Source organism: Heloderma suspectum, chromosome 9 (genome assembly GCF_057233095.1).
Source record: "Heloderma suspectum isolate Gila_16-S chromosome 9, 16-S_ref, whole genome shotgun sequence".
Taxonomy (NCBI): domain Eukaryota; kingdom Metazoa; phylum Chordata; class Lepidosauria; order Squamata; family Helodermatidae; genus Heloderma; species Heloderma suspectum.
In genome coordinates, this window is record NC_139466.1 from 45578816 (window position 1) to 45650904 (window position 72089).

Consider the following 72089-nt stretch of genomic DNA (forward strand, 5'->3'; position numbering starts at 1 on the left):
CATGGATTTGTCAAAAACAAGTCCTGCCAGACAAATCTGATCTCATTTTTTGATCAAGTAACCTCCCTTGTAGACCGTGGGAATGCTGTAGACATCATATACCTCGACTTCAGCAAAGCTTTCGACAAAGTGCCCCATGATATCCTGATGAGCAAACTAGCTCAAAGTGGGCTAGAAGAAACAACAATCTGGTGGATCCACAGTTGGCTACAAAATCGGACTCAAAGAGTGCTTATCAATGGGACCTTCTCAAACTGGGGAGAGGTAACGAGTGGGGTACCGCAGGGCTCAGTCCTGGGCCCAGTGCTCTTCAACATTTTTATTAATGACTTGGAGGAGGAGGTGCAGGGAATGCTGATCAAATTTGCAGATGACACAAAATTGGGAAGGATAGCTAATACTTTGGAAGACAGAAACAAAATTCAAAGTGATCTGGATAGACTGGAGCACTGGGCAGAAAACAACAGAATGACATTTAATAGGGACAAATGCCAAGTTCTGCACCTAGGAAAAAGAAACCAAATGCACAGTTACAAGATGGGGGATACGTGGCTCAACCACACTACAAGCGAGAAGGATCTTGGAATTGTTGTCGATCACAAGCTGAATATGAGACAACAATGTGATGTGGCTGCAAAAAAGGCAAATGCTGCTTGGGGCTGCATTCATAGAAGCATCGCTTCCAAATCCCGGGAAGTACTAGTTCCCCTCTACTCAGCACTGGTTAGGCCTCATCTGGAGTAGTGTGTCCAGTTCTGGGCACCACACTTTAAGAAGGATGCAGACAAACTGGAGAGGGTTCAGAGGAGGGCAACAAAGATGATCAGGGGACTGGAAACAAAGCCCTATGAAAAGAGACGGAAAGAACTGGGAATGTTTAGCCTTGAGAAGAGAAGACTGAGGGGAGATATGATAGCACTCTTCAAGTACTTGAAAGGTTGTCACAGAGAAGAAGGCCAGGATCTCTTCTTGATCATCCCAGAGTGCAGGACACAGAATAATAGGCTCAAGTTACAGGTAGCCAGTTTCCGGCTGAACATCAGGAAAAAACTTCCTGACTGTCAGAGCAATACGACAATGGAACCAATTACCTGGGGAGGTGGTGGGCTCTCCCACACTGGAGGCCTTCAAAACGAGGCTGGACAGCCATTTGTCAGGGATTCCTGCCTTGAGCAGGGGGTTGGACTCGATGGCCTTGTAGGCCCCTTCCAACCCTACTATTCTATGATTCTATGATTCTATGTGGCTGCAAAAAAGGCAAATGCTCTTTTGGGCTGCATTAATAGAAGCATAGCTTCCAAATCCCAGGAAGATCTAGTCCCTCTCTACTCAGCACTGGTTAGGCCTCATCTGGAGTACTGTGTCCAGTTCTGGGCACCACACTTTAAGAAGGATGCAGACAAACTGGAGAGGGTTCAGAGGAGGGCAACGAAGATGATCAGGGGACTGGAAACAAAGCCCTATGAAGAGAGACTGAAAGAACTGGGCATGTTTAGCCTTGAGAAGAGAAGACTGAGGGGAGATATGATAGCGCTCTTCAAGTACTCGAAAGGTTGTCCCAGAGAGGAAGGCCAGGATCTCTTCTTGATCATCCCAGAGTGCAGGACATGGAATAATGGGCTGAAGTGACAGGAAGCCAGATTCCAGCTGAACATCAGGAAAAACTTCCTGACTGTAAGAGCAATACGACAATGGAACCAATTACCTGGGGAGGTGGTGGGCTCTCCCACCCTGGAGGCGTTCAAGACGAGGCTCAACAGCCACCTGGCAGGGATGCTCTGACTTGGATTCCTGCCTTGAGCAGGGGGTTGGACTCGATGGCCTTGTAGGCCCCCTCCAACCCTACTATTCTATGATTCTATGAATATACAATACAATACCATCCAGTCCAACCCAATCCAATGCAATGCATCTTAATAGCAAAAGGCAAGTTAAAGAACAATTTCAGCCTAAAAGCAAAGTATAATTTAAACTAAAAGAAATGCAAAAGTATATATTAAATGCCTATCAGAATAAAATAATTTTCAACCTCACTCTCAAAGAAATCGAAGAGGGATTTTGATGGATCTCCCCTGAGAGGTTATTCCAGAGGTGCAGCAGCAGCAGCACCAAGAAGACCCCATCTCTCCTCTCCGCCTCCCTCATGGCCAGGGATAATGGCACATAGATCAGGGCCTCTGCAGATGTTTATGAGTGCAGGTGGTCCTTAAGGCAACAAGGTTGTACACCATTTAGGGCTTTGAAGACCAAGACCAGTAAAGAAAGTAAAGAAAGCAAGGGAGAGGCCCCTTACCGCCTGCCTGCCTTCCTTCCTTCCTTCCTTCCTTCCTTCCTTCCTTCCTTAAATCAAGCCTGTGTGTGCTCTCTCACTCCCATTCTCTCGGAGATGCCATCCACCATTTTTATCCCCAGAAGGCAACTTCTGGGGATGGAGGCCCCGGGGGACCTACTGGCAGCACCTGATCTTTCCCAGAGAGAGAGACAGACAGACAGAGAGACAGAGAGACAGAGAGAGAGAGATGCTTGTGCACATGGGCTTTTTTTTTTTTAAGGAGAACGTGAGCAGCACACCTATCCCTGAAACGATCCACAAATTCCCCTGCTCCCCCCACCAAAATTGTGACCCCTGTTTTGGCACTGTGGGGGATCAAAATGGTTTGAACAAGACACCTCCACCCCCCCTTGTTTTCACAGAGACGTACAACTAAGTGTTTGGAAATGTGTTGCTATATTCAGGATGGGTGTGTATCTACACTTATTGTAGCTCTTCTGTGTGGCAAACAGGAGCTCTGCCATCAAACTGCGGTTCCTGTCTTCATCATATGACCCAATCGTAGAAACCCCCGTTTGTGTATTGCAAGGAAAGTGCACTTTGCCAGCCCTCACCACATCCTGTTATCGGCGGCCATGAAGCTGCCGCAGCCCCGGCTGCCCTGGAACAAGGGCGGCTGTGTCCAGGGCATCTGCAGACATCCTCAGATTAAGCTGAAAGAAACAAAGCATCTCAGTGGCCCAAGGCAGCAGCTCATGCAGGGCGGGGGGCCCGGGCCTCCCTCACTCAGCACGTTGCTCCGTCCCTCCAAAAGAAAATAACTGAGTCTAAATAAATAAATAAAAGTCAATACATCGTGTGATGGGGAGATGGTGAATGATTTGGGAATGGAAAAATCTGTCCAAATAGTGCAGTGTTTTCCCAGGAGAAAATTCAGCATCCCATTCCTAAGCTGGAGGGGGACAGGCAAGCAAGAGGAAAAGGAGACAGCACATATTTCCTGTCTACATGAGTCTTCCAGAAGGCATCAACTGGTGGCCCCAGGTGATTTCTCTGGCCCATTGCATGGGAGGTGAGGCCAGCAGAGATGCCACATTATGCAGCCCAGTGGGACACCTCTGAACCAGAGAGAAGCCAGAAACATTGGGGTCTATTCAAGCATGTGTAGCCCACTGGCCTAGGGGATTTGTGGAGGAAGAGAGCCATTCATGCAGATTCTGTGGCCAGAAGAGAGCCATGGAGAGCCTCAGACCTCCCACACAGCTTGAGCCAAAACACAGAGTCTTGGACTCAGGCATCTTGGCCTCTGAGATATTTCCAAACACAGTGCAGAATGGCTCAAGTCTGTCTCTGGAGAATGGACCTTAGATCAGACCACCTTGATTTCCATATGTGATTGCATAGCAGGTCACAAAGAGATGACTTCATGATGGTCCCAAGCTTCTTTCTGTAGCGAGCAGCAGCTGAGGCAACCAAATTTTGCCTGATAGCATAGTAGGGATGTCAGAGAATTCCGCCACGGATCTGAGAGAAGTCAAATGCCAGTGCATTCGGCCCCCCAAAATCCGTGGCGGAACTAAGCCCCCCGCCCCACCACCCCGCGAAAGGCATGCAAAACAGAGCACTTACGTGGTGCTGTTTGCGCTGCTTTGCGAATGGCGGCCACGTCTGCGGCTGCCATTTGCTTCCCCATTTAGGCCGTGATAGGCTAGGTAAATACTTACGTAGCCTATCATGGCTAACGCAGGGATGCCATTTGCATCCCTGTGGAGGCCATGATAGGCTACGTAAATACTTACGTAGCCTATCACGGCCAAAAACATGAATGCAAATGGTGGCTGCTGTAGCCGTCGCCATTTGTGTCCGCAGGCTCCAGACGCCTGCGAATGCACCCGGCCAGCGGCTCTGCGGAGTTGCTGCGGAGTGGAGCCAGCTGGGTTAGGATTTCGGGGGGACGTGCAGAGCGCCTCCCGCCCACCACAAATCACCCCTGCGAAAAGGTAAGTGACTTTCATACATCCCTATGGCACAGAGGTGGGCTCCCTTCAAACCTCACCCAAAGTCTGCCAGAGATCTCCCAGAGCTGAAAGAAAGTTGGCTCATTGAGGTTTTTGGAAGGAAGCAACTGGAAGCACAAACTTTCTGCAGAAACCTTCTCTTGCTAAACTGCAGAAAAAGGCCTCCAGAGGTCAAGTCTTTCAGGGTGGTCTTTCATTCACTTTGTGGGATAAATAGAATCATAGAATCATAGAATAGTAGGGTTGGAAGGGGCCTACAAGGCCATCGAGTCCAACCCCCTGCTCAATGCAGAAATCCAATTCAGAATACAGGAATCCAAGTCAGAATACATAGATATGAAAGTTAATTATTGCCAATTAGGGCACAATTGGAGAAGTGTCAATATATTTACACAATTGGTTTTACACCAGTGTAACTGTCATACTTTCCCAGAGAGTAATAGGAAGTTTAGTTCTATGAGAGTGCTGAGGATCCTTTTTAAAGATCTTTAACCACACCCACACCCACACACAGACCCCCACCCCCTGCCAGGATTTCCTGGAGGGAGGGAGGGAAGGAGGGAGAGAATAGCTGTTCATCCAGTTTGGGCACAATCCCATTGTTTCCACCCTTGATTATTGTAAGCCTCTGAACTTGGTGCTCATCCAATGCAGAGCAGGAGATGTGGCGGAGGTGATCTTCACCTCCCCGTCCTCCCATTCTGCATTTTCGCTAGATGGGCTTTTTCACCCACCTACCTGGGGCATTTGGGGGGGGGAGGAGCCTGGGAAGGCCTCAGGGTAGCTCCTATCCTGACCTCTCCTCTCTCCACCCCTCCCCGCCCACTGAAACGCCCCCTCTCCTTGTCCTCCTAGGTTGAGTTCCTGACCTCAGAGAGCAGCCCACATGGTTCTTTCCACATCTGCTGCAATGGGGAGGGGAGGGGAGGTCAGGCCGTGGATTCCCAGCTCCGAGATTGGAGCGCTGTCTGCGAACTCTGGGAAGATGAAATATCCTATGGGCCCTCAGATGCTGCCTAAGGGCCACTGGATTGTTCATTTTATGTCTGTAGATTAGATCAATGCTAAAGTCACATTCACAACACTAGCTGAAAAAAACCTAAAGCGGAAATGTATATGTGAATATGTTAATCCGGATCTTTTTCTAAATCAGTTTTGAAGATATTTGAATTTATAATCTTCTTATCTGGATCTTTTTACAGCATTTTCAGTTATATATCCTGCTTTTTTTGTGGCTTTGAGGGGGAATGACAAGCAGGGAGGGGCCATGGCTCCATGGCAGAGCCCCTGTTCTGCAGGCAGAAGGTCCCTGGCTCGATCCCCGGCATCTCCAGGTAGGGCAGGAAAAGCTCCTGCCTGAAACCCCGGAGATCCACTGCCAGTCAGTGCCAACAATACTGGGCTAGATGGACTCAGGGTCTGACTCAGCTTCCTATGTTCCTAGGGTGTAAAGTATTGGTCGTTTTTTCCAAGTTAGTATTTCACACTATTGCCTTAACATTTATCAGGAAATCTTATAACTTAGGCTGAGAGTGTGCATGCTTACCTGGCAGTCCCACTGAACCCAGTGGGAGTTACTTCTGAGTAGACCTGCCTAGCATTGTGCTGTTCCTGTTTTCAGCGGTTGCTCACAAAGCTTGAAATCAGAATTTCGCCCAATGTCTCAACATTTCCACTGACCATGCCCGTCTAGCAGAGGGCTGGCCAGGACAGCTCTCGGGCGTGCCTCATCCTCCTGAGTCGGGCTGATAGGGGAGGAGCCATGGGCTGCCAAACGAACACTGAATCGCCTGTGCTGAGCTTTTCCACGGACCCATCGTCTCTGTGCTCCTGCAGTCCCAGAATGGAAATGGGGATCTCACTGGGGGCCCTCACTATTTCAGCCTTCTGGGGCATTGGCCTCAGGCTGCCCCACAGAGGTGCTGACTCTCCATGGTCTGAAGTGGGAGCTGAAATAAGGGCCCAGTCTTGCCCCTCCTCCTTCTCAGTCTCATCAGGTTTGGGGTCCGAGCACTGGTGGGTATTGCCACGCCCATGGAACTGCAGCTCCCATGTCTTGGGTAAGTCAGCAGTTGATAAACACTTGAATTCAGTGGAAATGCTGATTGATATGGAGGTTCGAAATCTGAGAAATGCCTCACATTTACATATGGATATACAACTCCGCACCCTGAGACATTTGGCTAATTTGCAAAACTCCTTTATCTTTCTGCAAAAATCAGTGGATGTTTCTCCCCATCAGAAACTTCTGCAAGTTGTTCTACATGAAATTTGGTGGCTGCTGTGCATTTGCAGTGGCTGAAAGGTGACCACAGAGATTATAAATTCAATCTTGACAAATGCTCAGACATATCCCTTAAAAATTAGCTTTAGGGAAATTTATGATATGACAACATAATAAATAAGATTATTAAAATTAAAACTAATAGAAATAAATATATCCATATGCATGATGTGATGGATAAAGTCTCAGCCATGCCCACAGTCCCATATTTGGGCTATAAGTGCCCTCTCTTAGAAAAGGCAGGCGGGTGGCTCTGTTTTGGTCTTCCTTTCCACTGTGTACCTTTAGGGAAACATGCACATATTTTCATGAGAAAAGAAGGGAAAAAAGATCACAATCTGATATGGACATAGGACGAGATCTGAGGCAGAGTCTGAAGAACACGAGCAAGTTTGGTTTTTGCTTGTACGCACATCCGCAGTTTGCTTTTCTGGCAGATGCTGCGCAGTGTGCCTGAGCTCTGGGACAGGAGTGATGTGCAGGGTGCTGGGCTGGATGGAATGTCCCTCTCTGGGTTCCATGGTTGGAGATCTGGGTCTGATGATAAATCCCCCTTTAAAGTTGTGAAACAAAGATTGTGGTGTGTGTGGGGGAACATCCTTAATTTTGAGTTAACATTCACATTTCATGAGTTCCAACCCCACAAGTTTATCATTTCCAGTACTCCTTATGCCGGAGTTATTATTTTGAATCATGTGCATCAGATTTTAAATGAAACAATGTATGTATGTAAAATTGGTAGCATTGCCCTTGATACAGCTACCATGTCTTGCATGCATTAGAAATTCTCTCATAGTTGTTCACTTAGCAAGGCACTTTTCTTTCCAAGGTTCTAGACCCCAGCAGGAGGGGAGAGGCCTCATCTGACAATTAGAGTAATAGAGTCTGACCTTCCAGACCACAGGCCAGTCAAGTGTATTGTTTTAAGTCCATAAATACCACCCCATCGGCTGTGGAAACAAAGGGTTTGAGGTGGCTCAAGGGGCAGCATATGAGCACAGCTCAAAAAGGAAAGAGATTCGGAAATAGCCTCTTGATGGTCTTTTCTGATCTCTGGGTTTCTTGCTTGGATGCCAAGAGAAACAAATAAATCATATTCAAAGGCATCTGCCCATAATAGGACTGAAGTAAAAAAAAACACCATAAAAGAGGGTCATTGAGGTCAGGGGTCAGGATTCCTGTTAGACACAATGGCTTTCCCTTGGTGCTTTCATCTCTTTTTATTGTCTTCCCTGCTGCATGTTGGATCAGCACAATTATTCATCTTGCAGCCTCTCAACAGCTCCATGTTGCTGAGACAACTTTGCAAGACTCTTCCGTGTTTCCCTGTTTGGTTCATCAGAGCTTTATTCTAAAGCTTGCAAGAACAGCAGAGAGTGCTTCCCTGACCAGGCACAGTGCTGCACAAGACTTGCCTTATATTTTCAATTTCCATGCTGCTATCCATCAGGAATGCAGTTTCCCACACTAAAAAAAGAGCAGCAGTTCCCACAAACAGTGCTTCTGTGCCTGCTGGAGTGAGGAGGCCCCACGCAACCATCATAGAATCATAGGGCTGGAAAGGGCCTTGGAAATCATCTAGTCCACGCATGGGGAGCCTCTGGCCTGCTGGCTATATGTGGCCTTCAGGGGTTCTCTGCCTGGCCTGCCAGCTTCTTCCCCAGGCCTTGTTGCCTCTCACGGCTGGGAAAAGCTCTTCTCTCCAATCAGCTGCTGATCGAGAAACAAGAGCCTTTCCCTGCCAAGGAGGGAGCAGGGCCTGGGGAGGAAGCTGCTGAATGGAATGGTTCAGTCCTGCTTACTTCTGAGGCTTGTCCTGCAGAGCCCTGTCCTGTTTACTTCTGCTTACTTGTGAGTAGACATCCTGCTCATGCTTACTTTTGAGTAGACATGAGGAGTCTTGGTATTTGTGATGGTACTTGAAAGTACTGCTGAGTGATTCAGTCCTTCTTACATCTGAGTAGACATGCACAGGCTTATCTTGTTTACTTCTGAGTAGGTTTAAAATCAGTAAGAATCACATTTTGCCCTCTACCCACTCTGCCTTCCACCTCACCCACAGATTGAGTTAAGCCCCCGAGACCTTTCCTAGATTGGCCTTTGGCCTGAAAAATGATCTAGGCCAACCCCCTGTTCAATGCCGGCTCCGTCATGCTGGATGCAGCTGCAACCTTCCTGACAGATCGCTGTTCAGCCCCTGGTGAAATAACTCCAGCAAAGGGGAGCTCACCAGTTCCCGTGGCAGCCCATTTAGGGGTGGACAAAAGTCCCTTACCTTTTGTCGAAGGTTGTTCGCGGTGGGGGGGAGGCGCTTCGCTGCTCCCCCCGCGAAGTTCAGGCCGGGGGGAGGCTTCCCACCTCGCCCCGGCCGAAATTCAGGCCGGGGAGGAGGCTTCCCGCCTCGCCCGGCCGCGAACTCGAACGTTTTTTTTTTTTTTTTTTAAACGCCCCCGTGATAGGCTACGTGACGATTAACGTAGCCTATCACGGCTAGATCTGCAAAGTCAGCCGTGATAGGCTACGTCAATCGTCACGTAGCCTATCACGGGTGACTTTAAAAAAAAAAAGCGCGTACGCTAATGGCAGCCCCCATAGGGAGCCGCCATTCGCGTTCCTTATTTGGTCGCCATAGTCTACGTAAATCTTTACGTAGACTACAGCGACCAAATAAGGAATGGGAATGGCGGCTCCCTATGGGGGCCGCCATTATCCGTATGCGCTTTTTTTTTTTTAAAGTCACCCGTGATAGGCTACGTGACGATTGACGTAGCCTATCATGGCTGACTTTGCAAATCTAGCCGTGATAGGCTACGTTAATCGTCACGTAGCCTATCACGGGGGCGTTTTTTTTCTTTTCTTTCATTGGAATGGCGGCGGTGGCAGCCGGTCGAAAGACCGGCTGCCGCTCCCACCCCGCTCGAACACCCGCCGAACCACCGGCCGGACCCGCCGCCGGGAGGGACATTCGGCGAAGGTAAGTCCCGTCCCGGGGGGGGGGTGCGGGGGGCAGGGGGTGCGGAGGATTTCTCCCCGAAACTTGTTCAGGGGGCCGAACACGTTGGCGCTCAGCCCCCCGAAGTTTCGGGGAGAAATTCTCCGCATCCCTAAGCCCATTCCACTGCCAAACAACCCTCCTCATAATAGTTAGCCAAAATCTGTTTTCTTACAACTTCCAATCATTGGTTCAAGTCCTGCCCTTTGGAACAAGAGGGAACAACTCTGCTCCATCTTTTGCATAACAAAAGATGCGTAAAACCCCCCTAAAAAACCAGCCTTTCAGATATTTGAAGAGCAAGAACGACTATTCTGTCTTCCCTTAATCTTGTCTTCCCCATGCTAAACATACCCAGCTCTTTCAAATGATCCTCGCACGACTTGGTTTTCAGATCCCTCATCATTCTGGTCACTTTTCTCTGGAGGTGCTCCTAGGGATGGCAGAGAATTCCGCCACAGATTCCAGTGAGGCCGGATTCTTTAGAATCCGCCCCCATGGAATCCGTGGCGGAATGGCCTCCTGCCCCTTGCCCCCCCCCCCCGCAGAATCCGCCCGGGACGGAACTTACCTAGAGCGGATGCGGCGGATGCGGCGGTGGCTGGTCTCCTGGCCGGCCGTGGCCGGGCTGCTGCGGCCACCATTGGCATCCTTGCAGCTGTGATAGGCTACGTAAGTATTTACGTAGCCTATCATAGCTAACCCCCCCCCAAAAAAAAACCAGCGTACGCAAATGGTGGCGACTACAGCAGCCGCCATTTGCGTTCCCTATTTTTCACCGTTCTATTACGGTGGGGAAAAAAGGAACGCAAATAGCTCCCACTACGCCATTTGCGTTCTCCTTTTTTTTCGTTGTAATAGCCTACGTAAATATTCACGTAGGGTAGAACAGCAAAAAAATAGGGAACGCAAATGGTGGCCGCCGTAGCCGCCGCTATTTGCGTACGCTGGTTTCTTTTGGGGGGGGGTTAGCCGTGATAGGCTACGTAAATACTTACATAGCCTATCATGGCAGCCTGGCTGGATGCAAATGGTGGCCGCTACGGCGGCCGCCATTTGCGTCCGCACCAGCCTGTCCATGGCCAGAAGTCCGGCTGCGGACGGCCCTGGCTGGCTGCTCGGCGGAGTCGCCACAGAGCAGAGCCGGCTGGGCAAGATTCTGGGCGGGAGGACCGGATCGCCTCCCCCCTGTCGAGGATTCCGGGGGAATGACGGAGCACCTCCCCCCCACCTCAAATCAATTCCACAAAAAGGTAAGTGACTTTCATACATCCCTAGGTGCTCCAGTTTGTCACTGTCCTTCTTAAAATGTGGTACCCAGAACTGGAAATAGTAGGTTGCATCCAATGTGGATCCTACTTAGAGTAGACCAATTGAAATGAATAGGACTTAAGTTAAACCAACATTGGATATGACCCAGTACTACAAATGTGGCCCAACTAACACAGAATAAAGAGGAAGTATTGCTTCCCATGACCTGGACACTATGCTTCTGCTAATGCAGCCTAAAATTGCATTAGCTCTTTTAGCAGCCGCATCACACTGTTGGCTTATGTTCTTCCTGTGTTCTGTGAAGGCTCCAGTCCTATACCCACTTACCTGGGAGTAGGCCTCATTGAATTCAATGGGACTTAGCTCTGAGTAGACACATATATTATTATTATTATTATTATATTTATTTATTTATATCCCGCCTTTTTCCCAATACTGGGACTCAAGGCGGCCTACTGGGACTCAAGGTAATTCAACATATAGAAATTCAACATATAGAATTTCACTGTAAGACACCTATGACCTTTGTACCTATACTGCTGTCAAGCCACGTTTGTCCCATTCTATACGTTGGCCTTTGATTTTTTGGGTACCTAAATTTAAGACTTTACATTTATGTCTGTTAAATTTCATCTTGTAAGTTTTGTCCCAATGTTCCAGCCTGTCCAGATCATTTTTAACCTTGATCTTGTTTTCTATGGTGTTGGCTATCACATTACCTCCTAGCTTTATGTCATCTGCAAATTTGATAAGCACCCCCTTATACCCTCATCCAGGTAATTTATAAAAATTTATAACAGCAGAGGCCTAGGACAGAGTCCTGCAGCACTCACTCAAGATCTCTCTCCAGGAGGATGCAGAGCATTCATTGAGTACGGTTGCTCAGCCAGCTGTTCATCCCACTGATAGTAATATTGTCCAACCCACATTTTACCATCTTATCAACAAGGATATCATGGGAAACCTCATCAAACACTTTGCTGAAATCAAGATATACTATGTCCTCAGCATCCCCACAATCCACTAAACAAGTAAAGGAGATACTTTTGGTCTGGCATGACTTATTCCTGACAAACTAGGGGTTTACGACACCCTGCTTACCTGGTTCCGCTGGGTTCCACAGGTGGGGGGAGGCAATCCGTTCCCCTCCCCCAGAATCCTGCCCGGCTGGCTCCGCTCCGCGGCCAGGCTGCGGAGCCACCGGCCGGGCCAACCCACAGTGGGGCCTCCAGCCGCTGCCAGGCTGGTGCGGATGCAAATGGTGACTTGTGTAGGGGACGCCATTTGCGTCCCTATGCCAGCCCGTGATAGGCTACATAAATATTTACGTAGCCTATCACGGCTAAAGCAGGGACACAAGTGGCATCCCCTACGCCATTTGTGTTCCCGCTTTAGCTGTGATAGGCTACGTAAATATTTACGTAGCCTATCACAGCAAAAAAAAGGGAACACAAATGGCGGCGCCTATAGTAGCTGCCATTTGCGTTCCCTTTTTTAGCTGTGATAGGCTACGTAAATATTTACGTAGCCTATCACGGTGAAAAACGGAACGCAAATGGCGGCTGCTGTAGCCGCCGCCATTTGTGTTCCCTTTTTTTGCCGTCAGGCTACATAAATATTTACGTATCACAGCTAAAAAAGGGAATGCAAATAGCATCCCTGCATTAGCCATGATAGGCTACGTAAGTATTTACGTAGCCTATCACGGCCATTCAAAAGACTCGCGAATGGCAGCTGCAGACGCGGCTGCCATTCGAGGAGCACCGGAACGGCCGATCAAGGTAGGCTCCGTTCCGGGCCCATTTCACGGGGTGGGGGGGTGGGGGGCTTCGTTCCGCCATGGATTTCAGGGGGCCAAATGTGCTGGCATTCGGCCTCACCGAGATCCGTGGCGGAATTCTCCGCCATGCCTATGACAAACCCATATTGATTCCTAGTAATCAGTTCATTATTTTTTAGATGTTTACAGAACAACCACTTAATACGCTGTTCTAGAATTTTGCCTAGTATTGCCATCAGGCTGATTGGTCTCTGGTTTCCAGGAACCACCTTCTTCCCCTTTTTGAAGATGGGTACATTTGCCAGTCTTCTGGCACATCACCTGTTCCCCAGGAATTCTCAGACAGCATCTCAAATAATGCTTGCAGGCTTCTTCAGCACCTAGGGATTCAGCTGGTCATGGATGCTTGAACTCATCTAAAGTAGCTAGGTGTTATCTAACCATGTCCTTATTTGTTTTGGGCTTCAAGTTACTTCTTATATCATTTGTTCTACTTCTCTTAAGTTGAACGTTAGGGCTATGCACTGCTTTGATATGAAGCCCGAATAACGAGGCAAAGTGGGCTGATTCAGAGGTGCCTCATCATAAAATGAAGCAGATCAGACCAGCACTGAGGTGCCCCAAGGCGAAGCGGCTCCTCCACGAAGCGCCTCATCCGCCTCATCTATTCAGAGCTCTTCTTATGCCGTTTTTGCCCTTATTTTCGCCGTAGTCTACGTAAATCTTTACGTAGCCTACCCGTGCCCAAATAAGGAACGCAAATGGCAGCGCCCATGGGCGCCGCCATTTGCGTACGCACTTTTTTTTTTTCTTCCAAAGTCAGCCGTGATAGGCTACGTAACGATTTATGTAGCCTATCACGGCTGACTTTGAAAATCTAGCCATGATAGGCTATGTAAATCGTTACTTAGCCTATCACTTTTTTTTTTTACTTTACGGGGAAATGGCGGCGGCGGCAGCCGGTTGGAAGACCGGCCGCCACCCCCGCCCCCGCCGAAACACCGCCGGGACCCACCACCGAGAGGGACACTCGACAGAGCTAAGTCCCATCCTGGGGGGCAGGCAGGGGGGTGGAGAATTTCACCACCAATTTCGGGGGGCCGAATGCGTTGGCATTCAGCCTCCTGGAGATTCGTGGAGAAATTCTCCGCCATCCCTAGGCACAAGATGATCCATTGGGGTGTGCGAGCTGCCTGATAATTGAGCAGCCTCCCACTGCCCTGATTAGCTGCCATTGTGTGCAGTGATGGTGCTGGGGGTGGCAGCAGCAGGATGGAATGGGAGCTGAGAGGGAAGCTCCATGGGATTTCTCTCTCCGTTCCTAGGGATGGGCGGATTCCCTACCTGCCGGTCCATGGAGAATCCGCCCACAGGGGGGAGGCGATCCATTCCTCCCCCCGGAATCCTCTTCAGCTTGCTCTGCTCCATGGCAATTCCACGGAGCCGCCGGCCGGCTCTGAAGCGCCAGTGATACGGCCGCCATGCCATGTCGCTGGCTTAAGGGGACTGACTGCGGATGCAAATGGTGTCCAGGACACCATTTGCGTCCGCAGTCAGTCCCTTTCAGCCAGAGATACAGCATGGCAGCAGTATTGCTGGCAATCTGGAGCCAGAGGATCCGGCTGAAGAGGATTCCGTGGGGAGGGGAAGGTAAGTGTTCCGTTCCGCCACTGACTCCAGGGGGATGGATTCTTTAGAATCCAGCCTCATTGGAGTCCATTGCGGAATTCTCTGCCATCCCTATCCGTTCCAGTCCTAGCCACTGGGAGCAGCTGCCCCAGTCTCTGCCAGGCACGGCAGAGGAAGCTTTAACTCTTCCCACTCTCCTTTGGCAGAACTCAGCTGAGAAGAAAGCGTGTGCTATGGGGACTGGGTAAAATGAGGATCCATAAAATCAAAAATTCCCTTCATGATCTTCATGATTTCGTATGTTTTTTAAAGGAGAGAGCCACAAAACCACCATCCAGTCACAGAGCACGTCTGCCTCCATGGACTGAACCAGAAAAATCACGAATCTGCCACTTGAGGGCACAGCCATGGCACAAAAATGGGGAAAACGGCTCCCCCCATCCCCTGGAACAAGACGGCTGCCACCCGTGTCCAGAAGGCCTTGGAGCTGGTGGTGGCAGCGGCAGCCTGCCCTTATTGCAAACTTCTGCCACTGGCCTCACTCAAGACTTCACGAGCTCCTCACAAGCAAGGAACCCGTGAAGGCTTGGGCAGAGGGAGGTGGCCTCCATCGGGGCGCCCTGTCCTCCTTGCAAGGAAGGGAGAGGGTGGGGCGCAGCTGGAGGGTGACTCCTGCCTTCGTGCCTGTCGGCAGCTCGTGGGCTGTGGCAGGCAGCAGCTCCCCTGGTGGCACCAGCAGCAGCAGCAGCTTCCTGGCAGTGGTGTCCCCCCAATGGAACAAGCGCCCAGGCGAGGAACTGGGGGGCGGGCGGCGCTGGGGGGGGCTGAAGCGGGATTCAGATGTCCAGATCCTGCTTTGACTTCATAGGCCGAGGTGGGTCCCCCTCCCCCCGAATCAGCCTGAGTCGAATTGGGCCCTCCTCAGAAGCCCCGAAGCAGCTTCTGAGTTGGATCGGGGGGTCCATGCCCAGCCCTATGGAACATATCTCCCCTTGTGGGAGAAGACAATTAAGAAATGTATGGCATGTTCCATTTCTAGCCAAGTTAGAGGTGACGTGACCCTCCCTCAGGTCTGTCTGCCTCCGCTTTGGGACAGCTGTTCTCCCTGTCCCTCAAGCTTCAGCCCCTAAATTCACCAAGTAAAAGAAGCACCCAGTATGCCTAACTGGTTCCCTTGACCCAACCAGAAGACGCATCCAGGAAATATGAACACAATTGGTAGCGCAGAAAGATGAACAAGATGTGGGGTTTTATAATTTAAAAACAAAAAAAAGTTTATTTAATACAAGATATGTTATACAATCAGCCACTCAGCTCTTGGTCTTACCCTGCCTATTCTACCCCTTCTAAATCCTGCACACAAACCCCACTAAGTAGATGTTGCTTTATGAAACCCTAAAACCCGATCTAACCAACTGTCTGCTCCTGCCTTTAAACTCAGTTTCCTCATGCACACACACACACCTCCCTCCTTTCACTCCTTCCCTAACACTATTAACCCTCACTTACCTGGGTTATATAAAGCAATATATGCACATGAGGGGTGCACGAAAGTCACTTACCTGGTCTCGCAGCTTTTCGCGGTGGGGGGGAGGCGCTTCGCTGCTCCCCCCACGAAGTTCAGGCTGGGGGGGGAGGCTTCCCGCCTCGCCCGGCCGAAATTCAGGTCGGGGGGGAGGCTTCCCGCCTCGCCCGGCCAAAATTCAGGCCGGGGAGGAGGCGCCTCGCCTCGCCCGGCCGCAAAATTAAAAGTTAAAAAAAACAAAACGCCCCCTTGATAGGCTACATGACGATTAACGTAGCCTATCACGGCTAGATCTGCAAAGTCAGCCGTGATAGGCTACGTAAATCGTCACGTAGCCTATCACGGGTGACTTAAAAAAAAAAAAAAGCGCGTACGGATAATGGCGGCCCCCATAGGGAGCCGCCATTCGTGTTCCTTATTTGGTCGCTGTAGTCTACGTAAATCTTTACGTAGACTACAGCGACCAAATAAGGAACGCGAATGGCGGCTCCCTATGGGGGCCGCCATTATCCGTACGCGCTTTTTTTTTTAAGTCACCCGTGATAGGCTACGTGACGATTTACGTAGCCTATCACAGCTGACTTTGCAGATCTAGCCATGATAGGCTACGTTAATCGTCACGTAGCCTATCACGGGGGTGTTTTTTCTTTTCTTTTCTTGGAATGGCGGCGGCAGCAGCCGGTCAAAAGACCGGCTGCCGCTCCCGCCCCGGACGAAGAACCGACAAACCGCCGGCCGGACCCGCTGCCGGGAGGGACATTCGCCAAAGGTAAGTCCCGTCCCGAGGGCGGTGCGGGGGGCGGGGGGGTGCGGAGAATTTCTCCCCGAAACTTGTTCGGGGGGCCTAACACGTTGGCGCTCAGCCCCCCGAAGTTTCGGGGAGAAATTCTCCTCCATACATCACAAGATCAGGCATATGCGACATTAGACTTCCAGTAGATGTCAGATAGTTGAAATCGCCCCATTACTGCCACAGCTCACCTCTGTGAAGGTTTTGTCATCTGTAATCTGTTCCAGGAAAGGACCATCCATGTTTTCCACTGGATGGGTGGTCTGTAGTATACCGACAAAACAATACCAGTCTTGTTTCTCACTTGGTATTTGTGGTGGGTGAGCTTACCCCAACAGAACTTGGAATTGGCTCATCAAGTTAAGAATTCCTTCATTGAATCCTGAATGAAATCTCTCCATTCTTCCACAATCTCACTCTGTATATGCAAATTGTGGTGTATGTGCATCACTAAAGTGCTTCTTGGGAATTGTAGTGCAGCCTCATGCTATGCACCATGTCAGCACGCATCATGACACCATGTTCTCCCCTCTGGTGGTGAGCTGTTTGTGTGCCCTCCTGTACACCCCGGAGCTGGCATGGAGCTGCTGGAGACAACGCAAGGGGCCACAGCACAAGCAGCATGAGCTGGAGCTCCGTCTGCTGGAGCCCAGATCCCCTCGCCTGCTGGCCATGCTGGGCTGCACCGCTCCCCTCCTGACTCCCTTCTCCTTGGACTCCCTTTCCAGCATCTCGTCACAGTGCTACCCACCAGCAGCCAGGGCTAAAATAAACTTTTACTGACCAAACAAGAAAAAAAAATCTGTTCAATACTAGAGAGAAATTACCTCAGTGGATGAGCTGGATACTAGCCACCATTGAAAAAGAAACACTGAAGAAAAGGTGGATGCTAACCTACATGGCGGTTTCTTCAAATGTGATTCATTTGTTGAAAGATTTCAGATCCAAACTTTTACACTGATTGGTTTGGAAAATAATAATGGAAGGGTTAAGCGATGTCATTCCATGAGCCTGAGCACTGCAAATGGGACATTTACATTTCCTTCAGAAAGTAAAGGGTTAACCCATCCAACATCGGGGGGCGGGGGAGGATAACAGATAACAGGAGGAGAAGCGAATGGAGGATTACACGGATATTTTCAAGGAATCGGCTTTGCTGCACTTTGGTCCATGCAGGGCTCCAAGAGCGAGTGCACCGCACCAGTATAAGTCACTTCACAGAACATACTTCCGGGTGGGGTGGGGGAAATGGAGCAAATGCCATCAGACTGGCAGGGGCTACTCAGTCAATAAGAGAGGCTCCCCGCCCCCATCCAGGCTCTCCTTCCTCCTTCCCCTGATACTGCCATAATGCGATGAATCAGAGCTTAGCATTAATTACTTCTTTACACCAACAAAGCAAACAGTAAAGAAACTCAGCTGCAGATCCTTTATTAATCAATAAAATCCTGGGAGGTCTCCTCCTGTGCGATGGTCCTGCCAAAAATCATTCTCTTTCTCTCCCCCCACCCCATTAACAACAAAGCAAACAGTAAAGACACACAGCATGGATATTTAGGGAACAAGTCCCATTGACCACAATGGGCATTACTTCTGAGGAGACACCTGCTTCCCCAGGCTATGCCCAATTCTGCCAATTTTTTTAATGTCTTCCCCTCTAACTAGGGATGTATGAAAGTCACGTTTTGCGGATTATGCTGATGGTGGGGAGGGAGGCGTTCCGTTCCTCCCCCCCAGAATCCTCCACAGCCGGCTGTGCTCTGCGGCGGCTCCACGGAGCAGCCAGCCAGGCCCAGGCCAGAGCCGTCCACAGCCAGATTTCCGACCACGGAGGGCTCTGGGTAAAAACCAACCGCGTACACAAATGGCGGCGGCTGATTAGCATCCACCGGCTCGGTCTCCCAGACTGGCCGACCAACCTGTCTGGAGAAGGGTGTGAGCCACCAGCCAGTCTGTGGGTGCCTGGTGTGCAGGGCATGGCCACCCACTCCCTCGCCGAACCACCATTTTGCCAAAAATAGTGGCTTGTTCTTTTGTGTAAAAGGGCACTTTATGCAAATGGTGGCTGTAAATAATTCCATATATGCAACATTACAGGCAATGTTGCGTAAATTGGCTTATTTACAGCAGCAATTTGTGTAAAGAGCCCCCTTATGTAAAAGAACGAGCCACCATTTCCCACAAAATGGTGGTTCAGCGAGGGAGTGAGTGGCCATGCACTGTTCGCCAGGGGGGACCGGCCAGTGGCTCACACCTCATGCCAAATAGGGCCGGCCGGCTGGCGGGGGTCTGTTTAGTGGCGCACAAGGCGGACCTGGGTAAGTTTGCCCACTCCTAGCTCCTGGAACAATACAGCATCATGATATAGCATCATTATGGGAGCCATACTGGGGGGAAATGGCAGCCTCCACTGATGACTACCATTTGTTTTTTACTAGAATGCCCCTGCCCCTCAGAATGATGCTATGTTAGGATGTACCATTGTTACAGGGACAGTGTGGGGAACTAAAGATGGCAGCTGGCAGCAGTGAGGGGTCAGGAGGATATTGTGGAGCTGGAAAGGGTACAGAAAAGGGAAACCAGAATGATCGAGGGGCTGGAACGACTCCCCCACAGGTCCACGTGGCTCAGGCAGCAGAGAGGGAGGGGCGGCATATCATCCACCACCCACGTGGCTGCCCATCACCGCCACTGTGCCCACGGCAACTTCTGCTGCCGTCGCCATCCGCCAGCCAGCCATGGCGTGCTGCTGCTTTTACCACTGCAGCTGCAGGTGGCGCCCGCCCCCAGTGCCCTCCGGAGCATGAGCCTTGCCAGTCACGCGGAGGAGGGGTCATTGCTCAGAGCACGGCGCCGTGAGCAAGGAGGCAGGAGAGCGCTGTGCCATCGCCACATTGCCACCACAGTGGTCGCTGCTGTTTAAAATATGTTAAAGTTAAGCAGCATATTGAACTTGAACAAACTTTATACAGCACTTGCCACCGTCAGGACACAGCACCCTCCCTCCCAGGACCATGATGGCCCCTGAAACACTGAGAGTGACCCTGCTAACACAGTGCCAAAACCTAGAGCAGGCCAGCAGCTCAGTCCAGAGGAGCGGTGAGGTTGCCTTCCTCAGGCGGCACAATGTCTTGGGCTTTTTAGCTTAGAAAAACGTTGGGTAAGGGGATATAACAGTACAGTATGCAAGGTGTGGAGAAAGTGGATTGGGGTACATTTTTCTCCCTGTCTCATAATACTTCACCGGTGTCATCCAATGAAGCTCAATGGTGGAACATTCAGGACAGACAGAAGGAAATACTTCTTCAAAGAACTCATAAACCAAGGATGGGGAACCTCCAGCCCAGGGGGTGAATTCAACATGCCAGGACACCCCTGAGGCAGAGGCCTCAGGTGAAGGCCTTCCCCGAAGCCATGCCCCTCTGAGAAGGGAGAGCAAGTCCTCGAGGCTGTGGCTCAGTTGGCCTTGGTCTTCCTTCACCTTCCCTGATTAGGGAAAAATGGGGTGAGGCATCTGGTTCACAGGGGAGTGAACTCAGGATTCAGCTGGCACCACTTTGTTCCTCCAGGTTTAAGGGGGGATTAGAGAATTCATGGCGGAGGGGGCTCCTAGTCATGGGTACTAGTCATGATGTCTATACCTTCAGTATCCCAGGCAGTTACTGGGGAATATGAGTGGGAGGCTGCTGTTGACCTCGCATTCTGCTTTTGAACTTCCCTGAGGCATCTGGTTGGCCACTCTGGGAACAGAAAGCTAGTTTAGGCAGGCCTTCAGACTGATCCAGCAGGGCTTTTCTCACGTTCTTGTGAGTGCTGGTAATTTTTACACCCTCCCCCCTCTTGAAATGTGCCTCACTACCCTCGAAGTAGCCAAATGACATCCCTACTTTTCCTTCCCCTGGGGGGAAAATGGGTTTGGGCATTTTGGTTCAGCTGTAGCAGAAACGGGCCAAGGAATTGCTCAAATACTCTCTGGGAGACACATTGCAATCTGAGCTAGTACCTCTGCTGTAGTTGCTTCCTCCTCTATTTTCCATCTTGGGAAGGAAACTGGATCACGACCTCACTCCTCTTTCAGCAATGTGGAAGTGACACCATGGATTTGGATTCCATTGAGATAGCAATGTATTGTTGAATTATTACGCACTTTTTATCCTGGATAATTTTTATTCATTTGCAAGGAGCCCAGGGCAGCTATCAACCCATATAAAAACACTCTTCAGTCAAAAAGGACTCCAAAGCACCTTACGTAAGACAGATAACAAAAAATGACACAACAGAAAAGGAATGAGGGCAAGCAATCTCAGGCACCTGTTCTCCGAGTTACAACGTTCTTACAAGAACCAGCCTGAACAAAAACAGTTCAGGGAGAGGAGGAGCCTGATGGAGCCCATGCAGTCGCATCCCCCCCTCGGCTGCAGCCTGAGGGAATCGCTGCCCAGCAAACTGCTGCCAGAGGCTTCAGTAACACCACAAAGTCCCTGAGCACATCTCAGTGTAGGTTTTAAAAGACAGCAAGCATGTGATCCTCTGTGTGTCTATTGAGAAGTAAACCAAACTGAGTTCAGTGGAGCTTACTCCAAGGTAAGTGTACATAGGATTGGAGCCTTAGTGTGGGTTTGCTTGCATTGTTTGGAAAACTGGGAAACAAATGGCTGGAGTTGATTAGCAAGTAAACTTTCCTGGATTGTTTGCAATGGAAAACAAAATGACCAAGCTCCTCTCTGTTTCCCTCTCCCTACACCTCCCCTTGTTGGCAAGCAGCAAGCACGTTGCAAATAAAGCCTTTAATTTGGAGTGAGCTAAGTGCCCCATTTACCCTGTGCTCAATGCGGGATGCTGCCCGGAAGTTATCTACGATGTCACTTCCGAAGAACGTGGCAAATGTTGCTTGTGATGCCAAGGTTTCTATTTAAGTGCACCTTTATTACCACTACTATGTTCTGACGTTTTGAAGGATGCTGAACTCCTGGGGTCCAATCAGGAGGAGGGCCCAAAGTATGCCAGGGTGGGCCTTTCACAGCCCACAGCCTTACATGGCACCCCAAAATCTCTTCACGAAGGATTAAGCGTAAGAACAGAAGAAGAGGGGTGCTGGATTAGGCCAAAGGCCCATCTAGCCCAGCATTCTGTTCACTCAGTCGCCGACGACCAGCCCTGTGCAACTTGGAATCAGTTTTGAAAGCGCCACTTCAAGGTCCTGGGAATGCCTTGCAGCAGCGGAGCCACACAGCCTCACAGCTGCGGCAGAGTCGGGATCCACTCCAGGAGGCTGCGGAAAACTCAGGGAGGGACTTTGGGGTCGGGAAGGGTTTGGGAAGCGGGGAGGCCACCTGGGAGGCCTTTGCGGGCCAGGTGGGCAGCCTGGCAGGCCAAATACGGCCTGCAGGGTGGAGGTGTCCCCTCCCCATGCTTCCAGGTATCTGCCGTCAAGAAGGCACACAGGGAAGCCATCCACAGTCCGTTCTTTGGTTCCTCTTGCCCATTATCAAGATGCCTTGCTGTAATCACACCATCCCTCCTCAAGCTTGGTGGTGGTGGATCCCTGCTCTCCTGGGCAAAAGGACCTAGACTGCAAGGGGTGATAACAATTAAAAATAAAAATCAAGTGCCTTCTCCCTTCCAAGCACTTCCAATATTGACTACTGGACTGTGGAACAACCAAGGAACGCAACATTTCCAAAACTCCTGATGCCCGGAATACAGTTGTTGTTGCGTTGTTGTTTTCCTTATTAAAACTGGAGGTTCACTTCACTGTTATACTAAAAAAGATGCACATCTTTGTCTCTTGATCAGCTGGGGCAGGCATATTCCTTGCAATGGCAGGACAGCCCTGTTAATATGCAGCCGGAGCAAATGCTGAGCAGATTTCCAAAGACTATCAGGCTCTGGATAGGAGAGTGAAGGAATCAGGGGCACAAGGGGTGTTTCCACCAGTCCTTTGGTAGGGAAAGAAGGATGCTGAAAGTCAGCAGCTGGCAATGCAGATGGTGCCATCAGGAAAGGGTTGGTTTCAGGGACTATGGCCTATGATACCAATATTGTAGATATTGGGGTGTGTCCCATGAGGACTGGGAATAATGTTTTGCCCGGAGCCTCCTGAACCTGACCAAGGGAGCTTTAAACTAAATAGGGGGGGGTGGCAAAAGCACACCGTTAGCTACAGAGCCAGACATCAGGGACATGAACATGAGGGGCAAAGGAGGTGGCGTGGCAGTGGAGGTGGAGACCGGTTTAGGGATGTGAGAACTCACTTGTGCCTAGGGATGTCAGAGAATTCCACCACAGATCTCGGTGAGGCCAAATGCTAGTGCATTCGCCCCCCCAAAATCCGTGACGGAATGAAGGCCCCCCCCACGAAAGGCACGCGAAACGGAGCACTTACCTGGTGCCGTCCGCGCTGACTTGCGAATGGCGGCTGCATCTGTGGCCGCCATTCGCTTCCTCATTATAGCCGTGATAGGCTACATAAATAATTACGTAGCCTATCATGGCTAACGCAGGAACGCCATTTGTGTCCCTGAGGAGGACGTGATAGGCTACGTAAGTATTTACGTAGCCTATCACGGCTTAACTAAGGGAACGCAAATGGCGGCGGCTACAGCGGCTGCCATTTGCATTCCCTTTTTTTTGCCATTTTAGCCTATGTAAATATTTACATAGGCTATTACAGCGGGGGGGGGGGGAAGGGAACGCAAATGGCGGCCGCTGTAGCCGCCGCCATTTGCATCCGCTGTTTTCTTTTTGCCGTGATAGGCTGTGATATCACGACAAAACACAGGGATGCAAATGGTGGCTACAGATGTCCGGGCAGCCGTGGCTGGCAGCTCCATAGAATCTCCATGGAGTGGAGCCGGCTGGAGATAATTTTGGGGGAAGGGACGGAGCACCTCCCCCCCACCACGAATGTCACCCTTTGAAAAGGTAAGTGACTTTCGTACATCCCTACTTGTGCCTGCTGAGCACGGACACTCGCAGAGTCTCTGCCGCCGCCTGCCCCGTGACCGGGGCTGCACAAGCCCCAGAGTGAGCTGTCTGGGAACTCCCCACAGCTCCTGCTCCTCGAGGCGAGCGGCCATTTTTGCGCAAGACGGGGGCTCGCAGTGAGGCATGGGCAGCTGCAGGGGTGTTCCTGCTGCTGCTGAGAGGAGAGGAGCACCCTTCTTCACCCCCCACCCCTGCTACAGCAGCAGTGGCGAGGGACAGGCTGGTTGTTTTACGTGAGTGTAAGAACCTTACATAAAACCACCAGGCTGTCCCTCTTCACCCCCACCATCTCTGTAGTGTGGTGGGGGGAGAAGATAGGTGCTTCCTTCTTCCCTCTGCCCCCACCTGCTACAGCAGTGGTGGCAAGGGACAAGCCGGTTGTTCTCCGTAAGTCTCTTACACTTATGTAAAACGAAAACGACTAGCCTGTCCCCCATCGCCGCTGACATGGAGACAATAGGGGAAGAAGGCAGTGCCTCTCCTCCTTCCCCCATCCTCGCTACAGCCGCAGCAGCGAGGGATAGGCTGGCCAATTTACACAAGTGTAAGAGGCTTATGTCAAATGACCGGCCTGTCCCGCTCCCTTCTTTCCCTCTCTACGATAGGCAGCTTGCCAAGGGACCAGGTGCCCTCATTCTTGCCGGACTCAGCACACAGCGAGTCGGGCGAGAGCTCGGGTCTGCAAACTGGCATCCAGGGGGAGGGGGGCAAACTGGCGATTTCTTGCTGGTCTTCGAGCCCCAACCGGATGCTCGAGCAGTAACTTGCATGTAAATACAGCCAGGAAACTGGAAAGACACAACACCCACGGCCTCTGATGGCTATATATTAATGCACAGAGCACGAGAAACAAACAAAATGAACCAGAAATTTTAATGTGGGATGGTAAGTATATACTCTGAATGGTATGGGAGGAGACTGAATACTGGAATATAACAATTGAAAGGTATACATTATTCAAAAAGAACAGACCCAACAGAAAGGGCGAAGGAAGATTCGGAGAATGGAAGCCTTGTTGAAAGCATCTGGGTAAGGATTGGGGATGCCAACAAAATTCAAAATTAGGAGGTTCATTGGTACAGTCGATTATGTTTGTAATGTCCATGTGTGGATGGTGATGTAACAAGTGTTAGTGCTTTTGTTATTCAAACTGAGATTGATTACAATGAGTGCCTGTGCAGTCTGCATGACGAAAGCGTCTACGCTCTGCCTTTTTCTGCATAGGTCCTGCAGGGTGTCTCCACGAGCGATTTACTGTGGGGTTGCTGCATTCAGAGGTTGCTCAGGGCACATGTCGTCATGCCCATCTTGCAACCACATAGAATCATAGAATCATAGAATAGTAGGGTTGGAAGGGGTCTACAAGACCATTGAGACCACTCTGGAGTTTTGTACCGAAAAAACAGTTCTTCTGGGACTACTTTTAATCCATGTTTTCCCTTAATTCGGTTTGTCTGTGCTTCTCACTGATCCTGGTCAGGTGGTCTTTCCCCAGTGTTTTCCCTGCTAATACATGATAGCAAGATAGGGGGGCATACGGGTTGCTGGACAAATGTGCAATAGTGACAAAGTGATAAAGTGGTGTTAGAGGTAGGGATGTCAGAGAATTCCGCCACGGATCTCAGTGAGGCCGAATGCCAGTGCATTTGGCCCCCCGAAATCTGTGGCGGACCGGCAGATCCCCCCCGGGACGAGACTTACCTGGGGCGGATGTTCCCGGCAGCAGCGGCTCCAGTGGCGGCTGCGGCGGCTGGTCTTCCAACCGGCTGCCGCCGCCGCCGCCATTTGCAGTCTGGAGGGTTGTTGTTGTTTTTTTTTTACAGAGACGTGATAGGCTACGTAAAGATTTACGTAGCCTATCAAGGCTGGGTTAAAAAAAAAACGCATATGCAAATGGCGGCGGCTATGGCCGCCGCCATTTGCGTTCCTTATTTTTAGCCTATTTACGTAGGCTAAAACGGCAAATCAAAAAGGGATGCAAATAGCGCCTGCTACACTATTTGCGTTCCCCTTTATTTTCGCCATAATAGTCTACGTAAATATTTACGTAGACTAAGGCGGCGAAAAATAAGGAACGCAAATGGCAACATCTCTACCAGGCGACATCTCTACCGATTGCGACATCTCTACTGATATCTGCGACATCTCTACCAGGAGCATTTGGGGGAATGAAATGGTGGCCATGAGCAGTGAGGAGCCAGGAACACACCAGTGGGATTTGTGCTCTCACCCTCAAAATTCTCCCCACCCCAGAAATGTGAAATGGGGGAGGCAGTGTCCCCCCCACTCACTCTTTTGTCATAGACCCCTGCAAATTTGGGACAAACTTTCTAATGTTTGAAAGTTCAGCCCAGCCCTAATTCCTGCATAACACCTCTTCTGCTGATCCAAAAGCAAACACCCCGGAGTTCTCAGTGAACAGCAGTGACATGTGGCCGGAACAAAAGGGAGGCTTGCAAATTTCTTTGTACTCACAATTTCGGAGAGGATCAGAAAGAGCTGACAGAAAGTTTTATGACTCTAATGGGGCTTTCCTGCCTCAACAGCACAGCTTATTCTCCTGCTTTAACCCAAGTGGCTACTCACCATACACTGGACACGACTTGGGTGGCCTATAAGATGCAACAGTGGATTGATCAGGAAAGGCAGAAGATACACACCGAAGTCCACTTCAACAACAGTAGTTGGAGGAGGATTGCCCCTATCTTTCTCCTGTCTAAAAGACCAACTTGCTCACCTCAACAGCCTGCCAGGATTTGCGGGTCTGGCAAGTGACAGCCTGACTATGAAAAATGGGCAGAGCAGAGAGTGAAAATACAGTGGAATAAGCTGAAAACATTTTTAGCAGTACCTGGAGGAGCGAAGTGGTGAGGTCATAATCCTATCAGCCAATAGGACTCCAGAGAATCAGGTTCAGCAAATTTTAAAGTACATTTTTATGATAGCTGTCAGAGCTAGAACAGTCCTCACCCCGCCTATAGGTATATTTGAGAACACACGAAAAATCAATTTTTAAGGGACCATATAGCTGTGAGTCTGGGTCAGACGTGTCCTTACTGCTGCAAGGCTGGCGCTGGCTTCTTGACCAAGTGGTCTCAAAACCCAGAAGAAGATTATCGCTGCTAGATGAACACAGATGACGACCTCAGCCTCTAGGAAGTCCTCTCAGGCTCCAGACTCTGAGGAGCCACGTGCCACGGCAACAAAGTCTCAGCCATTCAGAAAAAGTGCATGTTTCTGATCTTTCGCTGTTATGTCAAAGCTCTCCTGAGCCCTTACTGGCAGCCCAGTTTTCTGACAGGGCAGGTCAGCCTGAGTGCCAGGCCTTCCATTGGTGATCAGCAAATCCAGACTGTCTCCCACAGTCCTTCCAAACCCCAGTCCCCGTTTCATGTCCTCCCTTTGCTCATGCCAAATGATTTGCAACAACTTAGTACAGAAGGTCTTACTGTGGACAACCTGATGTCAAGGCTTCCAAAGAACAGTGAGGCACATGCAGGGGAAAATGCAGTCTCCATTCAAGGATATATACATTTGCAAATCCACTCATTTTGCCTAACTGAAAGAGCGCTTTTGAGAGACATCTCCTTTGTATTTTAAAAGTAAACCCTCTGTGCAATCTGTCCAGGTCAGTTATTTCTCAGTAAACTACAAGCTAAACGTGAGTCAGCAGTGCAGTGCAGCAGCTAAAAAGGCTAATGCATTTCTAGGCTGCATCAACAGCAATATAGTGTCCAGATTTTGAGAAGTCATGGTTCAGTCATTACTTCTCACTATCTGATTTCTGAATGTGTTTTCTGCTGCTCCACAGAGGAAGACATGAACCAATGGCTTTAAATTACAAGAAAAAATAGGTTTAGGGAGAGTCTCCTTATGGTATAGCCTGTTTGACGGTGGAACAGTTGCCTTGCAAGATGCTGGAGTCTCCTTCATTAGAGGTTTTTTTTTTTAACAGAGGCTGGATGGGCATCTATCACCAGGGTTGTGCAGTAGAGGATTTCCTGCATCAGCCAGAGGTTGCCCCAGATGACCGCTGAGGTCCAGCCCAACTCTGCTTCTCTGACTCTGTGAGTGAATATCTTTGTACAGCTCTGGCCTTTCGATTTTTGGAAGCACTCCTGGGTCTCACAGTGATGAGGGGATTGTCACCATGGCATGATGTATTTCACTGTGGGAGAAAGTGCCCAAGTTGCCACGGGCTCTGGCTACTGTTTGCTTTAGAAGGTAGGTGGTGGTGTGTTACGTTCCTCTTGCACAGGCGGCCAGAAGAAAAACAAAATGAAATCAGGGCTGTTGGGTTTCTTATGGACACCCACTCACTCAGCCACCCCTCTGGTGATTTTGAGCTCCCTAGATCTGATTAGGCTCTCCATTACCATCTGCAAGCATTAGCCTGCCAGGAGTCATTTAACAGAGACAGGCTGGAATGCTTCTGTGAAATGAACAGTAAGAGCTTTTGGGTGTACTTTCCTCTCCCCTTCCTCACTGCCCCCTCCCCTTTCTTCTATATCCAGGGCATGTTATTACTATTAGAAATATCAGACGTTTCGACTCAAATTAAAGTCAGGTTAAGTATCTCAAATGTAAAAATTCCACATGGCTCCAGATGGAAAGTGGTTCCTTAAATTCATATTGGGGGGTGGGGGGTGGGGAAATAAATAAATAAATAAAAGAGGAAACCATTTCAGGCCCGTGACTGCTCCCCAGTCAGCGACGAGGCGGAGAGCCACACTGAACTTGAGAACTTTGAAGTTGTAATTTGGTTGGGCTAATGCAAAGCATGACGTGATGGCTGGGAGTATAAACAGCGTGTCTGCCAAGTTGTGCTGGGCGAGTGTGCTGTAATGGCTGCAACCAAAGCACAAACGTATGTCTCTGCATATACCCACAAGTACTTGCACACATCACACGAATGCACATATCAGAAATACAGAGCTGAGTAAAATGCTTGACTGGAATAAAAATACAAAATACTACATCAAGATATATTGCAAATATATGTGAAATAAATATATTTTAACTGAGAAGTAACTCAGATATAAAATAGCCCAGAGCTAGCCCACAAGAAATTAGCTCAGGCGAGCTCCCTTGGCCTAACTGAGATGAAGCAGCAGCCTCTGTTTTATATATAGCCCATACATAGCAAACTCTCTCCCAGGCCACATTACAGGTGACAGTCCCCCCGCCCCCCCCAGTCGCAGGGTGCCTGGGCCATATGTGCTAGCTCGGGGGACACCCAGCTTCCTAGGACCTTTTAAAAAGCAGGCAGTGTGTTGTATCAAGGACTAGGATGGGAAAAATGTATCAAAACTGCAATACAAAAGAAGAAGATGGGTTTTTTGGCAATAACAAAACTGAAACTGGGCCGATTTGTGTCCTGCCCTTGATACAACACAGTTGAACTGAGGTTCAGACAAGCACCACAGTAATAAACAGACATACAAAACATTGGTGGGTGGCAAGTCCATGGCATGTTACAATTGGTTATGTGGGGGTTCATTAGCAAGGCAAAGCAAGGAGTCTACAGCTAGTAAAAGCACTACAACTAGGGATGGCGGAGAATTTCTCCCCGAATCTTCGGGGGGCCGAGTGCCAACGCATTTGGCCCCCCGAAATCGGTGGTGAAATTCTTCGCCCCCCCGCCCCCCCCGGGATGGGACTTACCGTAGCCAAATGTCCATCCCGGCGGCGGGTCCCGGCGGCGGTTCGGCGGGCTTTCGGCGGGGGCGGGGGCGGCAGCCGGTCTTTCGACCGGCTGCCGCTGCTGCCACCACCATTACAGCTGAAGTAAAAAAAAACAACAACCCCGTGATAGGCTACGTAACGATTAACGTAGCCTAAGTCAGCCATGATAGGCTACGTTAATCGTTACGTAGCCTATCACGGGTGACTTTGAAAAAAAGAAAAAAAAAAGCGCGTACGTACGCCAATGGCGGCCTCCATGGGGCACCACCATTTGCGTTCCTTATTTGGTCCCAGTAGTCTACGTAAAGATTTACGTAGACTACGGTGAAAATAAGGGCAACGCAAGTAGCGTTGCGCTTATTTTTGCCGTAGTCTACGTAAATCTTTACGTAGACTACCGGGACCAAATAAGGAACGCGAATGGCAGCTCCCTATGGGGGCCGCCATTTGCGTACGTGCTTTTTTTTTTTCAAAGTCACCCGTGATAGGCTACGTAACAATTAACGTAGCCTATCACAGCTGACTTTGCAAATCTAGCTGTGATAGGCTGCGTAAATCGTTACATAGCCTATCACGGGGTCTTTTTTTTTTTTTTACTTTCGTAGTTCGCGGCCGGGGAGACGGGGTGCTTCTCCCCGGCCTGAGTTTCGGGCGAGGCGGGACGGCTCCCCCCCCTCGCCTGAACTTCGGGGGAGAAGCGAAGTGCCTCCCCCCCACCGCGAAGCAAGCTGCGAGACCAGGTAAGTGACTTTCGTACATCCCTAACTACAAATAGTAAAGCAGTATTTACAGGGCCTCCCTTGCTCCAGGTTCCTTGAGAATGTGCTGGTTGATATACACCATTGTGTTCTGAACATGCCACTGACTTAGCAAGCAGGTGTTTCCTAGATCAGCATATCGGTTCATCTCACCTGCCTTGCCTAATGTGACTGGCAGGGGCTCAAGGGCTTCCCAAGGGCTCAGGCGGAGGCCTTTCCAGTCATCTCCTGCTACCTGACCCTTAAAAAAAAAGCCCTGGAGAATCTAGGGGTTGAACCTGGGATGTCTCCATGCAAGCCATATGTTCTGCCATTGGGTGATGGGCCTATCTACCCATCCATCCATCCATCCATCCATCTGATTTATTAGCCGCCCATCTGGCCAGCTGCCCGGCCTAACTTCCAGTCCAATGTTTTACAGATCATGGAAGATGTTGCATTGCATTGTGTTTCCCCTCTTTCTCCCCCGCCCATCCAAAAATGGGTGTGAGAATTGAGCTAATATTCAGGCTTAAAACTGTGATCTGAACGTGTGTACCAAATTGACAAATGGAGGGAGCAATCCTATGGCCAATAGACAGCGGCTAGACGGCCATAGGATATCTTGTTTTCTGGGAACCGCCCTTGGAGCCCATGCTCCAAGGTTGGTTCCCAGAGAACCGACCTCCCCCTACTTCCACGCTGCTTCGGAGGCAGCGTGAAACAGCCTCATCCTCCCACTTGCAAGCGGCGCGTGGAGTGGCCAAAAGGGGGCACATGGGGGTGTTCTGGGGTGGGGAGGGCGGAAATGCCTGTACGACACATCCAATGTGTCATACAGCAGCCTCCTCCCCACTCCACCCTCCCATGGCTAGATAGCTGCAATCGGCTATCTGGCTGAAAATGCAGGGCAGGAGAAGCGTGGAGGGAACGATCCCCTCTGTGCTTCTCCCACCCTGCATTGGATAGGCGGTCACCTCCGAGTTTGGAGGCGGCCGCCTATCTGGATAGGACTGCGCCCTAAAAGCTGAATCATCAAGTTAAAGCACAGGCCTAATTTCTGTCAACCAGCTACAGCCCCTGTCATGATGTGGACCTGAACATCTGGAACCTGAGGCTGAAGTTCTTCCTTTTAATCCTGTTCCCAGTTCCAAAAGGGTGAATATCTCCAACTGCCTCCTGTCATCTCAGTAGAATTGATTCCTCCTGGGTCCTTTACAGAAAGGGTATTTGGTCTAAAAGTTAACAGCAATTGGCAGCCCCTCGACATAATGAAAACCAGGAGTTTTGAGACCCCACCAGAACAGGAACTCAAATGTGGGAAATCTGCTGACCCCAGAGAGTACTAGATCACATCTTTGTTCCATCAGGAGTCCAGAAAGCCATTCCAAATGTGAAGAGTGAACCAACCCATAAATAGACTCCATTGTGGTTCTACCAGAACACAAAAGCCTCAAGAAGGGATACCTTCTGGTTTGGGGTGACTTTTGCATTCTACTTCTCTGTATTGTTCAAATGATATTTAGGGAGCAATCCTATGGCTGCTAGTCAGTAGCTAGACAGCCACAGGATATGTGGTTTTCCAGCAACTAGGGATGTTAGAGAATTCTGCCACGGATTTCAGGGGGGCCGAATTCCAGTGAATTCAGCCCCCCAGAATCTGTGGCAGAATGGAGCCCCCTGCCCCACCACCCTGTGAAAGCCCTGCGAAACGGAGCCTACCTGGCTGCGGCTGGCGGTGGCAGCTCTGGCCGCTGCCAGGCTGCTGCGGCCGCAAATGGTGGCCGTCGTAGTGACCGCCATTTGCATCCCTACACCAGCCCGTGATAGGCTACGTATATATTTACGTAGCCTATCACGGCTAAAGCAGGGATGCAAATGGCGTCGCTGGTGCGAACGCAAATGGCATCCTGCGTAGGGTATGCCATTTGTGTCCCTGCTTTAGCTGTGATAGGCTACGTAAATATTTACATAGCCTATCACAGGCTTGCGTAGGGATGCAAATGGCGTCCCCTAAGCAGGAAGCCATTTGCGTCCGCACCAGCCCAGCAGTGGCTGGAGGCCCCACTGCAGGTTGGCCCGGCCGGTGGCTCCTTGGCCTGGCTGTGGAGCAGAGCTGGCCAGGCAGGGTTCCAGGGGGGAGGAACGGATCGCCTTCCCCCCTGTCGAGGATTCCGGGGGGAGGAATGGATTGCCTCCCCCACCTGCGGAACCTGGTGGAGCCAGTAAGTAGGATTTCGTATACGCCTACCAGCAACCGACTTCAGAGCGTGGGCTCCAAGGTTGGTTCCTGGAGAACTGACCTTCCCCCCCTTCCATGCTGCCTCATAGGCATCACGGAACGGCCCCGTGCTCTGCGCTCGGAAGAGGAGTGCGGAGCAGACAAAACAGGGCATTCTGGGGTGGGGAAAGCAGAAATGCTGGTACAACACATCCTATGTGTCGCCCAGCAGCCTCCTCTTCTCCCACTCTGCCTTCCCATGGCTTGACAGCCAAAATCGGCTGTCTAGCTGCAAATGCAGAGCAGGAGAAGCATGGAGGGAATGATCCCCTCCATGCTTCTCCTGCCCTGCATTGGATAGCACCCCCAGTAGTTTGTTTCAGCCAACCAAACTGGAAAGTTTGGCATATTTTTCTGTCACAGAGCAGACAGCAAAAGGCGACATACGCATGCACGTGCATTTCACAAACACACAGCTCAGTGGAACCTCTGGCCCAAAGACGTCTGAAGACACTAAAAATAAAAACCAATTTCCCTAAATCACATCAGTCTTTTGGTCTACACTCTGGAGATCTCACCCCCATCCTCCACTGGTGAGGTGGGCAAGACTGTAAGTTTGGGCTTACAAGGAAAGGAGAGAGCTTTACTGACAGAGGTTGTGTCTGAACCCCGTCAGATGTGTGGCTTTGGAATCTGCCCAGGTTGCTCCAGAATCCATGAAATTGGAGACTGCCTTCCTTTTTCCAGCCATTCAGGGTCATCCAAGGCCGTTGCTCAGCTTTTCCGAGCTACAGAAGTATTCAGGGACACACTGAAGATGGGATTGGATGTACTGGATGGTTCCCTCCCCCATCTGAAATTCCAAAGAGTTTCACACAGAGTCTGAGTCCTCTGTACTTGCATGTATGCACGTATGCACTCACACAGACCTGTTGTTTCAAGCCAAGAAAAACAAAGAAAGAAACTGAAGTAAAATAACACATGGGCAGAACATGCTACCTATGTAGATTTGTATCCATGCCAGTCTGTGTAGGCTAAGGGTGGACAATAAAAGCATAAAACCGTCAGACATGGAAGAATAGTACAACATAGAGAAATACCATCATTCGAAAGTCCCCCAGCATCTGCTTATGTGACTATGAGGCCCAAAGGCAGCCCAGACAAACTGCTGCTTCAGGAAAGCATTTAGCCTCAGACTTCGGTGAGCCTCAGTTTGGAGTGAGTCCCACAACTAATGACCAACATGTCTCAATTGTACTGACATCTGCACACGTATCATAAAGAAGGAGTTGGATGTCTCTGTATCTCTTAATCCTGAGGTTCTCTGGTCTCAGCAAAATAAGGTGGCTATTGCAAATGGTAGATCACGTGGCTAATAGAGGATGGCATTAATTTAGTAAGTTATATTTTCTAGACAAGTTTCAGTTTGGATTTTCTGTCTCACGTGCCAAGTTATTTTGGGTTTGTCCAAGCAGTCCATGCCCCAAAGCCTCCAACTGCTTATTTTATTTTATTTTATTTTATTTTATTTTATTTGTGAAGTGCTTTTTAGTGTGCACCAAGTGTTTTATAATTTGCATCTCATTTAGGGGTGATTTGCACAAACTGCAAGTCATCCATACAATGAGCCAGAGTATTCATCCAGCTAACCCAGTATGGTCTACCCTGACTGGTAGGAGCTCTCTAGTGTCTCCAGAAGAACAGGGCCTTCTCCACCCTGCTACCTGAGGTGCCTGGGAATGGGACACATTCATGGAGGTCGGGCAAGTCTGTGGATAAGTAGCCACGATGATAGCTCTCTGTTCAGAGGCAGCCTACCAGTGAATACCTGTGGCTGGGAGGCAACAGCAAGCGTGGGCAATGACCTCCAGGCCCTGAAGCTTCTGGGCTTCTGATTGGCCACTGTGGGAGGCAGGGTGATGGGCCAGACACGTTTGGTCTGGTCCAGGGAGGCAGTTTCTACAGTCATGCAAGCGCATGCTCCACCACCGAGCACAGGGATGGGCATTCGTGTGGTAATGAATGAAAAACAGAAATAAATGGACCTCATTCAGTGCAAATTCCATTTCTTATGAGCTGAATGCCACAAACAATTTATACGTATGAATGGTGTTCATTTTCACGATCCCACTTGCAACCATTCAGCACTCATTTGGCAGGTGGGGAAAGCATCTGAGCTGATTTCAGTGGCCACTTCCTGTGGTGACCATTTCATGTTCACCAAATGCCTTGAATATTGCACTGGTCCAGGTTATTCCATGGGGAGGTGGCAGCTGCCCGAATGGGTTGCCATTTCCTCCTAGAATGTCATGGAATGATTAACTCCTGAGGAATTATGGGAAAATAAAGCGGCTGTTGTTAGGAAGCAGTCACCAAGAGAAACAAACTAACAGCAAAAGAAATAAAGAGGACCCCCACACACAAAAACATATGTGAGTTTGACAAATGAGTAATGAGCTTAATGTGATTTTAATGAATAAATAACACATCAAATTAAACTTTTAATAATGAAAACTAAGACATCCACCCTTACTGAGCTAAGGGCCTTCCAGTCTCAGCTTACTGCCACCAATGCTCAACAAGGAAGTTCCCTGCCCCACGGACTCACCATGGCTATCTGCCCACATGCCCTCATGTTTTCTGTGGCTGCCATGTGCCATCCATGTGTGTAGATAACTGGGTGAAAGCCCCTTTGTCCTTCTCTTAGAAAAGGCTTAAAGTCAGTCCAGCTGAGAGAGACAATGACTTTGCTGAGCCCACCTGGTGAGCTAAAGGGCAGCGAACCAAAGGCTGCAACCCATCCCTACCTACCTGGGAGCAAACCCCAATGAACTCAGTGAGACTTATGCAAGACATGCAAGAGGATTGTGCTGTAAGTCTCCTGTGTCTGCACCTAACACATTCAGCCAACTTGAGCTTCCCCTATAACCTGGTTCAAGTGGAATTAAAATCTCTGATATTTTGGTTTATGTAAAGCAAATGTGGAGAGGATTAGAACCTCTGTCTTGTTCTTGAGTGACCAGAGGGTTAGATTTGAAACATTTTTTAAAAGTCAGAATCTGCCCCCCCCAGCTTCTTCTACATTCCAGCTTCCACTGCATTCCCCACCACTCCCTCCTCAGTGCAGTTGTCTTAATAATGGAGATTAACAGCTGTTTTAAGAGGGCAGCTTAATTGGTTCCAAACTCCCCAACTGCCTGTCTCAGCTATTCTCTCCAGGATGGAGGGAGTCAGGCAGGCAGGGAGGAGCATGCACTGAGAATGGCCTGTCTGAAGTAACTGCTGCTGCTCCTGCGACCCAAAAAGCATCACAGACCACTCGACTGGTATTGGCGTTTGTGGGGTTAAGAGGAATGCCCATGTGTAACTCACTCAGCGATCACACCAAGAGCAACCTCTGGCTGATCTCCCAAAAATCGACCTGAGCAGCCAAGTGGCTCATGCAGGGACCCCGTTAATAGTGCTGTTAAGGGTGGAATGTTTTGCCATCCGTGTCTGTGTGAGAGGCCCTGGGATACCACTGACGCCAGATCGCTGGCTCCCCCTCCTCTCAGTGTATGTGTCAGGGAATCCCACGGAGCCACCCAGCTCCACAAACCTTTCGAGGAAATAAATACTGCGCAGGGTTCATCAAAAGGCAACAAGGACATCGCTGGAAGGGGAACCCACTCTTGGCTGTCCTTTGTTTGCCCCCGGGGGGGAGTCAGGAGCAGACCTTCCCAACTAGTGACCTCCAGATGTTTTAGACTGCAACTCTCACCATTCCTTGCCATGCTGTCTGGGGCTGATGGGAATTGAAGTTCAAACATATGGAGGACACCAGGTTGAGGAAGGCTGGTACAGAGTCCTTACAGCCAGAGGCTGCAAATGAGATTGCCATATGTGTACGCCTACTCCTGTGCACACAGACTGCATCAGAGAGGAAGGACACCCATTCTGTGTGTGGATCACGAGAATACTCGGCAGGACAAACTCAGGGATGTATGAAAGTCACTTACCATTTCGCGGATCTGCTTGCGGTGGGGGGAAGGCGCTCCGTCCCTCCCCCTGGAGTCCTGCCAGGCCAGCTCCGCTCCACAGGGATTCCGCGGAGCCGCCAGCCGGCTCCACCCGCAGCCAGACATCCGGCCGCTGGGCAGCAGGGATGCAAATGGCGGTGGCCGTAGCCGCTGCCGTTTGCGTCCCTGTACTTAACCGTGATAGGCTACGTAAATATTTTTACTATCACGGCAAAGTAAAAAGTAAAAAAAATGCATATGCAAATGGCGGCGGCTACGTAAATATTTACGTAGGCTAGAATGGCGAAAAATAGCGAACGCAAATGGCGGCTGCTGTAGCCGCCACCATTTGCATACACTGCTCCCGGCTGTGGCCGGCCAGGAGACCAGCCACCGCCACTGCCGCCGCTGCACTTGCTGCCACCGCACCCACTGCCGCCGCCATCCCACTGCTGCCCCTGGCGCCGCTTCCCCTGCCGCCACCCCGCCGCATTCGCCGCCAACCCTGCCACACCTGCCGCACCTGCCGCCGCTGCACCCGCTGCCGCATCCGCCGCACCTGCCGCCGCCCCTGCCACACCTGCCACCGCTGCACCCGCCGCCACATCCGCTGCCGCGCTGCCAGAGCCGCCGCCACCGCATCCGCCGGATTCTACAGAATTCTACAGCGGGAACACAAATGGCATAGGGGACGCCATTTGCGTTTCCTTTTTAGCCGTTATAGGCTACGTGAATATTTACGTAGCCTATCACCGAGAAAACAGGAACACAAATGGCGTAGGGGATGCCATTTGCGTCCCCGCTTCAGCCATGATAGGCTATGTAAATATTTACGTAGCCTATCACGGGCTACCATAGGGACGCAAATGGCATCCCCTACTCAGGACATCATTTGTGTCTGCAGCAGCCCGGCTGCGGCTGGAGGCTCTGCTGCGGGTTGGCCTGGCCGCAGAGCAGAGCTGGCCAGGCAGGATTCCGGGGGGGAGGAACGGGTCGCCTCCCCCCTGTTGATGACTTCGGGGGGAGCGCCTCCCCCCCACCGCAGATGTCCCTGGACGATCCCAGGTAAGTGTTTCGTACATCCCTATGCAGGCAGGTGGACAGATGGATGGATAGATAGATGGATAGATAGATAGAATCATAGACTAGTAGGGTTGGAAGGGGCCTACAAGGCCATCGAGTCCAACTCCCTGCTCAATGCAGGAATCCAAGTTAGAGCATCCCTGACAGATGGCTGTCCAGCCTCGTCTTGAATGCCTCCAGTGTGGCATTCACACACACTACCTCCCTAGGTAATTGGATGAAATGCCCTCCTCCAAATATTTGCTGCCCTATTTGTGGGTGGTGACCTGGGGGGACTTTATGGGGCAGGCATTAAGTGGTGAGGCTTGAGGAGGGCATGTTGGTGGTAGTGATATTGGCGAGTCTCTTTTTAAAAGGAAATGGTACAGCTGATGAGGCTATGGAGCTCCTTAAGGGCAGCCACCATTTTCACTTTTCAAAATGCCTCCATCATATCATTCTGTGTCTAGGGATGTTAGGGAATTCCGCCACGGACTCCAATGAGGCTGGATTCCAAAGAATCTGGTCCCTTGGAGTCCGTAGCAGAACAGACCACCCACCTCCACCACCCCGATCCAGTCCTCCCCCCCAGAATCCTCAATGGCCGGCTCTGCTCCATGGCGGCTCCATGGAGCAGCTAGCCACACCAGGGCCGTCCGCAGCCGGATTTCCGGCCACGGACTGGCTGGTGCGGACGCAAATGTCTGGTGCAGACACATTTGCGTCCAGCCAGGGAGCCGTGATAGGCTACATAAGTCTTTACATAGCCTATCACGTCTGGGTAAAAAACAAAAACAAAAACGGTGTACGGAAATGGCGGCAGCTACGGTGGCCATTTGTGTTCCTTATTTTTCGCCGTTTTAGCCTACGTAAATATTTACGTAGACTAAAACGGCGAAAAATAAGGAACACAAATGGCGGCCGCCGTAGCCGTCGCCATTTGTGTACACCATTTTTTTTTATTGGCTTGCTGTAATAGGTTACGTAAAGACTTACGTAGCCTATCACAGCAAAGACCAGAATGCAAATGGCGGCCATGGCAGCCAGTCGAAAGACCAGCCGCTGCTGCCACTGCCACCGAAGCCGCCACTGGAGCCGCCACCGTCTGGAACATCCTCCCCAGGTAAGTCTTGTCCTGGGGGGTATCTGAGGGGGGCCAGGCCATTCCTCCATGGATTTCGAGGGGCCGAATGCCAGTTCATTCAGCCTCACTGAAATCCGTGGCGGAATTCTCCTCCATCCCTACTGGCCGTGAAGCGCCACGGAGTTGCCGCGGAGAGGAGCTGGCTGGGGAGGATTCTGGGGGGTAGGACCAGATTGCCTTCCCCCTCACAGAACTCCCAGCGGACTTCAGGTAAGGGGGTTTCTTACACCCCTAGGCTCCACAGGGTTTGATTCTGTCCCCCATGGTGTTTAATATCTACATTAAACTGCAGAGTGGGGTCGTCCAGAGTTTTAGAGTGCATTGCCATCAGTATGCTGATGACACACAGCATATTAATGTATTTCTGCTTTGCATCACAAACAGGTGTGGTGGTAGATATACTGAGCTGGTGCCTGGCCTCAGTAATGGACTGGATAGGGACAACAAGCTGACGATCAATCTAGCTAAGATGGAGACACTTAATGGGTGGTTCCTCAGTCCCACTGAAGGAGCAGGTCTTCAAACTGGGGGTACTCTTGGATCCATCTTTGTCACTGGAGGCAGAGGTGGCCTCCATGACATGGGATGCCTTCTACCAGCTTCAGTTGGTGGCCCAGCTGTGACCCTATCTGGATGGGGATAGCCTGGTTTTGGTATTCGAACCTCTGGCAACCATCACTGAGATATGCTTTACATTGGGCTGCCTTTGAAGATGGTCAAGAAACTGCATCTAGTGCTGAATATGGCAGACAAACATTTGATCTGAACTAGGCATTCTGAACATAGACAGCGGTTCTGGTTTTGACCTATAAAGCCTTGCATGGTCTGGTCCCCAGTACCTCATAGACTGCCTTTCCTTGTACAAACCTGCCCAGATCCTGAGATCAACATCTGGGGCCCTTCTTTCCATGCCCCCTCTGAGAGATAGTTGGAGGGTGGTGATAAGAGAATGGGCCTTTTTGGTGGAGCCCCCCTCTCTTCCCTGCTACCCCAATTATGGAATACTGTCCCCTGGAAAGCTCTTTTAGGCACCAGGCAAAGACATTTCGCTTTTCCAGGGCATTTTGACCGTTTAATGGCCTGGCTTTGGTGGTTACTTTTGTTGTTCATGTCTCCCTTCCAATATTTATGCATCTGAATGTTCCTACATAAATGCAGAACTTTGCATTTTTCTCTGTTGAAATTCATTTTGTTAGTATGGGCCAGTTCTCCATCCAGTCAAGAGCATATTGAATCCTGCCCCTGTCTTCTAAGGGATAAGCTACTCCACCCAGTTTGGTATCATCTGATAATTTGATGAGCATCCCTTCTTCATCCAAGTCATTTCTAAGATGGGGGATGGACTGTATGTGATGTTGACGGAGGTAAGAGGATGATCAGACAGAGGGGCTTCCACAGCACAGATGTCAGAAATGCAGCAGTTCTTGTGAAGACAAGATCAACAGAGTTCCCAGGAAGCAGATGCATCTGTCCAAAGCTGATGACTGGCAGAATAGGTTAGGGAGCGGAGAAAGAACACAGCTGGATTATTAACATGAATGTTGAAATCAGTCACCAAGAAGCAAAGTGGGATTGTTGTCAGAGAGGAAGAAGTTGAGCCAGACATCAAGACCTGAAACGGAGACTGAGAGGGAGCCGAACCAGGATACCTTCTCAAAACATACAAAAGCAGAATGGAGATGCAGAGGAGAAAAGAGCTTCATAGAACCAACTTCAGAGGTAAAAAGCAGAGGGATAGGGATGGGGGTGGATTGAAGTGGCAGAATTTAGAAATTAGAAGGCTACTTCCAACATTGCCAGGGTGAGGTGTGGAGAGGAAGGATAGGCCTCCAAAGAAAAAGGCAATAACACTGCAGTTTCAGTGGGGAGGGGGGAGCCAAGTAGCTGGAGGGATGGAGAGAGGAAAAATCAGGGTGGGTGACTGCTTTCTGGGTGAGGAAGGGACAGTTTGTGAGGGAACATGGCTAGGGATGTCAGAGAATTTTGCCACGAATCTCAGGGAGGCTGAATGCCAGCGCATTTGGCCCCCTGAAATCGGTGGTGAAACGGTCTGCCCCCCCACCCCCCCCGGGACAGGACTTACCTTGGGCGAATCTCCCTGGCGGTGGCGGCTCCGGCAGCGGTTCGGTGGCAGTTCGGCGGCGGCTGTGGCGGCTGGTCTTCCGACCAGCTGCTGCCGCCACCATTTCCAAGTTAAAAAAAAAAAAAGTGATAGCTACGTAAAGATTTACGTAGCCTATCACAGCTAGATTTTTTAAAAAATACTGTGATAGGCTACATAAATGTTTAGATAGCCTATCACGGCTGAGTAAAACAAAAACAAAAAACTGCGCGTACGCAAATGGTGGCACCCATGGGCGCCGCCATTTGCGTTCCTTATTTTGGCACGTCTAGTCTACGTAAACATTTACGTAGACTACGGCAAAAATAAGGGGAACGCAAATAGTGTAGCATCTACGCTATTTGCATTCCCCTTATTTTCGCTGTAGTCTACGTAAATGTTTACGTAGACTAGACGTGCCAAAATAAGGAACGCAAATGGCGGCGCCCATGGGTGCCACCATTTGCGTACGCGCGTTTGTTTGTTTTTAAACTCAGCCGTGATGGGCTACGTAAACATTTACGTAACCTATCACGGCTGACTGCAGGGAGCGCCTCTCCCCCACCGCGAATCAAATTTCGTAAAAGGTAAGTGACTTTCGTACATCCCTAACATGGCCCAGCTTTATCTGTGCTTTAGTTACTGGCATGAAGGCAGATCATGAAACTCACTTCTCCCCCCCACCTTCCTGTGTCCTTCCGTTGCTTTACCACCTCATATAATATTAAAAAGTGGACTGATGCCAGTTTTTACTCCCTTTTGCTTAAATCCTTATCCTTCACCATGAATCCAGGAAACAAAACAGAACAGGCACTTTTCCAGCGTAGAAGACAAACTATTTCCCTCCTTGTCTTGCACCCTCCCACATCTCCTCATCTTTCTGCGTCTACATTGCCATTTCAGATTCTCCACCAAGCTCATGCCCTCCAACCATATCTACTTACTTTCTTGCACTGTGTAAACGAGTTGCTAGTGAGTGTTCAGCACTGGCATTTACCTGCAGACTCTAGTCTTCTGGATAACAGAGAGAGATACTCAGTCACTTCTTTTGCCTGGGATCGGGTGCCAAAATGATCAGTCTGTATTGAATATTCAGTCCTGTACATTTGAGGATTTGAGGAGTGACATCTTGCGCAACAATAAAGCTTTGCAAGACTTGGCAAGAGCTTTGCAATGGGAGTGGCCTGGACCCTGATTTGGCACTTTGTGAAATGGTTCTGCTTCTACTCAGGCTGCTTGGAGTCAGTTCACTTCAACTTGGTACCAAACCTGAGCCGAGGTTTGGAAATCTGATGTTTTGTGTTTCCCATTGTCTATCATGTGAGATAAAAAAACAGCTATAATCTTTTTGTCTCTTGGACAGGATTGGATGATAGTTGCAGGCACAGTAGCCCCTTAGGAGGGGATTAAGCTTGCCAAATGTGAAATGTCAGAAAAATAGGTGCATGGTTTTTTGTGCTACATTCATTTATATTTTGTTTTTGATCAATGCACATTAACTTTTGGTAACCATGTAAAGTGTAGCATGGTGTGTTTAATGTAATGTAATGTGTGGAACAACCCTAAAGTGAACATGTGTCCATCAATTCACATGAGTATATATGTGTGTTTATCATTCAGTTATTAGGTTTCTAGTACCGGTGTACAAATCAGGTATGAATGCATGTGGACAAGTGCCTTATTCAGGTGTTCGAAAATTTCAAGTGTGGAGGGGAGATGGGGAGGTGCATGCCAGTTCCAGACTCTCCACTTCAAACTTCCCCATGTTGACTGGGAAAGTCTAAAGAGAAATTGTAACCAAGTTTGAAAAGAACAGGCAGGGATGAGATCTCACACTAGGGATATTCACATGATACACTGGATGCTTATTCAGATCATTGTGAGAATCTAGCTCTGTTCAGTGACTACCTTTGTAGACCTGGTGCCCATGTGTCCCTTGATGTAGTTGTGGGAATTGGCAGATGGGTGGGTAGGGGGCACTCCTGAGTCTATCTGGATGCTTTTGTTTAGGAAACCATCTCTGCCCCAGGTGCAATCTGCCCATTTAGAAGAACATAAGACGAAACCTGTTGGATTATTTATTTATTTGATTTATATCCCACCTTTCTACCAAAAAATGGCACTCAAAGCAGCCTACACAAACAATTTAAAATAGATTAAAACAATAAACACATTAAAATACAATCAAAGCATAACTATTACAGAATAAAAACAGCAAACATTAAACATTAGCAAAGCACCTAAAATTTACTAAGCACTGTACGCTGTACTGCCTGCAGGCTTACAATCTAAAAGACGTCACACAGGAAGGAAAAGGAAAACAAGCAAATTCCAGCACCAGTTCTGAACGTTACACAGTCGTTCCTATAATGGCAATCTTGAATGGAAACAGTTCCGTGTGGGGAGGAGCCAAATGGCATCTGGTCTCTCAGCCGAGCTGCTGGAGCGAGCCCTGCTGCACATCTCTCCTTCCGCTGCAGCAAGGCTCATCTTGCCTGGTATCCTCTTTTCCACAGTGGCCAACCAGATGCCTCTGGGAAGCCCACAAGCAAGGCAGCCCTCTCCCGCTGCTACCTTTTCTTCCCCTCGCCCCCAGCAACTGGCATTCAGTGGCAAGCTGCCTCTGATCCTGGGGGCTCCGTATCACAACATGACTAGCAGCCACTGACAGGACCATGTCCTCTCCTCCTCTTCCTCCTTTTCAAGCCATCTAAGGCAGTAACCATCACCACACCTTGTGGCAGCAAATTCTACCAGTTGGCTAATTACATGTTCTGTAAGGACTGAGGAAGTACTTCTGTTTTCCTGCCGAGAATCTCCTGCCAATCAGTTTCTGTATACATATTCCCCACATTCTCCACAATTCTATACATTCCTGCCATTGTCTTCCCTTAGTTGCTGTTTCCCCTTCTGACCCACTCTCCTCTCCTCCCCCCTCCTCCCCTCCCCAAAGACTCTGCAGTCCTATTAACTTGGTCATGGCTCTTCAAGGAGCCTTGCACTCCCTGTTCTTCTCTGGTCCATGGGCTTTTTCATTCTCTATTTAATTTCCTCCCCTCTTGTGAAGCCTGATGAGCATCCCTGCTGCCCCAGTGAGTCACCCACATGAGTATCCAACCTTTTGGGCCTATGGGAAGCCATCAAAGCCATCCATCCTCCCTTCAGAAGAGAGGGAAGAGGGGGCCTGAGGATCACCACCTCTATTGCTTTGGAAGGGCCATCATTTATCTCATCTAGTCAGCAGCTCTGCACTCCAAGATAAAACTTGTCAACTGTCCAGAAGATTAGTAGTAAAATAATAATCCAAGCATGATGGGTGGGGAGGGGGGCTCAGACAGATTTTAAAAAGATGGAGCCAGGACAAAGGATATTGACCAGAGCAGATTCCCAGGCAATCAGTATGTTAGCAGCCCCCCTGGAAGTTTGAGCAGCATCTGTGTTAGTTGAACAAATGAAAACCTGTACAAATTGGTGTGTGTGTGTCTGTGCGTGCGTGTGTGTGTGTGTGTACTAGCGGGGATTTCTTTGGTTTACGCTTGCAGTGCAATCCTATACACATCTCCTCAGAACTAAGTCCAATTGCGTGAGTATAGGATTCCAGCCTTGCTAGGATGGCTTTGAAGATGTGCACAGTGCCTTCCCCTCCCACACGCATTCCAGCATCTACTCCTGAGGGCTAGAATGGTTTGTTTGGCTAAAATGCGTCTGCTCAGCTGCAGCTTCAAGTAACCAAGCCACCTAGTTTATGAAAGGCTAGATGTGCACCTGCCATTCAATAACTTTGCTGAAGGAAGGGGCGAGTATTCAGTCTATTCAAAGCTAAGCTTAGGTCTTCATAGCAACAGTTCAAAGTAATCCAGGTACCTCTTAAATGAACAAGTGTTGCCAAAAATCTGTCATCTCTCTATTTGCACCACAGAAACTTCTGGGTAGCTTAACCACCCTAGTGCTGAAAGATGGGAGTGGATGTCACAGATAGCATAATTCTATGCTCAGTCACAGGGGAAATGATTCATTCACACCCCCTCCCTCCTCACAGACAACATATAGAGCCAGGAAGCAGACCCAGATTGACTCAACACAGATCGCTGGGATGCTTGGAGCTAATCTATGCACACCAAGGGACTGGGCATGTCCAAGGGTCGGTCTTTCTTTCTTTTGATGTGATTTTCAAAGCAGCTTAGAATCTAAAGTTCAAAAACCAATCAAACCCACAAAACAACTGACACTATAAAACCAATGACAGCATTTAAAAGTTGCAGAGAAAACCAATAAAATACCGATTGCATGTGGCACCTGCATGCAACGTAAGTAACATCCTCTTAACCTGGTGCCCAGATCCCGGGAGGGCATTGCACAGCCAGGACACTGCCAGTGAGAAGTCCCAATACCTGGACTCTGCCCACTTCATCAAGAGGAGGAGGGCGACCCCAATGAGTCAGCTCATCTGAACAGCAGTCTTCTCCCGGTCCCACAACGCATCCCAAGCTGCTCTGGACATTCCCACCCTTCCCAAAGTAATTTGCCACATGCTGTAAGGGGCTCTTTGTGTAGCAGAGGTCAAAAGAATCTTTGGGTGCAAAAAACTGGTTGTCACACAGCTATTTGACTCCTGGTTAAAGTGTATTTTGAAGCTGGTTCAGCTCATGATGTTCATTTTGTTTACTGAGAGAGCTAGGAAGCGGCCCCTTCCTTTGCCTCCTTGCACATTTGGTTGGTTTTTGAACACACCGACAGAAGCCATGCACTCTAAATCTGGCTGGCCAATAATGACTCAGTAGAGCTCCTTGAGCACATGAAGCTCTTCTCCCGACAAGAAGACTGTAGTTACGATATACCCCCTCAATGCAGGGACAAATATGTCACTCTCACTTTTTTCACACATTCATTTTTTCTTTTTTTTATGTCAAGTTCTTTTCATCCTGAAGATAAAGAAATTTGCAAAATGCTGGTACATTTTTATAAAAAATAAAATGAAATTCTCACCCATCTGCACTGGCCAAATTCAGTAAGTACAGGTATTCCCAGCATGGAGAGAACCGTGTAGGACCTGCCTGCCATATAACTGTTAACAGGGATGTCAGAGAAATCCGCCGCAGACTCAAATGAGGCCAGATTCTTTGGAACCCGGCCTCCAGAATCCGCATTGGAATGGCTGCACTTACCTCCGCTCCAGGAGGATTCTGGCTGGAACGGCACTCCAGCTCCGGAGCGCTGGCAATACGGTAATGGCAGCTGCCATTACTGTATTGCCAGCGCTCCGGAGCTGGAGTGCCGTTCCAGCCAGAATCCTCCTGGAGCGGAGGTAAGTGCAGCAGCACAGAGCTGGAGTGCGGCTCTGCGGAATCCTTGTGGAGCAGAGCTGCTCCAGGGGATTCCAGGGGGGAGCAACGGATCACTCCCTTCGCCCCCAGGCGGATTCCCCACCAGAATGGAAGGTGGGGAATCTGTACATCCCTAACTGTTAAAGATGTGGAGCCTGTTAGAAAAAAGAGGTGGCAAGATCAATTCAGCACCACAAGCATGGTTGAATACACAGGATTCAAGCCCACACTTTTAAGCGCTAAGCACCCAGAATTCTGGGTCTGGATGGGTGAATCTGTCAGTATCATTTTCTTTCATATTCAGTGTTTTTAAACCTCAAGCCCTTTCTACCCTATTTATGAAGACATCTGTGAATTCTGGGATATGATTATATAAAAAACGAACCAAACAAAATTCTCCCCATTCCAACAAGAAATATACTTCATTAATTAAGCCCTAAGTGGGAGAGGCCATGACTAATTTCCTACTTTGAACAGATAAGGTTGAGTTTATCTTCGCTGGGCAAATTGTCAGTGCTTCCCCCCCCCCCTTATGTGCTACAGATGCCTTGCTCAGCGTTTACCAAATTCTGCTTCTAGCACGAGTAGAAGTCATCTGAACAGAACATGGGTGTGTGTGTGTGTGTGTCACACACCTTTTATTCAATTAACAGAAAACCTTTTGGTTTAACATGTCATGTTAGGGCTTTCCATGCACATTCAGGCTCCAAGATCCTGGGAAATCACAGCTGTTAAGGGCCATGCCCTCAACAGAGGCGTATTCAGGCAATATGCACCTGGCCTGGTACCCTATGCTGTGGCTAGTTCCACTTACCTTGGAGCTGGATGGTTCTCAGTGGCAGAGCGGTATGAGTAAGACTCAAGTTTGTCAGTTCACTGGAATAGACACGTGGGGTCTATGCAACTGAAGCTACCATGCATGTTCCCCATTCAAAATGCACAGTTTTCCCATCCAAACGAACTGAAAAAGCAGGTGGCAAATGAGAACAGAAGTTTGGAGAACTTCTGTGAGCTCAAGTATCCTTGGTTCTCCCATCCCTAGCATACCTCTCCCCTCACCACCACCACCTTCTGTCCCATTGCACCGTTGCAACTGCTATTACATCAACTATGATACGGAAAGTCTAACAACCTAAAACTTCCCACAAGGAAGACAACAAACACGCCATCCCCAGCCAATGGGATGGCACGGGAAAAGTTCCTCCCAGCCCCCAAAGAGTGACCAAGCAAATGCTGGGGACAAACCTGTTGGGGGGAGGGTGGGAGGATGGGATGTGCAATGGGGGCCTTTTAGGGATCCGCTCCAATTCTCTTCCTGAAATCTTGTGACAGGGCTGGAATCCCTGCCAGGATGAGATTTTCCCCTCAGATTTATCTCATCATAGTTGTGACGCTCTGGCTGGCGTGAAGCTCCGGAGAGGTCAGAATGAGCATCGACGCTGCCTTGCTCAGCCGCTACAGCCCTTCCCAACAGCAAGTGCCGCAGATCAGGGAGACCGTTCTCCATCTATCATGTTTGGAGTCCTCTCGCTGTATTGCAAATTGTGCAAGACAGCCAAATTTTCAAACCTGGATACCCTAAGAACTGTTACATTTCCCTGGTTCTGTGGTCATAGGGAGGATGTGCACTGCGTGCCTTCCCCACTCCCATTGTCACATGTCCATCATTTGTTCTGGAAAGTATTCCATGTGCCATCATGTCAGAGTGGCTGGTGACCAGCCAGATGGACGATTAACAAATTTAATAAATAAATAAAAATAAAGTCTGGGATGCCAGCCAATCACCATTAGCCAACGAGTGCCAGTCACAGCGATGCCATAGCTCCGCATGCCTCTCTGGATCTGCCGTCAGGGCAAAGCACAGGTTGGCTGTGCCTGATGACACTGCAGTATCTCATGACAAGTGTGGGACCTCTGAATGCATGAAGCATATAAAGATGGCCATATATTCTCCCTTTACCTGTGCAAAACTCCTCTAAGGAATTCCACTTGTCCCACCAAAACTTTTTTGGGTTTATTTATTTATTTATTTTGTATTGCATTTATATCCTGCCTTTTTCCCTCTTGCAAGGAACCCAAGGCAGCTTACATTATCCTCATCCTCCTCCATTTTATCCTCACAACAACAACCCTGTGAGGTAGGTTGGCCTGAGAGTCTGTGACTGTCCCAAAGTCACCCAGTGTGCTTCCATGGTTGAGTGGGGACCAGAACCCAGATCTCCTGGTTCCCAACACCTTTAGTTGTTTAATCTGAAGATGGCTCCCGAAGTAATAGCAGAATCAATAACAACTGATGTTCAAGCCCAGATTGGAAAGCAAATACTATGGGTGGAAACAGGTGTGTGTCATCAGTGTGTGTGTGTGTGTGTGTGTGTGTGTGCATGCGTATATTTCAATAGATCAGACACTTCTGCCAAAAGAGCATTTCCAAAGCTGCAACTCCCTGATAAGCCAAATACAATTGCCCATAAATTGTACTAAATAAACAGCAGCTGCATATCAAGTATATTATTCATCAATGACTTCCTCTTCCCTCATTTTTTATGAATGGTGAAAGACTCTAGGATGCTATTTGCCAATAATCTGTCAGCAGAGTCTGAGTTTAAAATCAATCTGGTAATTCCTATCCTGACCCTGAGCCACTTTTTTATTGTAATTTTTTAATGGAAAAAATCAGGTCTTCGGAATGTCTTGGAGCAGATAACTCACCCAGGTACATATTTAAAGCCAAATTGGGAACTTGAGATGAAGAAATGAAAAACAACCTACCAGTTAAAAGAGACGTTCTGAATGGGTTGGATCCAGACAAACAGTGTAGATCTCTTACTTTACTTGTCTACTCAGAAATAAGCTCTATCGATTCAATGGGGTTTACTCCCAAGTAAGTGTTATAGGATTGTAGTAGGGATGGTGGATAATTTCTGAGAATTTCTCCACGAATCTCGGTGAGGCCGAATGCCAACGCATTCGGCCCCCCAAAATTGGCGGTCAAATTCTCCGCCACCCCCCCGGGATGGGACTTACCTCCTGCGAATGTCCCTCCCAGCGGCGGGTCCCAGCGGCGGTTCGGCGGGGGTGGGGGCAGCGGCCGGTCTTCCGACCGGCTGCCGCCACCGCCATTACAAAATAAAGTAAAAAAAAACCGTGATAGGCTACATAACGATTAACGTAGCCTATCACGGCTAGATTTCCAAAGTCAGCCATGATAGGCTACGTTAATCATCACGTAGCCTATCACAGGTGACTTTGGGGGGGGGAAAGCGCGTACGCAAATGGCGGCAGCCCATGGGCGCCGCCGTTTGCGTTCCTTATTTGGGCCCGGGGAGTCTACGTAAAGATTTACATAGACTATGGCAAAAATAAGGGCAACACTATTTGCGTTGCCCTTATTTTCGCCGTGGTCTACGTAAACATTTACGTAGACTACAGCGACCAAATAAGGAACGGGAATGGCAGCTCCCTATGGGGGCCGCCATTATCTGTACGCGCTTTTTTTTTTTTTAAAGTCACCCGTGATAGGCTACGTGATGATTGATGTAGCCTATCACGGCTGACTTTGCAAATCTAGCCGTGATAGGCTACGTGAATCGTCACGTAGCCTATCAGGGGGCTTTTGTTTTTCTTTGATTGCAATGGCGGCAGCGGCAGCCAGTCGAAAGACCGGCTGCCGCTCCCGCCCCGCTCGAACACCCGCCGAACCGCCGGCCGGACCCGCCACCGGGAGGGACATTCGGTGAAGGTAATTCTGTCCCGGGGGGGGGGTGCGGGGGGCGGGGGGGGGTTCGGAGAATTTCTCCCCAAAACTTGTTCGGGGGGGCCGAACACGTTGGCGCTCGGCCCCCCGAAGTTTCGGGGAGAAATTCTCTGCCAACCCTAACCATTTCCCACTCCAGTGGCTGCTTGTCCTTTCCCGTAAGTATCCCATCTATGAAAATGGAGGCCTAAAAGGGGCAATGTTGTGGACCCCCATTTGCATGGATGGAGTACTTCTGGAAAAGAACGAGCAGTCATTACAGCGGGAAATGGCGCTCAACGAGGAAGCAGACGGCCACACACTTGCCCATCTCGGTGCGTGCTGAGTCTGGTGCACGCTGGGGTCTACACACTGCCATTTGGGAGCCTGAGCTGGTGATTTCTCGCCAGGCTTTGAGCCCCAACTGGGCACCCACGCTATCCCTAGTTGCCACCTCTGCTTGCAGCCTGTTCACACATTCAGCTGCCAGTGATCAAAAGTACAGTACTCTAGGGATGTCGGAGAATTTCTCCACGAATCTCCGGGAGGCCGAATGCCAATGCATTCGGCCCCCCGAAATTGGTGGGGAAATTCTCCGCCCCCCCCGCCCCCCCCGGGATGGGATTTACCTCGTGCGAATGTCCCTCACGGCAGCGGGTCCCAGCGGCGGTTCAGCGGCGGTTTGGCGGCGGCGGCAGCGGCTGGTCTTCCAACCGGCTGCGGCCGCCACCATTAACAAGTAAAGTAAAAAAAAAAGAAAAAAAAGTGATAGGCTACGTAAAGATTTATGTAGCCTATCACGGCTAGATTTTCAAAGTCAGCCGTGATAGGCTACGTAAATCTTTACGTAGCCTATCACAGCTGAATTTGGAAAAAAAAAAAAAAAGAAGTGCATACACAAATGGCGGCAGTCATGGGCGCCGCCATTTGCGTACGCACTTTTTTTTTTAAGTCAGCCGTGATAGGCTACGTAAACATTTACATAGCCTATCATGGCTGACTGCAGGGACGCAAACGGCGGCGGCTACAGCCGCCGCCATTTGCATCCCAGCAGGAGATGAGGTTTTGCGGCCGGAGGGACGGGGCGCCTCCCCCCCAGCCAGAATTTCAGTGGGGATGGGCGGGGCGCCTCCCCCCCGGCCAGAATTTTGGTGGGGAGGGACGGGGCGCCTCCCCCCCGGCCAGAATTTCGGGGGGAGGGATGGAGTGCCTCCCACCCATCGTGAAGCAAGCTTTGGGATCAGGTGAGTGACTTTTGTCCATCCCTAGTTCGAATGGGGAAAGTGCATATTTTTCAAAGCTGTGCACTTTTGCCCCATTGACTAAAGTGTAAACATGCACAACTTTTAAAATGCACAATTTAACATGTGCATGTTTAAAAGTGTGCACTTTCCCCATTAATGCATGAAAATATAAATATTTAAGTGTGCATTTTTTTAATGTCCTTTTCTAAAAAAATGTGGATTTGAAGCTGTGCATTTTATGAAGTGAACATTTTGCGAATGCAGATGCAAATTTGGGGATTTGCAGACATTTTAAGAGAGTCTGTCCACATTCATGGTTATGAATGGGGCATTTTTGAGTGATTTGCAAACTGACACGAACTTCTCGTACAACCCTAGTTCTCTGCTGCTGGGAGCACTGGAGGCTCCTGCTCTCCCGCCAGCCTCTCTGGTGGCCCTGTCCCAGGCCTGGGGGGCATGTGACCCTCCAGATGCTGTTGGACTGCAACTCCCCTCACTATTGCTGGCTGGGGCTGATAGGAGCCGCAGGCCACCACCAACATCTGGAGAGCCACACATCCCCCACACCTGCCCCCCCGGTCTGGCTCAGTTTCCACCCAACCCTGCCTGGACACCAGCCCCAGGCAGCGATGGCAGAACAGTTATCCTGACTAAGTCTAGTTTGCATAGAGGAAATCAGACTAGGCATTCCAGAAGTTGCACGTTCTTGCCAGGATTGGCATAACCTTTCAGAAGATCCCTGCTGGAAGCCCAGAATTCTCTACCCCTCCTGCATTCTTCAGTCTGTGCTCCTTTGTTGATATCCACCCGCCCCCCACCCCATACAATTCCTCCTACAAACCATTTATTCGCAACAGTCACAAAGGTCCAGTGAGCTCTGCCATCCCTCTGGATGCAGGAAGAGTCCTAGAGATCTAGACTGAGCAAATAAGAATGGCAACAATGCAATGGGAATCGAAATTGAGCCTTAAAAATGCCTCTGCTGTTTGCTATCCTGATGGTGCTGAGACTAGATCTGTGCTGTATCTCAGCCAACTAGCAAATATCTACTGGGGAAGCAAGCTACAGTGGTCCTGGGGCCTCTTAGCCCCAGCTTGCCCTATAAATAATGAACTAATGAATGAAGAGTGTGTCTTGCTGTTGCCGTCTGTTAGGCATGCACAAGCAAACAGGCTGCTGGCTGAAAGGCGGGTAGGGGGAAACTCAGTGACTCTGGAGCCTCACCATCGGGGCCCTTGCTAAGAGGCAGGTTAAATATAAGTTTCATTCTGGAGTATTATGGTGCATTGGTGATGGCTTTGGTGCATGGCTACTTCACTGCAGCGGCATTCAGGACAAATGAGGTCTTTCAGAACAATCATACATCTGGGTGCGTAGAATGAAGACAGAAGGAAATACCTTTCAGAGTACTGAATGCATATACATCAACAAGGTTTATGCTAATATTTCCTTCTCTCATTGGTGTTAAACATTGTGCTAAAAATAATAGCATTATCAAAATCTGCCATGTTTTCAATGCATTGCTGCAAATTAATTAAGGAACAGAAAGTCTTTATTGAGCCTTGACATATCTTTCCTCATTTAGTAAGTTCCTTGAGACCAGATGGATGGGTGACCTGGTATTCCCCAATATAGAAGAAGTGGCCACCCACATGCAAGTCTAACTTTGAGGATACCACTTGCTAGGTCACGTCCAGGGAATTCTTAACTGCAGACATAATACTGATTTCACTTGTGGATAGAAAAGATGTATGACTAAATAGAATAACAAAATCATAGAGGTGGAAGGGATATTGGAAATCAGCTAGTCCAACCCACTGCTTTAAGCAGGTTCTACAATGCAAGATGCAACTACAGGAAGTGTGGGCAATTTCAGGAAGTCTGCCCCCCCCCCCGATCCCCATGGGCCACATACGCACGGATGCAGAAAAAATAAACAAACAAATAAATAAAAAGAATGGTGTCCATAGTGGCAACGGAACACCAAAAGGGTCAACATGAACTTGCAAACAAGCTAATCTTAACCCTGTTGGTGGCGCTCCGTAGCTACTATGGATGCCTTTTAAAAAAATGAACTGAATTTGGGAGGTGGTGGGGGCTGTGTGCAACCTGCAGCCTGCTTGTTGCCCACCCCTGAGCAGCATCCCTGACAAATCCCAGCATCTCTGTCAAATGGCTGTCCAGCTTCTGCTTAAATACCTCCAGCAAAGGAGAGTTCACTGTCCCTCCCAAGGCAGTCTGTTCCAGTGCCACAGTAATCATTTGTGAACATTCCATGACTTCACAGAAGCTCATCCAATAGCATGAGGTACTGATGGTGAGTTGTAGACAGGTGATAGTTTTAAACCTATGTTAGACACAAACGGGTGGTTCAAAACATTATAGGGTGCATAAGAAGTTTTTGTTTAATTATTCTGTTTGCCTGTTGTCATTGAAACCTCATTTATGGAGTCATTAATTCCTTAAAATCACATTCATTTTTATTATTTTTGCATTTGTTTTCTTTATTTCCATTCATTGTTGTTGTTCCCCATTGCTTTCACTGGGGGAGAGCAAACTGCTCTTCTGCTGTCTGTAACTTCTAGATTTTCCACCCAGTTGACATGAAATTTTCTGGCCTTCTACTTCTCTTCACGGAGACGGACCTTCCCAGGTTCAGATTGATAGGGAAAGAGTCCTTATCGGCGATAAGGATATCTAATGATATCTAAGAAAGGAATGCATTAGATATCAACGGCGAAAAAGAAAGGAACCAGGTAAGGGATTTGTTGTTGTTGTTGTTGTTCAGTCGTTCAGTCATGTCCAACTCTTCATGATCCCATGGACCAGAGCACGCCAGGCCTTCCTGTCCTGCGCTCTCCCCCGGAGCATGCTCAAGTCCATATTCATTGCATCGGTGATGCTATCTAGCCATCTCATCCTCTGCCGTCCCCTTCTCCTTTTGCCTTCCATCTTTCCCAGCATCAGGGTCTTTTCCAGGGAGTTTTCCCTTCGCAAAGGGATTTGTACATCCCTACATTTCTACATTTTTCTTTGTTCAGAGTACAATAAATGACCAGAGCACATAAAAAAGAGAATGCTACACAGCAGAGATTGAAGAGAGATCAGAGATGTATAACACCTTTTTAAAAAATGGTGCATATGTCAGTGTATTTTGTAGTAATTTTCATACCAAACTGGCATACAATTCCAAAAAGTTTTTTTTTTAAACAGGCCACAAGTCCACTTGACTTGGAAAATGCTGATTCACTGCAGAATCTGTGGGTTGAATTCATAGAAATCTGAAGTCATTTTAATCCATTTGCGTTCCTTTCTTTTTCTAAAAATCATGGGTTAGCCGTGATAGGCTATGTAAATTCTTACGTAGCCTATCACAGCTGCAAGGATGGCAATGGCAGTGGCAGCAGCCCAGCCACAGCCGGCCAGGAGACCAGCTGCCGGAGCCGCCACCGCCAGAGCCACCGCCACTGGAACTGCCGCCGCATCCACTGCATCCGCCCCAGGTAAGTGCTGTCCCGGGGGGATTCCGTGGGGGGGGGCAGGAGGCTGTTCCACCACAGATTCTGGGGGAATCTCACTGGAATCCGTGGTGGAATTCTCTGCCATCCCTATTTGCATTACTGTAGTTGGAACTGTTTTTAATAGTGGATTTAAATTAGGGATGTCAGAGAATTCCGCCACGGATCTTGGTGAGGCCAAATGCCAGTGCATTCGGCCCCCTGAACTCCGTGGCGGAACGGCCTGCCCCCCCGACCCCCCACGGATCCCCCCCAGGACAAGACTTACCTGGGGCGGATTTTCCGGGCGGTGGCTCCAGTGGCAGCTTTAGCGGCTTCGGCGGCTTTAGCGGCTGGTCTTCCAACCGGCTGCCGCTGCTGCCATTTCCAGTCTTGTTAAAAAAAAAAAAAAAAACGACGTGGTAGGCTACGTAAATCTTTACGTAGCCTATCATGGCTGGGTAGGTTAAAAACAACAACAACAACCGCATATGCAAATGGCGGCGGCTACGGCCGCCGCCATTTGCGTTCCTTATTTTTGGCCGTCTTAGTCTACGTAAATCTTTACGTAGGCTAAAACGGGTAATCAAAAAGTGACGCAAATAGCACCCGCTACGCTATTTGCGTTCCCCTTGATTTTCACTGTCATAGTCTATGTAAATATTTACATAGATTCAGACGGGCAAAAATAAGGAACGCAAATGGCAGCGGCCGTAGCCGCCGCCATTTGCATACACGTTTCCCCACCCCGAGGCCTCCGTGGCCGGAAATCCAGCTGCAGACGGCTCTGGGCTGGGCTGGGCCTGGCCGGCTGCTCCGCAGAGCTGCCATGGAGCACAGCTGGCCATCGAGGATTCCGGGGGGGAGGAACGGATCGCCTCCCCCCCATCGAGGATTCCAGGGGGAGGGACGGAATGCCTCCCCCCCATCAACATAATCCGCGAAAGGTAAGTCACTTTCGTACATCCCTAATTTAAATGTGGTCCTTTATATTTATCAGTGGCAAAACCTATGGTGGTTCGTGAGTTATGGTTGAACTGAATACACAAAAGCTGGGAAACCATTTTTCCACCCGTAATGCCAGCCCCTTTTCAAACCACAACATGCCTTTGGCAAAGGGACCAGCACACACGAGTGGCAAGTGACAAAGGGCAGGAGCCCACTGGGATGCACACTTGACTGTTGAACCACAGTTCAACCCTCCAACCCCTCCCCCCTGCCCCACAAATGTATCCAGAGTAACAGCACAGGTAAAGCAATTTCTAGCAGAACTGGCTTATCCAACACTGAAAGGAAAGGGCAAAAACCCATTTCTCACACACATACACATGCTTAAATGGGAGTAAGACCCATTGAATTCAGTGAGACATACTTCTGATACATAGGATTGCTGCATATATCCCATAATTTAAAAGCACTTGGCACACATAAGCAAATAATGCCAATGGGTATCTATCACAACAACAACAAGTGTTGTCTTCATTTGCAGCACAGTAAATGGAAAAGGACTGATATTAAGGATATAATCGAACTCACCAAGCAATGTATATGAACACACATGCAAGATTTCATCATTTGCAAATCCTTCCCCGCCACACACGCATCGTAATCCCAATACACCGTTACACAACAAGGCGGCACAGACTTAAATGCATTCCCCTTACCCCTATTTATTCAGTCGCAACTCCATGGAAACAAAACGTGCAAACCGACCACCTTTCTGCCAGGGCAGGGCACAGCCCCTGTAATCCCCTCTCCTGGCTTGAGCAGTTGACCTGGACCATGCTGCTCTGCCATGGGGCTGCACAGGGCCCCTCTAAATGCCCCCTCTGGCTGCACGCCACAGCCCAGCACGAACATCCCAATGCCTCCAACCGACTTCCCTCATTGCAAACAAGTGGGCTGGGGGGAGCTCAGACCTCCGCCAGTCCTTGACCGATCTTGCTGGATTTCGACCTCGCTGCTAGTTGTCCCATTCTCTCCCAGCTTGGCAAATTTGGCACCTTCCCATCCATATTTCGCGAGACGGGCGGGTGGTCACGCCTTTTCACTCTTTTCTCTCCAGTTTTCACACTCAAAAAACTTTCTATCGCAGCCTGTGCACTAGAAGAACTCCCCATGGACCTATATCTCAAAGGGCAACATTGACTTCCGTCCATGAGGCCCTAAGGGGTGAATCCTTTCCCTCTGTAACATCCCATAATAAGCTTTGTTATGCACCAAACCTAGCTAAGCCACTGGAAATTATGTAGCTGTCTACGTGCAAAAATTGGGGCAGATCGGGCGAGGGGGAGCTTAGCTATATCCCCAAACTGGCTTTTGGGATGTACGAAAGCCACTTACCTGGTCTCGCAGCTTGCTTCGCGGTGGGGGGGAGGCGCTTCGCTTCTCCCCCCGAAGTTCAGGCCGGGGAGGGAGGCTTCCCGCCTCGCCCGGCCGAAATTCAGGCCGGGGGGGAGGCTTCCTGCCTCGCCCAGCCGAAATTCAGGCCGGGGAGAAGCGCCCCGTCTCCCCGGCCGCGAACTTCAAAAGAAAAAAAATAACCCCCGTGATAGGCTACGTAACGATTTACGTAGCCTATCACGGCTAGATCTGCAAAGTCAGCCATGATAGGCTACGTTAATCGTCACGTAGCCTATCACGGGTGACTTAAAAAAAAAAAAGCGCGTACGCAAATGGCGGCCCCCATAGGGAGCTGCCATTCGCGTTCCTTATTTGGTCGCTGTAGTCTACATAAATCTTTATGTAGACTACAGGGACCAAATAAGGAATGCGAATGGCAGCTCCCTATGGGGGCCGCCATTAGCGTACGCGCTTTTTTTTTTTTTAAGTCACCCGTGATAGGCTACATGACGATTAACGTAGCCTATCACGGCTGACTTTGCAAATCTAGCTGTGATAGGCTACGTTAATCGTTACGTAGCCTATCACAGGGGCAGTTTTTTTTTTTACTTTTCTTGTAATGGCGGCGGCGGCAGCCGGTCAAAAGACCGGCTGCCGCCCGTGCCCCTGATGAAGACCTGCCGAACCGCCACCGGGACCCGCCGCCGGGAGTGACATTCGTAAAAGGTAAGTCCCATCCCGGGGGGGGCGGGGGGCAGAGAATTTCTCCCCGAACCTTCAGAGGACCGAATGCGTTGGCACTCGGCCCCCCGAAGTTTTGGGGAGAAATTCTCCCCCATCCCTAGAAAAACCATGCAAAATGGTGTTCCCAACCATACCATAACTATGGGTGGCACAACTGGACCACCCACAATATTTGAACTGTTTAGATATGTTATTGTATCAAGTAGCATATATGTATTGCTGCAGCGACTGCTACTGCTCCTAATCCGCAAAACACAGATGAAGGGGTCAAACAAAATCCACTCATCCCTGGTCTAAGGGGGGTGGCGGCACAAGCCCAGGGTCTAAACTCACCTGGATGCTCCACTACTCAGTCTGATCTCCTCCCTCCATGCCTGTCTCGCATAGACTCCAAACACTCTCTAGGCAAAGACGGCACATCTCCTCCATGCAGTCCAGCATTTAGCACATTTGGCGCTAACTAAATGGTTATGAGTCCATCTCCCTTGCACCTGTTTGATCCAAGCCCTTTGAAAAGCTCCCTCCTGACATAGGGAAACATTGCCCACAGGGTCTCTTTAGCACAATGGCAACGCCATAGGCCAGACACATTTTAGAAGCTATTTTCTGTCATGTTCTCTCCCTCATCCTCTGGAAAAAACAACAACATCTGCATAACAATATACTGGAAGTGGACTGTTGCCTCTATCTCAAACATTGCACCGGTTGGCCACTTCTGCATGTGTTGCAAGCGTTTCTATTAAAGTGATAGCTGGAAGCCATTCCAGGCAACGTCAAGGAGGCAGGACAGCCACAGGGCAGTGGGGTGTCACTGCTCTGAGTAGGCTTATGCCCTCGCTGATCACCTTCCGCCCCTCCTATTCCCTTCCAGAAGTGGTGGGTCCCACTGATTTTGTTGCGCAAGCAGGACCCACTGCTTACACAATGGAGATTTAGCGCTTCCCAGAGGAAGTCCCCGAACAAGCAGAAACACCCGTTTCTGGATTGCGACAGGTTGGCGGAGCTCCCTTACACGAGCTCTGCTGACCTACCATGTTCCAGAAACCAGCGTTTGGGCTTGTTTTGGGTTGCCCCAGAAACACTACTGCCCTGTCGCACAAGTGGTGGGGGCTGCTTGTGCAATGGAATCGGCAAGGTGCAAAAGAATCAGCAGTGGCATAAGCACCCTGTTGGAGACTGCCCTCAGCTGCCTCACTCCCTGACTTTTCTACCTTTCTCTACCCCCCTGCTTGCTCTCTCTCTCTCTCTCTCTCTCCCCCCACTCCCTCCCCATAAATCAAATGTTGGAATAGGCTGAAATTAGTTTTGAAAGTGAGAAACAGTAAAGAAGGAGATTTTGCTTCTTGTAACTCCTTCTCTGGGAAGTAAAGCAGTTTGTGCCATGTAAGATGGTAAAAAATGCCAGTTTGGGAGACGTGCAGCCTGGTCCCATCTGTGCTTGAATCAAAAGGGAAAAGAGTGGGATAATAAAGCACAGGAGTGGTCTCTGCTCTGCCCCAGGAAGTGAGCAGTTGCCCCTGTCTCATGCCACTGCCAACACTCCTTGGGCTCTCCCTAGCCTCCACGGAAAGGGCTGGGGACGATGGGAGGAAAAACAAGAAGGGATATTACAGCGTTCAATCAAATATTACTGACACACTGTCAGGTTTATGGACTGAGTGTGGAACAAAGGTTTGCATTTCCAAATCAATAAAAATAAATATGGAAGAATATTTTATGAATACTTTATCCATGAATATTTTAACATAAATCTGCATAAGCCTGCATGTGCCCATAAATGCATCACCACTGATTGCTCTTCTTCTTACAGGGGAACTAGAATAGGGGACAAAATAAAATGAATCCCAATGAAGATTGAGGGCCAGTTCACACAACCAAATCAGCTCCTTGCAGAGGAGAACACAGCCATGTGATTGCTTCAGCATGACTCTGGCTGGACTCTGTTTTCAATGTCAGGGCATAGTTCTGGACAGTGAAGTCATACTAAAGTAGGGATGTACGAAAGTCATGTACCTTTTCGAAGGGTGACATTCGCGGTGGGGGGGAGGCACTCCGTCCCTCCCCCCGAAATTCTCTCCAGCCAGCTCTGCTCCGTGGCGATTCTGCAGAGCCACCGGCCGAGGCCGCCTGCAGCCGGACATCCGGCCGCTGGGCAGCCTGCAGGGATGCAAATGGTGGCTGCCGTAGCCGTCGCCATTTGCGTCCCTGTATTTTGCCGTGATAGGCTACGTAAATATATATGTAGCCTATCATGGCAAAAGACAAGGACGCAAATGGCGGCGGCTATGGTGGCCACCATTTGCGTCCCTGTGCAGCCCAGCAGCCAGATCGGATGTCCGGCTGCAGGCGACCCCAGCCAGCAGCTCCGTGGAGTTACCGCAGAGCGGAGCTGGCTGGGGAGAATTTCGGGGGGAGGGACGGAGTGCCTCCCCCTCACCACGGATGTCCCTCCCTGGATGAAACCAGGTAAGTGTTTCATACATCCCTAAGTGTGACACATGTAAGCCCCTGGGACAAATAGAGATGTAGCGGTAGCGCAATAACTTCATTTGTTCATTCATTCATTCGTTCATTCGTTCATTCATTATATTTCTATACTGCCCCATAGCTGAAGCTCTCAGGGCTGTTCACAAAAATTAAAAACCATTAAAATACATTATATAAAATATAAAAACCATTCATGTAATGACACAGAACAAATAACACACACAACAACAACAAGATATATCTAAAACAATTTAAAACCATCAGCCACAGAAAATCAAGAGATTCATTATATGCTGCCAAATGCCTGAGAGAAGAGGGCAGGTTTAACCTGGCTCCAAAAAGATGACAATGTTGGTGCCAGGCAGGGGGGAGATTATTCCATAAATGGGGAGCCACCACCAAGAAGGCCCTCTCCCTTGTTGCCGCCCTCCGAGCCGCTTCATGCTGAGAAAGAAATTCTGTCAGGTACTGTGGTTCCAAGCCATGTAGGGCTTTATGTCTCAAAACCAGCACTTTTAATTGGGCTCAGAAGCATATAGGCAGCCAGTACAAGTGGGATGGAGTTGGTCTTCTATGTTCAGACCATCTGATCCACGTTATCTGTCTGGCTGCCACATTCTGCACAAGCTGCAGCTTCCGAACGGTCTTCAAAGGCAGCCCCACGTAGAGCGCATTGCAGTAATCTAACTTGGAGGTTACCAGAGCACAGACAACTGAAGCCAGGTTGTCCCTGTCCAGATAGGGGCGTAGCTGGGCCACCAACCAGAGTTGGCAGAAGGCGCTCCATGCCTCTGAGGCTACTTGAGCTCCAAGCCAAAGCGGCAGCCTCCTAACATGCTGCCTCCCAGTCCAACATTAATTGTGGCTGGGGCATTCCTCTTGGCCCAAAGCCAAGCTCTCTCAGCCAGAATTCCCCAGTGGTCCACTTCCTCACCTCTGTGGCTACAGCCCACATGGCAACTCTAGCCGCCCATAGCCCAGAGTAACAACATGAGCCCACCTTATTCCTCCTCCCACTGTCACTCCAACTGGCTGGTTGCTAACATCCAGAAAGGCCTTTCTATTGGGACGGGAGCCTTTCTCCATGTTCACACTGACAGGTCCCAGGAATAAGGATGGTGGGGATTTCCACTTGGTCTGCATTTTTAAGGCAAACTGGCCTTGTTGACCCTTCCCAGACTCATGTGCAGATCAGAGACACCGTTATCCTTCAAACTGTGCACTTCTCTGAGTTGTGTAATGCAGTTTTCAGTTCAAACACTGCATACAAACTGTGAATATTAGGGAAAGTTGCATTCAAAAATGTGTATATTAGGGGCAATGGTGCACAAAATGCATGCATTTATTTATTAAAATACAAGTGAATTTTTGTGCATTTAAAAGAAGTACAAAACAGATGTGAAAATTGGACGAAATCGGCTTATGACTGAATACCTGTGAAACTGATAGGGACTGGAAAAAGATGCATCAGTCCATTAATTCCTACCCAAGAACACTCTCCTCTTTCCCCTGACCCTTTACCAACTTCACCCATCTCTCTTCCTCCTCCATAGTATAAGTGCCACCCTCCTTCCTGCCAATATTTCCAGTCCCCTGGCAATGGTTGTCTGGAACCGTCTGCTGGTCCCTCCCTAGGTACCCAGTCCCCCGCCCACGTGCCCGCACCCGCGCCCACAATAGCATCACTGCTCCTCTTTTCTTTTATCCCATCTAGGTGAGCCTTCCTGCATCTGAAACATAGTAGGCTTGTACTGAGTTCCTTTGCCTCCCAACCAAGAAAACTCAAGCTGCCCGCACACACCTGAGATTAAGAAGAAGGACTGTTGTGTAATAGAGTTAGGGTGGAATATCTGAGCCTGAGCACCTCTTCTTTTCAAAACATGGCACCGGATCCAAAAACTGCAGTTGAACAAGTTGACTTGTTCATGAGAAGAACAGAAAGGCAATCCATTTTCTTGTAATGTCAGTAGTCCAGGGACTATATTGTGGGATGGTTCAATCCATACCAGGAATCTTTTTTATACAACGTGGCATGGGCTGAGCCATCTCACAATATATCCCATTAGATTCCCTGGACTGCTGAGCTGAGAGTTGTAAAATGGATTGCATGTCTTAAATGAAGGGATGAAAAGCTTGGACAGTATTAGCACTTGTTTATTTTGCCCATTTTGCCACTAATTGCTGGTTACAAAATGCTTTAAAAGCAAAGAATGCTATCTGAGTTGTGATGTTGTTTCCTTCCTACATCCATGGAAGCAGGGACTGCTGTCATATCTGTCAGGGATGCTCTGACTTGGGTTCCTGCATTGAGCAGGGGGCTGGACTCGATGGTGTTGTAGGCCCCTTCCAACCCTACTATTCCATGATTCTATGACTTGTTTCAAGGCTGGTGGACTGCACTCTACAGATCCAAGCAGGCTCTGCTTCCAAACAAACTTACCCATTTTACTAAAACAAAGACACCTATACAGAGCCGTGGCCACTCTCTCCTCAGGTCAGAAGCAGTGGGTGTTGCCCTTAAGTATTTCTGGGCTCCTCCCAGGAAGCACAACCCACTCAGGCTGAATCCAGCAGTTCTTTCCTATTGTTACAGGACTCAACCCTTTCTGGATTTTCTCCTCTGTGCCTATTGCATGGGAAACGACATGTGCAGTATCAACAACTGATACACTCCCATGCATATTTTGTACAGTAGTACCGGGGGTGGGGGTGGAGGGGAGAATAAAGTGTGCATTGGCCTGCGTTTTCCTCTGAGCCTGGTGTTGGAGAGGTGTTCTTGCAGCCCTCACTTCACAGCTCTACTCCTGGATGTATGCCCTGACTTTTGCCCATCGGCTGTGTGGCACAACAATCCAACAAAAATCCTAATTGCCTAAGCTGGCTATGCAAACATAGGGAAAACCCAAATGGAGGCCACAGAAGGCTAGGCCTCCACTGATGACTCTCATTACACACACATGGATGAGGTAATGTTCCATTTGCTCTTGTACCTCCTGTGTTCTCTGCTAATTAATTGCCTTCTCTCCCCTTCCTTTTGTTTTACCTTAATTGGGACAAAGACATCTGGCAGAGATTTGCTCCTGCCGGCCTTCGACTTTAACTTCTAGACACATCCCACTTGTTAGAGAAGTTAAAAGGGAAACTCCCTGGAGGACAGATTTCATGGGATCTCTCAGAAGCTGTTACACCATCACAGGATTCCTGGGCCTCTGCCACAGCATGTGCCCAATTGAAAAGCCAGTCTGCCTCTTCTGGCTATGGGCTTTATGATTGCTGCAGGCCTCCCACTTAGTCCTGGAGGATTGAAGAAAAGTCTGCTTTGGGTCAATGGACTAGGGCAGGACGGGCGCCAGTCCTGGTGCCACTGGAGGCAGGCCGACCCACCAGCTCCTCCTCCCCCTTCCTGGCTTCCCTTTGTCAATTCTTTTGCCCCTGCTATAGCAGCGGCAGTACGGGTAGCCTTTGGCTTTCTGGGGCGGCAAATATTTATTGATTGCTTTGATTTGTAGCCCGCCTTTCTATCAAAAGTGGCATTCAAGGTGGCTTACAATCACTAATAAAATTTGATAAAAACAATAATAAGCAAATACATTAAAACAATAAGAAGCAAACAATTAAAACAATTGAAATCACAATAATAGAGCAAAAAGAGCATCTGGCTTATACAGCAAAGGTCCGCTTGAATAAAGCAGGCACTGCCTGCCAGCAGAACAACAGAAGAGAGGGAGCAAGCCTAGACTCCCACAGCAGGGAGCTCCACAGCCCGCGAGCGGCCAACAGGAAGGCCCTCTCTCATGTCGCCACCCCATGTGGCTCTGAAGGCAGGAGTCTCGAAAGGAGGGCCTCTCCCCAAGATCTTAAGAACTGGGCAGGTTCGTATGGGAGAAGACATAATTTCAGGTAGCCTGGTCCACAGCTGTATAGGGCATTATAGGTCATAACCATCACTTTGAATTCTGCCTGGAAACAGACCAGTAGCCAGTGAAGCTGCTGTAACAAGGAAGCTGCGTGCTTCCAGCGCCGGTCAACAGTCTGGCCACCGCATCCTGGACTGCAGTATTCTGAACAAGTTTCAAAGGCAGCCCCATGTAGAGTGTGTTACAGTAGTCCAAATGGAATGTAACTGAAGCAACTGTACCCAGATCAAACATGTCTAGGAATGGGCATGGCTGGAGCACCAGCCTCAGTGTGCAAATGCACTCCTGTGCATCCAGGTTCAAGGCCAAAGCCAGAAGTCATGCAAAGTATGAGCCTGACCAAACCGTGAGTGTAACCCCATCCAGCACAGGTTCAATCCCTATTTTCTGATCTGCGTTTTGACTAACCAGGAGCATTTCCATTTTGTCTGGATTGACATGCAGTGTGTTTGCCAGTCCATTTTTTACATCAGACACCGATTTAGAATTAGAACTTGGATTTGGATGGAAAGGAGAGATAAAGTTGGGTGTCATCAACATACTGATGGCACTGAACACCAAAACTCTAGAAATCTCTCCCAGTAGTTTCGTGTATCTGTTAAATACCACAGAGAAAAAGATGGAACCTGAGGGACACCACAGGCCAACAGCCATGATGTTGAACAGGAATCCCCCAGCATCACCTTTTGAGATTGCCCCTCCAAAAAGGACTGGAGCCGTTGTATAATAGTGCCTCCCAGTCCCATCTCAGAAGGATAACATGCCTCAGAAGGATAACATGGTTGATGGTATTGAAAGCTGCTGAGAGGTCCAGCAGAACTAACAGGGACACACTCCCTCTGTACAAGTTCCTGTCATAGATTGTCCACCAAAGTGACCAAAGCAGTCTCTGTCTCATAACCAGGCCTGAAGCCAGATTGAAATGGATCTAGATAACCCATCTCACCCAGAAATCCCTGGAGCTGAGAAGCCACCACATGCCTCAGCACCTTGCCCAAGAATGGAGTATTGGAGACGAGAAATTATGCAATACAGTGGGTTCGAGGGAGCATTTTTTTAAACAAAGGTGTGACCATCTCCTCCTTCAGGTGAGATGGAATCAACACCTTTCCATAAAGAGGCATTCACCATTACCGTTAGCTACCCAGCTGCTTTTATAAGCCAGGAAGGGCCAGGGTCTTCCAGCACACAAGTAGCAGGCCTCACCTCTCCAAGGATCCTGTCCACATCCTCAGGCTGTATAAATTGAAAAGTATCCATTGCAACTGGACAAGCAGAACCCAGAGTTACATCCACCAGACCTGTATCAACTATGGCATCCAAGTAGGGATGTACGAAAGTCACTTACCTTTGACGAAATTTGCTTCGCAGTGGAGGGGAGGCGCCCTGTCCCTCCCCCCCCAAATTCTGGCTGGGGGGGAGGCGCCCCATCCCTCCTGCCGCGAATCCTGGCCAGCCGGGAATGCAAATGGCGGTGGCCATAGCCACTGCCGTTTGCGTCCCTGCAGTCAGCCATGTTAGGCTATGTAAATGTTTACGTAGCCTATCACGGCTGAGTGAAAAAAAAAAACACCAAAACCGCACGTACGCAAATGGCGGCACCCATGGGCACCGCCATTTGCGTTCCTTATTTTGGCACGTGTCATCTATGTAAACAGTTACGTAGACTACGGCGAAAATAAGGGGAACGCAAATACGCTATTTGGGTTCCCCTTATTTTCGCTGTAGTCCACGTAAAAGTTTACGTAGATTACACATGCCAAAATAAGGAACACAAATGGCGGCGCCCATGGGTGCCGCTATTTGCGTACGTGCGGTTTTGGTTTTTTTTTTCTCACTCAGCCGTGATAGGCTACGTAAACATTTACGTAGCCTATCACGGTATTTTTTGAAAATCTAGCCGTGATAGGCTACGTAAATCTTTACGTAGCCTATCACTTTTTTTTTTACTGGAAATGGTGGCGGTGGCAGCTGGTCGGAAGACCGGCCCCCACAGCCGCCGCACCGCCACCGAACCACCGCCGGAGCCGCCGCCGCCACCAGGGAGATTCACCAAAGGTAAGTCCCGTCCTGGGGGGGGCAGAGGGGCAGACCGTTTCGCCACCGATTTCGGGGGGCCGAATGCACTGGCATTCGCCCCCCCCAAGATTTGTGGCGAAATTCTCTGTCATCCCTACATCCAAGTGAGCACGGATATGATGGATTTTATCTGCAAAGTGTCATGCTAATTGGTTAGGGATGTCAGAGAATTTCACCATGAATCTCGGGGAGGCCGAATGCCAGTGCATTCGGCCCCCTGAAATCGGTGGCGAAATGGTCTGCCCCCCGCCCCCCCGGGACGGGACTTACCTTGGGCGAATCCTTCTGGCGGCGGTGGCTCTGGCGGCCCTTCAGCGGCGGTTCAGAGGCGGTTCGGCGGTGGTTCAGCGGCGGCGGCCAGTCTTCCAACTGTCTACCGCCGCCACCGCCATTTCCAGTAAAAAACAACAACAAAAAAACCGTGATAGGCTACGTAAAGATTTACATAGCCTATCACGGCTTTATTTTTTAAAAATACCATGATAGACTACGTAAATGTTTACGTAGCCTATCACGGCTGATTTAAAAGAAAAACACACACATGCGCGTATGCAAATGGGCGCCGCCATTTGCGTTCCTTATTTTGACACGTCTTAGTCTACGTAAACATTTACGTAGAGTAAGAGGGCGAAAATAAGGGGAACGCAAATAGCGTACGCCGCCATTTGCGTACGCGTGTGTGTTTTTTTCTTTTAAATCAGCCATGATAGGCTACGTAAACATAGACGCTACGCTATTTGCGTTCCCCTTATCTTCGCCCTCTTACTCTATGTAAATGTTTACGTAGACTAAGACGTGTCAAAATAAGGAACGCAAATGGCGGCGCCCCTTTCGCGTATGCACATTTTTTTTCTTTTAAATCAGCCGTGATAGGCTACTTAAACATAGACGCTACGCTATTTGCGTTCCCCTTATTTTCGCCCTCTTACTCTATGTAAATGTTTATGTAGACTAAGACATGTCAAAATAAGGAACGCAAATGGCGGCGCCCATTTGCGTACACGCATTTTTTTCTTTTAAATCAGCCGTGATAGGCTACGTAAACTTTTACGTAGCCTATCACGGCTGACTGCAGGGACGCAAACAGCGGCGCCTATGGCCGCCGCCATTTGTGCACCTGGCCGGCCAGGATTTGGGGGGAGAGGGACGGTGCGCCTCCCCCCCGGCCAGAATTTCGGGGGGGAGGGACAGAGCACCTTCTCCCTGGGCCTGAATTTCAGGGGGGAGAGATGGAGCGCCTCCCCCCCGGCCAGAATTTTGGGGGGAGGGACAGAGCGCCTCCCCCCCCCACGAATCAATTTCGCTAAAAGGTAAGTGACTTTCGTACATCCCTAAAATTGGTCACAACAACAGGCAATCGAGTGGTTCACCTCCTCTTCTTGTAGGCCAAACCATAATAGGCCTCTGACCACTGGAAAAAGCTCTGCTGTGCAACTCTGTGCCAATGCAATCATGGTGGAGAAGCATGCTTTCTTCACTGCCCTCATTGCCACAGAGTAGGCTTTCAAATGGGCTGTAGCCTGTGGTCAGTCAGACATATTCTGAGTTTTCTGCCAATGTCACTCTAGTAGACTTCCCACGGATTTCATCACCTGTTGTGCCCTGGAAAACTAGGGGGCTTGTCAGGCTCCACTTCCCAACAGGGAGGACACTCAGGAGCAATCGTGTCAACCACCTGGGCCATTTCTCCATTCCAGAGATCACCCGGGCTTTGACAGAATCTCCTGCCAACGTGACAAAATCCCCAAGAGCTGTCAGAAAACGATCCAGATCCATCAGTCTCCTGGGGTGAACTGACTAGGGATGTACGAAAGTCCCTTACCTGGTCCCGCAGCTTGCTTCGCGGTGGGGGGGAGGTGCTTCGGTTCTCCCCCAAAGTTCAGGCCGGGGGGGGAGGCGCCCCGCCTCGCCCGGCCGAAATTCAGGCCGGGGAGAAGCGCCCCGTCTCCCCGGCCGCGAAATACAAAAGTGAAAACAAAACAAAACACACACACCTGATAGGCTACGTAACGATTTACGTAGCCTATCACGGCTAGATTTCCAAAGTCAGCCATGATAGGCTACGTAAATCGTTACGTAGCCTATCACGGGTGACTTTAGAAAAAAAAAGCGCGTATGCAAATGGCGGCGCCCATGGGCACCGCCATTTGCGTTCCTTATTTGGGCCCGGGAAGTCTATGTAAAGATTTACGTAGACTACAGCAAAAATAACGGCAACGCTATTTGCGTTGCCCTTATTTTTGTCGTAGTCTACATAAATTACGTAGTCTACATAAACTACATACATAGTCTACGATTTACGTAGCCTATCACGCGGCTGACTTTGGAAATCTAGCCATGATAGGCTACGTAAATCGTTACGTAGCCTATCACATGGTTTTTTTTAAAACTTTATTTTGTAATGGTGGCGGCGGCAGCCGGTCGGAAGACCAGCTGCCGCCCCCGCTGAAACGCCGCTGGGACCCGCCGCCGAGAGGGACATTTGCACGAGGTAGGTCCCATCCCAGGGGGGGTGGGGGGGGTGGAGAATTTCACCAACAATTTCTGGGGGCCGAATGCGTTAGCATTCGGCCTCCCCGAGATTCGTGGAGAAATTCTCCAACATCCCTAGAACTGACTCAATCGGCTCCAGTAAGTCTAAAACCCATCAAGGAATGATCTGTCCATGACACAGACCTATGGAAAGCTCCTCCAGCCTTAGATCATCACACACACACACCCCACGCAAAAGACCAGAACTAATGTGTGCCCTGCTGAATGAGGGTCCAGATATTAACTGGGATGGAGCCATGGTTGCCATGCAGCCCTGAGCTGCTCCTGAGAAGGCAGCTACGGCAGGTATGCTGAGGTCCCCCAGCACAACAAGCTGTGGAGACTCCGGCACCAATCCCACATCCACCTCGGCTGCTCAGGAAGGGTGGGCAGGTCATCGACAGAATCTGCACTCTGTCCTGAACACCCACCTTCAGATACACATGCTCAAAATGGGAAGACTGCAGGATGGCCCCCCGGACAGGGGGACGGAATCCGGAGATATCACTGTCATGCCACCTCCCCACCCCCAGGTCTTGCCTGCTGGAACACAGAGAGATCTGCTCCCCAGTCTCATCCAGCCAGGCATCTGTGATACTGGCCAGGTCGGCTCGCTCATCCAGCATCCAGTCCTGGCTGGCCGTTGCTTCCCTATTCACCACCCTGGCATTCAGCAACATGTCTGTTTAATGCTGCTAAATACTGTTTACAGCCTTCCCCAACCTAGTGACCCCATATGCTGTGGACTTCAACTGTCATCAGCCCCAGCCAACATGGCTAATGGTAAGGAACGCTGGTAGCTGTAGTCCAAAACAACTGGAGGGTATGAAATTGAGGGAAGGCCGCTTTAAAGTAAGCCTAAAGTTTAAAGGAACTGTCAAGAGCAATTGCTGGCATTGTGGCAAAGCAGCAAACGCACAGGTGCTCCACCTGGCCACCGCACCCACAACGCCTTGTTCTGACGAAAGACCCTTCCCCCGAGTGCGGGATGGAGCAGGTGCTCCAGAAAGCCCAGCAAGGGTTCTGCCAGCGGCCTTGTTGCAGAAGCAAATGTGTACGGTCCGGGCTTCAATAGGCACACAGGAAGCCCAGGAGATTCCGGCTGCTGGCGAGGTGACCGTACAATGAAGTACACGATATTCACACACTCACACTCACACATACACTCACATCCTCCATCACCCGTTAAGTATCACAACTCAAGAACCCCTCCCATGAAAATGTCACAGATATTCTCCTTTGAATTTTTTTTTAGAAACAATTTCTTTTCTATCAGATTGAATGAGAATGGTCAAATAAATGTGTGTGTGTGTGTGGGGGGGATTTTGGCATAGCACTCAATTTAATATGACTTGTTGGATTTCGCAGGGTGTGCCTTGCAGAAGCCTAGACCACAAAAAGACTTCTAACAAGCCTAACCCTGCCAAGAAACCAGGGAGTTCTGGCTTTCTCAGGCCCCCATTTGTATTCCCAGACTAACCCCACAAACATGCCCCCCTGGCTCCTTTGGTTTTCCTGTACCCCAGCACATAGTGCTGATAGGTGAATGGACCCAAATCTCCTCCTCCTCCTGGATAAAAGAATAATAGGATAGAACAGCATGATCTTGCTCACTCTCAGTCCAGCAGTCCTGTGCCAACCCCCACCCCAAGTTAGGCATTAATTTTAGATGCTTACCTGTGCCATGACGTCACGTGATTCCCGTCCTTCGCTCCAGATCATTAGCTGCTGCTGGCAAGGGATGGGGAATCAGAGATATCATGATGTCACAACACAGATAAGTGTGTATAGGGAGTGCGGAGATCTGTAGGCAGCCCTGGGAAAATACTAATATGTAATTCTGCCCAAAGAGTTAAAAAAAAACACAAACATTTGTACCCCAAATCTACAAATTTTATTCCGGACTGGACTGGCTACTTAAATTGAGCTAAAGGTCACCTGTCATTCATTCGACAGAACTGGTCTGCTCGGATATGGGTATGGCTGAGCTTGACATTTGTGTTCTGTGTTTCTTTGGTTCTGACAAACACTAGAGAAAATGCACACAAATGTGTGCCTGTTTCTCTTCACCAATGGCAGCCACTCACTGTGAGAACACCGTCCATGAAATGGAAGTCAGATTATGTCTAAATATACTCGACCTACATCATCGTTGGCAGATATTCTTTTTTAAAAAAACCTGAATGAAATGTTGCATGTAAACACATATTTAAATACATATTTTATTTAGGGATGGCAGAGAATTCCGCCACGGATCTCGAGGAGGCCGAATGCCAGTGCATTCGGCCCCCCGAAATCTGTGGCGGAACAGCCTGCCACCCCCCTGCCACCCCCCGTGGATCCCCCTGGAACGAGACTTACCTGGGGCGGATCTTCTGACCAGCTGCTGCCGCCACCATTTGCAGGTTTTTTGTTTTATTTTTTTACACCCACATGATAGGCTACGTAAGTTTTTACGTAGCCTAAAACGTCTGGGTAAAAAAAAAAAAGAAGTGTACGCAAATGGCGGCGGCTACGGCCGTCGCCATTTGCGTTCCTTATTTTGGGCCGTCTTAGTCTTAAATAATTACGTAGACTAAGACAGCAAAAATAAGGGGAACACAAATAGCATCCACTACGCTATTTGCGTTCCCCTTATTTTCGCCGTCTTAGTTTACATAAATATTTACGTAGATTAAGACGTAAAAAATAAGGAATGCAAATGGATTACATACGCGGGGTTTTTTTGTTTTTGTTTTCCCAGAGCCCTCCGCGGCCGGAAATCCGGCTGCGGACGGCTCTGGCCTGGCTGGGCCTGGCCGGCTGCTCAGCTGGCCAAGGAGGATTCTGGGGGGGAGGAACGGAGTGCCTCCCCCCCCTCCAGGATTCCAGGGGGAGGGACAGAGCACCACCCGCCCCGTCCAGGATTCCGGGGGGAGGGATGGAGCGCCTCCCCCCCACCATCAGCATAATCCGCAAACAGGTAAGTGATTTTTGTACATCCCTAATTTTATTTCAAAATAGGCATGTTAAATTCAAATGAATTTAAAATGCATTTTGATACATTTTTAGAGCTGAGAACTAGGGATGGATGAAAGGGACTTACCTGGTCCCGCAGCTTGCTTCGCGGTGGGGGGGAGGCGCTTTGCTTCTCCCCCCAAAGTTCAGGAGAGGGGGGGAGGCGCCCCATCCCTCGCCACCAAAATTCAGGCCAGGGAGGAGCGCCCCGTCTCCCCGGCCGCGAAAAAAAAAGTAAAGTAAAAAACAAACAAACACACACCCGTGATGGGCTACGTAATGATTTACGTAGCCTATCACGGCTAGATTTCCAAAGTCAGCCATGATAAGCTATGTAAATCGTCACGTAGCCAATCACGGGTGACTTTGGGGGGGAAAAAAGCGCGTACGTAGCCTATCACGGGTGTTTTTTTGTTTACTTTCCTTTTTTGCAATGGTGGCGGCAGCAGCCGGTCAGAAGACCGGCCGCCCCCCCCGGCGAAACGCTGCCGAAATGCCGCTGGGACCTGCCGCCGAGAGGGACATTCGCACGAGGTAAGTCCCATCCTGGGGGGGGGGGGATGGGGGCCGGCGGAGAATTTCACCACCAATTTCGGGGGGCCGAATGCATTGGCATTTGGCCTCCCGGAGATTCGTGGAGAAATTCTCCGCCATCCCTACTGAGAACTGTGTCGGAACATTTGGTAATTAAGAAA

General features: G+C 49.5%; 1 long non-coding RNA gene across 1 annotated transcript; it reads left to right on the forward strand.

Annotated features, from left to right (window-relative positions):
• Positions 1–20979: 20979 nt before the first annotated feature.
• LOC146338683 (uncharacterized) lies at positions 20980–42090 on the forward strand. The gene is made up of 4 exons (XR_014784769.1): positions 20980–21146; positions 27505–27616; positions 39593–40115; positions 41401–42090. It is a non-coding gene; the product is annotated as an uncharacterized LOC146338683 (long non-coding RNA).
• The last annotated feature ends 29999 nt before the right edge of the window (positions 42091–72089 follow it).